The following is a 71,878-nucleotide window of genomic DNA, read 5'->3' as shown; positions in this document are numbered from 1 at the left end:
ATTGCCCACACACTCAGACTCCAATGATGTGGCCCACAAAGAGCAACAAGGTCTGAGAGAGGAGGGGTGGGAGCCCAAGAGATGGACTTAGTTGCTGGCACAGACACAGAAATACAGATGTTTCCTTCCAGCATTATTTTCTAGTGGAAAACTCAAAGTCATAAGCCAACTTGTGAGGGCTATGGGAACCTGACAATCTAGAGTAACAGAGCAGTCAGTAGATCCTTCCTTTAAGTGAAACCAGAATTTTCCTGGGCAGCAAAGATGAATAGAATGGGACCAGGTTTTAGAGCCAGAGTGATCTGGGTGGTACTTCTGCGTGCCTGGGCTGGGGGTGGGGGGGGGATTCATAATCTCTCTGGACCTCATTATGTAAAACTGGAGAGCTGAAAGCACCTCAGCAGGTTAGGATGCTATCCCTCCCCCTACCCCAGAATGCCAGTGAAGCCTCAAGGCTTCCTTCCTGTCCTTTCCAGGTCACAGAGCTAGGACTTGGAGGAATCCCACAGCTAGGGCAGGAAGGCCTTGAGGAAGACCATTCTGGGGAGAGTCTGCTAGACTCTTCCAGGGCTCCTTTGGGGCAAGTGGACACCCTCTCCTCTCCCCAGGGTGCCTCTGGTGGGCACAGATAATCAGTTACCCAGTTAATTCCCCTGGATTGGCACTTGGGCTTTGCAGGGCCTGGGAGTGTTCATTACCTTGAGCCCCTGAGAATGTGAGGAGATTGGAGGAGGGGCTGGGCTGACCAGCTAGGCCTGAGGGAAGATCAACTGGGGACCAGCTAGGGAATGGAATATTGCCACCATACCCCAGGCATCAGGGTGGCCCCTCAAGCCCTGGGGAGCCAGGTGGGTATGCAGTCTGGGGCCCTGTTGTACTGTGTTGCCACACCCAGCCTGGCCTCTCCCATGTTGATAAGTCCCCAGAAGCCTGAATTGTTTGCAGGTTGCAAGGCGTCTACAGCTGCTGCTGTGCTGCCTGGCCCCCGCAGGAAGACACTGCAGAGGGAGGAAGCCCAAGGGCTTTGCCCAGGGTCCCTGGAGCCAGAAGCTCCAGCCTGGTGTCCCAGGAGTCTTCCTGCCTGCTTCAAATCTCTGCTCCCCTTCCCCCCCCTCCCCTGGTCATCAGGTAGGAAAATAAATACAGCTTAGCTAGGGAAATCTGAATGTCATGTCAACACCAAGTTTTAGTATCTGTATGTCTCATGCAATATTGGGGAAATATGTATTCATTTTCTAAAAAAGGATTGTGGCTTATGGTGGGGTGTTTGCCTAGCACACACAAAGCCCCAGGTTCAATTCCTCAGTACCATATAAACAGAAAAAGGCATTAGTGGCACTGTGGCTCAAGTGGTAGAGTGCTAGCCTTGAGCACAGAGAGGCTCAGGGTCAGTGCCCAGGCCCTGAGTTCAAGACCCAGGACTGGCCAAGAAAAAAAAAAAAAGATTGATGTCAAAATGAACTCTAGGAAATGAAAACATTTTTCTTTCTATTTTGTTTTCTTTCCTTTTTGTTCTGTATGTTTGTTTATCTGTCTTTGGAAAGGTAAGGGGAGACATAGAAATGGAGGGATAGTACTGAGATTGAACCCTGGGCCTCATACATGCTACTTGAGCCGTGACCCTAGCTCTTTTTTGGTTCTGTATTTTGCTTTTGAGACAGGGTTTATATTAACTGTGCTCTGGCTGGCCTCAAACTGGAGCTTCTCATGCTTCTGCATCCTGAATAGCTGGGATTACAGATGTGCACCACCGCGCTCGTTTTTGTTTGTTTTTTTAATAGGGACTTGCTATGTGCATACCACCACACCTACTCCTTTTGCACCCAGCAAGAAATGTACTCTTTACCTGATATATGTAACTGCAACCCCTCTGTACATCACTATTATTATAATAATAATAAAAGATTTTTTAAAGGGGTTTATGGCTGGGCACCCATGGCTCATACCTGTAATCCTAGCTATTCAGGAGGCTGATATCTGAGGATCGTGGTTCGAAGCCATCTGGGCCAGAAGAGTGCCCATGAGACTCTTAACTCCAATTAACCCCTCAAGAACTAGAAGTGGCACTGTGGCTCAAGTGGTAGAACACTAGCCTTGAGCACAAAGAGGTTCAGGCACAGTGCCCAGGACTGAGTTCAAGACCCAAAACCAACCAAGAAAGGGAAAAAAAAAAAAGATTTATGCTGGGTGCTAGTGGTTCACCCCTATAATCCTAGCTACTCAGGAGGCTGAGAGCTGAGGATCTCAGTTTGAAGTCCACTGAAGAAGACAAATCCAAGCTCCATTTAAGCATCAAAAAGCCAGAACTGGAGATGTGACTCAAGTGGCACACCAGCTGGGAGGTCCTGAGTTCAAGCCCCAAGATCAGAACACACACACACACACATGCGCACACACACACACATGCACACACACACACACACACACACGGATTCTTTATCTGGATCTCAAAATTAATAGGACAACTGATGATCCTGGCCTCACTTTGTTTTTGTTTTTTTTATTCAAATTTTTATTATCAAACTGATGTACAGAGAGGTTACAGTTTCATACGTTAGGCATTGGATACATTTCTTGTACTGTTTGTTACCTTGTCCCTCATACCTCACTTTGTTTTTAAGATATTATTAGTATCACTCTTCTCTGCTTCTGACCTGTGAGGAGGTGCTTAGAAATATGGGCCCTCACAACACATTAATAATTTACTGTTGTTGCAAAATTAATCTAGTTCAAAAATTCTGGAAAACAAAAGAATTTTGCAAACATTTCTTAAACTACACTCTATTAATTACATATTCCATAGTATCCTATTGTAATGAAAACAGTTAGGGCTACTTTTTCTCCTCTTCTTTTCTTTCTTATTAATATTACCTATATGCATTTTGGAAATATCCTGTTAGTGTAGCGTAAGCCCTTGAGGTCTAACTTAAGTATCAATGCTGGTTGAAGAAAAGTGTTTTGTTGTTGTTGTTGCAATTTTAGGGCTTAAACTCCAGGCCTGGGCACTGTCCCTGAGCATTGGCGCTCAAAGCTGGTGCTGTACTATTTGAGCTCCATTGGGGTATATAATTGGAGATAAAAGTCTCACAAACTTTCTTTCCCAGGCTAGCTTTGAACCTCAATCCCCAAATTTCAGCCTCCTAAATAACTAAGATTATAGGCATGAGCCACCAGTGCCGGGCAAATAACATTATCTTTTTCCCTTTTATATTATATTGTTATTGTTTTTTGTAGTTCTAGGATTGAACCCTGGGCCTCATGCATGCTAGGCACACACTCTGCTACTTACTTGAGCCATGACCCTAGTTCTTTTTTGTTCTATATTTTGCTTTTGAGACAGGGTTTTTATTAACTGTGCTCTGGCTGGCCTCAAACGGGAGCTTCTCATGCTTCTGCACCCTGAGTAGCTGGGATTACAGATGTGCACCACCACACTCGTGTTTGTGAGTGTTTGTTGTTTTATTTCGTTTTTTAATAGGGACTCGCTATGTAGTTGGGGCTAGCCTCGAACTCAAGATCCTCCTACATCTGTGCATACCACCACACCTACTCCTTTTGCTTTTCTTCCCCGATCCTTTTAAGAAGCCAACGGTATAGCTCAGTGTTAGAACACATGTAAGCTTGGAGCCCTGGGTTCCTTCCCAAAACAACAACAAAAAGCCCAGACTCCAACATGCACTGTGCACCCCACTTCCTATGGGAGGGCAAGTACTAGAGTAGGGGTTCCCTGGAATGATGGATACTCCTGTTACTGCAGGCGCAGTCTTGAAAGCTTGCTGCAGAATTTGAATCGTGAGGCTGAAGGCCAGTTCCACAGAGGGCCAGCAGGACTGTGGCAGGCTCTTGAGAATGTCTTGTTTATTTTTGCATCCTTCTGTTCCTTTCCCCATCCTTCCCCCCAAGGACCAGAAGCATCAGGGGTCCAAGTCTGGGATTGCAAGATGGAGCAGGGAGACAGGAACTCCTTCAGGGCAAGCAGAGAGAAATCAGGTCTCTACCTCTGCCCATGTGGTAAGGCCCCTGAGCCATGCTCTGCTGGGAGCGGCTGTCCTGGCAGCCATTGGCTCCCACTAGGCCCCTGGGGAAGAATGCTTGGGAACAGCCTGGCCCTGTGTGCAGCAACGCCCTGGTAGGGCACCAGCATGGGGCCTCACTGCCCTTTCAGGGAACACAAATTCAGAAGCCAGTCTCTGAAGCTGTCCTGCCTCAGCCACCTAGGTAGGCCAACGGTGGGCCTGCAGCTCCTAGGCTGTCTCTCTCCTCTCCACCCTCCTCCTGCCTCCCCTTCTCCCTCCTCCCTCCTCTCCTCACTGCCGCTCTCCCAGGATTCCTGCACTCTGTGGCTAGGCCACTCAGGTGTACCTCTTACCTGCTTTCCCTGAGCACTGGCCGGGGAGGCGCTTCTTCCTTTACCATCATCTTCTTCCAGCCTTTAGGGGGCACAGGTGTGGCAAGACTCCTTGCCTGAGATTGATGGGGGGGAAACTCTCCCCTCCTACTACCCCCAGCTTAAATGACTGTAACTTCTCTGTACCTGTTGCCTCTGGTGTGAGAAGCGGGTAGCGATGATCTTGTCTCATAAGGCTGTCCTGAAGAGTCAACCAACTGGTAGGTGTGAAGAGCTTAGAAAATGGCAGGCCCCTAGGCAGCACGTATTGAATGTGGCATGGTGTCACCTGCGGTCATAAGCATGCGGCCCTTTCAGTGCAGAGCACACAGTCTTAGCCACTAGAGCAGAGGGACAGAAGCTGAAGTTGAAGCTAGGAGCCATGGCTCACATCTATATCCTATCTATTCAGGAGGCTGAGCTGTGAGGATCTAGATTTGAAGTGAGCCAGGAGACTCTTAACCAGCAAAATAGCTGGGAGGGGTGTGTGGCTAGAGTGGTAGACTGTCAGTCATGAGAGAAAGATGAGTGAGAACCAAGGCCCTGAGTGCAAGCCTCAACACTAGCACTAGCACCAGCACACACACACACACTCACACATGCAAGCACACACACACAGAGTCGAAGCTGTAATCCTTATCCCCTGCTCTTGGGTATCCTGAGAGAAAACCTGAAAGTATTTAAATCAAGTTCTGTCATGTTTTGTGGCCACATTCGCACACATACTTTAAATGATCTTCCTGCACCTGGATGAAGTCGTGTTCCATGCACCTGCCTTCCCCAAGATGCAAGTCAGAAACTCAAATTTCCAGCCTCCCTTGTGATGGAACAGACACATGACTAGGTTCCACCAGTCAGAAGTGTTCACAGGAGACCTTGCAAGGAGCAGGAGGCTTTGGGCACCTGAAGGGCAATCACCTCACATTTTCCAACAGAAGATGCTGTAGGGTGAAGTGCCTTTAGCACTTTCCAGTGTCACCTCTTGTGGATGAGAGGTGACAATGATCAAGTTAAGATGAGGTCATTGAGTTGAACCTTGGTCTAGTGACTGCATCCTTGTTAAAAAGAGAGAGAGAGAGAGAGAAATCCAGACACAGACACACAGAGACAGGGAGAGATCAGGGTGACGTATCTACAAGCCAAGGAACACCAGGAGACACACAGAGACAGGGAGAGATCGGGGTGATGTATCTACAAGCCAAGGAACACCAGGACTGTAGCCATCCACCAACAGTTGCAAGAGAAACATGACCCCCACACAGACTTCAGGAGGGGATGGCCTGCAGGCACCTTGATTTTGAACTCGGAGCTCTCAGAACAATAAATTTGTTATTTAAGCCACCCAGATTGTGGTAAATTCATTAGGGATTTACTAGCAAATAGGCACAGAGGGCAAACTCCTATGCATTATATCAAATGGAGTTCTTGAGAGCTTCCATTGTTCCAGAGATGGTGCCAATTCAATGGACAGTTCTTTTAGTTCATACAGCCAGAAGTACAGGAGAGAGAGAGAGGGGGAGAGGAAGAGGAGAGAGAGAGAGAGAGAGAGAGAGAGAGAGAGAGAGAGAGAGAGGGAGGGAGAGGAAGAGGGAGAGGGAGACAGAGAGAAAGGTCAGACACTCAGACTCCCGCACTTTTCCTCCCTTTATCCCCTTATCTCAGCGACAGTGCCTGCCACGCCCCCTGCAGATGTGGCCACGCCCCCTGCAGATGTGGCCACGCCCCCTGCAGATGTGACAGGCTCTGGCACTGCGGTGCCTGCAGGTTCTAGTGGTTGGTTGTCCAGCCTGAGGCTCAGAGGCCCAGATGAGAACTGAAGAGATTTTACAAATTTTACCCCAACTCATCCATGTTAAACATCCCAATGCTCAGAGAGGACATAAAACTCTGACCAGTCAGTCCCCTTCCACCTTAGTAGTACACTCACCCAGATGACGCTCAGGCACGGCTGGTGACACATTAGCTTTAGGCCCTTTTGGTCAGGTTTTGCTTCCCCAAAGGATCTCCCATGCATACCCTACTGCCCTGTTTAGCAAGCTCACACAGAGCAGGTAGCTGGGAGGCAGTCGCACTTCTGAATTCTGGTGGGGAAAAAAATGCACACATACACACACCTGTGGTCGGGATAGTTACTGTTGTTGCAAGGCCCAGTCTGATTTCTTTTCTTTTTTTGGTTCTAATACTGGAGCTTGAACTCAAGGTTGGCAATCTTGTTTTGCTTTTTTTCTCAAGGCTGACACTTTACCACTTCTGGCTGTTTGCTCATGGACTTTTCCTCTTGGGCTGGCTTTGAACCTAAATCCTGAGATCTCAATCTCCTGAGTAGCTAGGATTACAGGTGTGTGCCACCAGGGCCCAGCATCCAATATGATTACTTTTGGCCTAGTCTACTCTACTCTGTGGCACTGGTTTGAGGTGGGGGAAGAAGCGAGCGTCTACACGGCATACCTGATTGGTCTGGGCATAGTTTAGTGAAGATATGGACTCTGTGCAAACGCATACACGTGGGTATGTACATGCGCAGGTGTGTGACAGACCCAAAGGGGTAAGGAGACTAGACTTTTCCAGAGGAAGGCTGCCTGCGCAGGCTCCTCCCACCCGCAGGTGCAAACCAGGCCACAGCAAGGATGGAGGCTGCCCAGCAGGGTCACCGAGAGTCCACCGCCAGCCCACTCGGGTTCAGCTGGCAGACCACACCCAGGCCCGGCTGGGAATGGGTGTCCTTTGTGCGAAGAAACGTGAGCCGCCCAGATTCCACCAGGTCTGGGCGTGGCCTCACAGAGGGCCCTTTGTGCCTGTGAGAGGGTTGGACCTGTTTATCCTGGCAGCAATCCAGGCACGGCCCACCTCCAGCCACCCGGCTCGGGCTCCCCACCTTTCCTGCTGCACCTCCCTTCCTCCCAGCTGGGCACCGGGGGTGGAGGCTGGGCTGCGGGCCGCGTGGGCAGGCTTAGGGCTTAGGGGCTTCTGCTTTGAGCCAGCAAGCTCGGGAACGTCCTTCCTGGAGAGAGGGTGAGATAAAGCATGATCTGTCTGGCTCGTTGCTGGGAGACAGCAGCTGCACGAAGGTCCATGAGTATAATTGCAACTGTTCATGCTTCTTTAAAAAATTAAATTAAAACCCCTCAGGAGAACCTTAGGCTTGTCAGTCTTCCTCCCCTGCTGTGGCTCCCATGAAAACAGGTAGCTTCTGCTGAGAGTTAATTACTTGTTGTGTGAAAGACCCGGGGTTTCCTTTGGCAATGCTTCCTTCTTAGTGGGTTCTAACCCCTAGACTGCCTATCTTGGCTACCAAACCCTGTGTCCCAGAAAGAAGGGCTTGCTGGACCTCAGCTGGAGCCTGGCTCTGGTCCTGACTGTTGGCAGTACCTAGAGCCTCCCTACCAGCCTAGCAGCCCTTCTCAGGACTGGGAGCACCCTGCCAGTCCTGGGTCAGGAAGAATTATAAATGGAAATAGTTGCCTGAGTACCCAGCACTTGGTCCCATTGGAACCCGAAGCTTCCTGCTCTCAAAGGGACAGAGGGTACAGGTGGCTTCCTGAAGGCCAAAATAAAATTGTAGGTCCTTCCAGAAGGTTCCATGCAGAACTTCATCGTTCTTGTTTTCTGATCACTCCCACACATACATAGATATTCATTCTCAGGATGGCTCATCTTTTCTTCCAAAAGGAAGGCTATGAGCAATTTTGGAAGCAACAAGTGTGGACTAATACCTTGAGTGATTGATTCTATGCCTTGTTGAATTTCACCTGCTGGGGAGACTGGCTAATTGCATGTTCTAACTGCCCTGGATCTTGACAAGTCATAGCAGCTCAGAGATAAAAGGGCATCTCACAGTGGAGAATGTTCTGTCCTGGGACATGCTTTCTTTATGCCAGTGGTTAAAGGGAACCTCAAGGCTGGGAGTTAAAAGTAATCATGTCAGCCAGACATCAATGGCTACGCCTGTAATCCTAGTTACTCAGGAGGCTGAGACCTGAAGGATCACTATTTAAAGCTAGACTGTGCAGAAAAATCCAGGAGATTCCATCTCAAGTTAACCCAGCAAAAAGCTGGGCTGGAGGTGTGACTCAAGTGGTAGAGTGCCAGCCATGGGCAATCAATTTGAATGAGTGCTTGATGTACTGAATTCAAGCCCCCAAATTAACAAAAAAGGAAAGAAAGTAGGAGAGAGGAAGAGGGAGAGGGGGAGGGAGAGATGGAGAGATGGAGAGAGGGAGAGAGAGAGAAAAAAAGAGAGAGAGAGAGAGGAAGCACCCTTTATAAAAAAGCATAACTTCTCTATTCATTTGTTTTATTCTTCAAAGTACAGTGTTGGGCACAGAAAGGAATGAAGGGGCATAAACAGCCTATGCTGGATTACTGGTGAGTGGGTCATTCCTAGGCCCCAAGTTGGAGACAGGGGTTCAAAGTCAAATGTGCAGAGCTTGTTGAAATGTCAATTCCTGGGTGCTGTTCAGAGTTTCCAACTTAGCAGGTCTGCGTAGCGGCTGGAATTCTGTGGGTTTTTTTTTTCTTTTGTTTTCACAAGCATCTCTAGCAATCCTGATTTAGGGAGCCACCCAGCTCCATGTGGAGAAACTCCCTAAGATTCTGGCTACAGCTTCTCAGCCACGAATCAGCTGGATCAGCAGCTGCTGCCTTCATCCCAGCCAGAACATTCACGGAATGTATGCTCCAGGAAATTATGTGTGTCTTCTGGGTGGAAGGGAAACAGAGGCACTGGGGTTTGAACTCATTCTCACTAGTCAGTGCTCTACCAGAGCTCTACCAGAGGCCCAAGCTGGCCTCTTATTCTGGTTCCCCCCCACCTCAGCCTCCAGAGTGCTTGGAGTAAAGGCTTGTGTCACCACACATGGCTAGTATCTGTCTTTTCGATAACATTAGTTTCTTTCTCCTTGGTGATAAAGCTAATGCAGAGAACTTATACAATGCAATAATAATAATAATAATAATGATAATAAAAATCACTCATGCCTCTTTATGGGGCAAGGCTGTTAATGTTTTCTTCTTTCATATATTTTTTACAAAACAAAACTGGGGCTGGGAATATGGCCTAGTGGTAAAAGTGCTCGCCTCATATACAAAACAAAACTGACAGCATTCTGAATACATGATTTTATTTCATCTTCTCCCAAGTTATTTCTCTTATTCTTTCTAAAGGCTGCATTATATCTCCATCATGTAGACATGCCTTACTTCATGAATAAACAACACTGAGATGAATATCTGTATGTATAAAGTTTGTGGTACTTTCATTTTCCTCTTTGCAGGATAGAGATTGGAACTCAGGGCCTTATTCTTGCTAGGCAGCAACTCTACCACTTGAGCCACACCTCTAACCCTCTGTACATAAAGGTTTCTCAGCATTTTTAATGCTTAGCTTTATTTATTTTTTCCAGAGCGGAGGACCAAATGCAGGGCCTTGCACTTGCCAGGCAGGTGCTCTTCCACTGAGCTAAATCCCCAGCCCCGTGGTTTGCTTTAGATGGGAGGGGATTAAAAGAAATGATACCCTATTTCACACACACATACACACACACACACACACACACACACACACAGCATATACTAGATGACACTAGTTGGCTTGTGACCTGTTTCAGGTTCAATCAACAATTTTATGTTATAGATTGAATTGTTTCTGCCCCCAAAAAGGTATTAGTGAAGCCCTAAGCCAAAGTGCCTGTGAGTAAATGCTATTTGGAAACAGGATATTTGTGGGTGTAGTCAAGGAGAGGGCTGGGCATGTGGCTCAGTAGTACAGCCTAGCATGCTCAAGGACCTGGGTTCTACTCTTAGCACTACAGAAAAAAAATCATTAACATGAGCATGGCTGATGTCCTTATGGTAGGGAACCCTAAGGAGAACCCTCATCTAACAGGAGTGCTGGGTCTGCCTTTCCTTCTCATATGTGCTCTTTAACCCACTTCCTAATGCAGAGCTCTCTGGCCCAAGCCCAGCCAGAACATCACATGCTAACCAAGAGATGGGATGGGGCTACAAGCCAGGAAAGCCAAGGCGAACCAAGTTGGCAGCCACTGCACTAGAAGCCAGGAAGAGGCAAGGAAGGATTATGCCCATAGTTTCAGCAGGATTGTGGCCTGCTGATACCTATGTTTCACCTCTACTCTCCAGAACTAAAACAATAAGTTTCTGTGGTTTCAAAACATCCATGTTATGGTGTTTTGTTATGAAGTGGATAGACTATACATTCCTTAGCTTGGTGATCACTGAGCCAAAAAGAGCTAAAAACAGAGGGCAGATAGTTTGTCCCTTCCAGAATGTTGTCCAATCCAGCCTGCTAACTTGCCCTTCTGAGGCACGGGACAAGGACCTTGCCGGGTGGTGAGGCCCAACATGGGGCTTGGGAGCCCACTGTCCAATATGCATGGTCTGGTGTCTTCCTCAGGTTTGCATCTCACAAAGCAAAACAGCACACAGAACATAAATGCAGGCTGAGCACAGTGGTACATTGTTGTAATCCCGGCCACACAGGAAGCACAGGAGGAAGATTGCCCATCCATGGCCAGCTGGAGCAAAAGCCCAAGACCTTACCTGAAAAAAGACTAAAGCCAAAGGGGCTGGAGGTGTGGTTCAAGCAGTAGACCAGCTGCCTAGGAAGAACAATCCTTTCTAGACACACACACACACACACATACACACACCCTATAAATACAGCATTTTTCTTCAAACTCTTGGATTTGACACAATAGAATAAGGGTTTATTAGCTTCTTTCAACACCTTCTAGAGCACAGCTTATTTAGTGGCTCCCACATGTCTAGTGTAAAGGTGAGTCACCTTTGTCACTAAATGAGTCCATACTCTTTCTATTGACTGTCTCAGCCTCTGAGTCTCTGCTGGTTGACAGGTTGTACACTCAAAACTGCCTTACTTCTTCCAAAATGGTGATCTTTAGAAAAAGATTTCAGATGAGTGGTTCAGAAAGATTGAAGGTGGGCTGGGGATATGGCCTAGTGGCAAGAGTGCCTGCCTCATATACATGAGGCCCTGGGTTCGATTCCCCAGCACCACATATACAGAAAATGGCCAGAAGTGGCGCTGTGGCTCAAGTGGCAGAGTGCTAGCCTTGAGCAAAAAGAAGCCAGGGACAGTGCTCAGGCCCTGAGTCCAAGCCCCAGGACTGGCAAAAAAAAAAAAGAAAAGAAAAAAGAAAGATTGAACGTGAGACATTCTGATTTCTGAGCAGATTCTGGGTCTAAAGAATGCACATGAGGGGCTGGGAATATGGCCTAGTGGCAAGAGTGCTTGTCTCGTATACATGAAGCCCTAGGTTTGATTCCTCAGCACCACATATACAGAAAATGGCCAGAAGTGGCGCTGTGGCTCAAGTGGCAGAGTGCTAGCCTTGAGCAAAAGGAAGCCAGGGACAGTGCTCAGGCCCTGAGTTCAAGGCCCAGGACTGGCCAAACAAACAAACAAACAAAAAGAATGTACATGAGGTCAGACACTGGTAACACATCCCTGTAATCCTAGCTACTCAAGAGGCTGAGATCTGAGGATTGCAGTTTGAAGCCATCCCGGGCAGAAAAGAAGCCTGTGAGACTCGACCTCCAACTAACCTGTGAAAAGCTAAGCTTAGACGCATAGCTCAAGTGATAGAATGCCAGCCATGAGCAAGAAAACTGAGTGAGAGCCCTGGTATTGGTGCTGCATGTTCCTTAACTATACACTTAAGGTAGTTGTTAACCCCAACATTTACCAAGTCTAAAGCACTCTAATGTGGCTAGGTACAGTAATACATGTCTATAATCCCAACTAAGCAGAAGGTGTAAGGAGGAGGATGGACATCTAAGGCCAGTCCATACAAAAACCAGAAGCCCTATCTGAAAAATAATGAAAGCATGAAAGGGCTGTGCTTGTGGCTCAGGCCGTACATAGCCCATCTGCTTAGCAAGCACAAAGCTCTGAGTTTCAAACCCCCAAAACGTCAAAAAACAAACACGGGAAGCTGTTCTTCACTGAAGTCTATCAGGTATCACTTTCTTCCTCTGGTCCTCACAAGAGTGTGGCTTAGTGGTAGAGTGGTGGCCTAGCAAGCATGAAGCCCTGGGTTCAATTCCTCAGTATACACAGAAAAAGCCGGAAGGCACTGTGGCTCAAGTCATAGAGTTCAAGCCCCAGGACTGGCAAAAAATAAAAGTTAAAATAAAAAAAATAAGGAAAAGGAGTTCTTACAAGGTAGACTGTGCCATCACAAGATAATGCAGTAAGAGATACAGACTGGGGGCCAGGCAACAGGGGCTCACACCTTTGATCTTAAATACCCAGGAGGCTGAGATCTGAGCATCCTGTTTGGAAGCCAGCAGACTGGAAAGTCTGTGAAACATTCATCTCCCATTAACCAGCAAAAAGCCAGAAGCAGAGCTGTCACCCAAGTGGTAGAGTGCTGTCCTTGAGCAAAAAAGCATAGGGACAGCACCCAGGCCCTGAGTTCAAGCTCCCCCTTCCCCAAAGAAATACAGATCTGTCTGTTGGCCCATGTCCCTGCTTGCTGGTACAGAGCTCCTGAAAACTCTTACCATTTCCTGAATGGCAGGGGGTTGCCAGCTACATTTTTCTTTTCCTATTTGGTCTTTGGCCCCAGTTCCCGACATAGAACTCCTAATCTTTGAGAATTTCCTGGGTGATAAGTGTCCTTTGTTCTAAGGAGACACTCTTTTATGCTCTTAGATGGGGTGGATGCCAGAAAGATTGAGCCTCAAGTAGGGAAAGGGACAGGAAGTGGAGGTAATGATAGATAGAGTTCCTGTTTGACACAGCCTCCATAAAAAACCCCATGCATGGAGGGTTGTGGATGTTACAGCTCCCAGCTTGCTGAAGACCTGTAGTGTCACATAGAGACACGGAAGCTTTGCCATCCTCTACTGTGCTCAGGACAAAGACTTGAGTCTCTTAATTAAAAATAAAGCAAACTGGGCACCAGTGGCTCATGCCTATAATCCTAGCTACTCAGGAGGCTGAGATCTAAGGATAGCAGTTTGAAGCCAGCTGGCGCAAGAAAGTCTGGGAGACTCATCTCCAGCAAGCTACTCAGAAAGAGCCAAAGTGGTCCTGTGGCTCAAGTGGTAGAGTGCTAGCTAGCCTTGAGCCAAAGAAGCTCAGGGGCAGTGCCCAGGCCAAGAGTTCAAGCCCCAGGACTGGCAAAAACAAACAAACAAATAAAATAAAAAATAAAGCAAGAAAAGACTGGGAGTGTGGTTTCATTGGCAGAGCACCTACCTAGCAAACAGAAGGTCCTGAGTTCCCTAGTAGTGCCAACACACACACACACACTCCTTGCTAATTTCTGCTAATCTCACTTGTGATGGAAAGCAGAGTCTGGGTTTTTCCCCCACCTCCCATAAATGTAGAGGTTAAAGAAGTCACCTGAGTTCCTGTGTGCTGGTTTATGTTGTTGTTTTTTTTGTTTATGTGGTATGGAGGAATCAAAACCAGAGACTCATGCATGTTAGGCAAGCACTTTACCACCAAGCCACATTCCCAGCCTGGTGGCTTAACTTTAATGGGGTTCGCTTACATCTCATTGGACCCTTGCCCTGGTTCATAGGCCTGGGGAAAGGCAGTGGGGCTCTTCAGCTGATTGGTTGCTAGGTTGGATCAGGACTTGAACCAGAATGCTGGGCTGAAGCTCAGGCAGGAGCTGCTGGCAAGGTCAAAACTCAGATAAGCCTGTCTAGTAAGCAGCCCTAGCAAACAGGAAACTGACAGACACAGAGGAGCCACAGGTCAAGGAGCAAGGCTGACAGCGAACACTTCCCCTTGGTTCCAGCAAGAGGGAGTGGCAGAGATGAAGTTTGTGCCTCCCAGAGGGCTTTCTGAGTATGCAGGAATGCTAAATAGGAAAAGCAAAGCATCTCAGGGCAAGCTGGGCACAGTAAAGGTCATGGTGGAGATGCCAAGGGCCGAGGGCACTCAGGGGAGAATAGGAGAAAGCAGATTTGGCAGAGGTAGTGGCGGATGGGCGGGCCTTTGGAAGCAAGAGAAATCAGAACTGAAAAGAGGCAATCCCAAACAAGACAGGGAGTTCTCAGCCTGAAGGTGGACTACAATGGAGGTGGTGGCATTTGTGGCATAAGTACCAGGCGTGGCCTGGTACTAGCATCAGCCCTTAGTTCCCAGGATAACCCCCTCTTGTCCAGCCCATGGACTTCCTAAGCAGTAACCACACAGGGCCCCAGGCTTCTACCCTAACTCACGATGTCACAGAATGTCTGCCTCTTGTCCCAACTCAGCAAGTCAGACCCTTAGTTTTCCAAGAACTGTCATTTTTAACTCCTTTCTTTAGAAAAGAGTGCCAAGTTTCCTAGAAGTCTTGTTCAATGCTATTTCAAGATCCACTGGTTGGCAAAATGAGCTACCCACCCTAGGAAAAGGCATACTTGGGAAAAGGCTGCCCCACAAGAGGGAGACTGGGGGTTCTATTCTGCAAAAGTCTGGATGAAGGTCACACAGGGCAACTCAAAGCTCACATAGTTCCAGCCAAGGCTGTCCTGGCAGACTAGACAGATCCAGATGGGATTGGTAAACCCAGTTGTTCCTTTTGTCTGTAAGATGAGACAGACAACTCTCTTTCCATCCCTTTCTTTCCCTTCCCTCCCCCTCCCCATCTCTCTGTTCTTCAAACTGGCATCATTTGTTGAGCAGTGGCTTTGGAAAGAACAAGAAGTCAAATCCCAGAAAGAGGCCCAGAATGAAATTCAGCTGGAGTGCCCACCAAGAAGAGTTGTGTCTTGCTCATCCTGAGGGTCATGGATGGGGCAGGAAACACAAGCACCCCAACTCCTCCTTACCATTCCTCTTTGTCTGATCTGGTCAGGGACACCTGAGGGAGGAAGGGGTTGTTTAAAGAAGCTTCTAGAAGTCACTTAGTTCAATAGAAGTAGATAGTGTCTTGACTGATTTTTGTGGCACTGGGGAACAAACCTTGGACTTTAGCCATACTAGGCCTAGCAGCAGATCACTTTTCGATTGCATGTATTTTTTGCAGTTTCAATACTGGACCAGGGGAGGGGCTTTTGTGCGTGCTAAGAAAGGGCTCTACTCTGAGCAGCACAGCCCCCACCCCACCCCTGGAAAGTTGGTTTCCAAGGTGAGTCATATCCTCCCATTAGTTATACATGGCCTTTGCATGGTCTCAATGTCTTTTTTTATCAGCCAGGCAATGGGGTGGGGGTGGGGGGTCATGCCTGTAATCCTAGCCACTCAGGAGGCTGAGATCTGAAGATCATGGTTCAAAGCCGGCATGGGCAGGAAATTAACCCATATAAAGCCGGAAGTGGAGCTGTGGCCATTCTTGTTCAAGCTCCACAACCCACACTCAAAAAAAAAAAAATCTTCCTTTTTTTTTCTTTTTGCCTTCTTTCTTCGCCCACTTTCCTGGCTCCACGGGAAGGTCAGCCACCCGCAGTTTACAGAATCTGAACTGCTTTATTCTTAGACATGCATCCTCTCTAGCCCGGCCCCCATCTCCATCCCACCAAGGGGTGACCGCATGACCTGAGAGCGCTAGGGGAGTTGGGGAATGGGGATCTCAGGTTCAGCCACTAAGGGGGGCGTAGCCACCCCCAAGAGTGGGCCTGGGCCACGGTGCTGCACGGAGGGGCGGAGGATCTGGGCGTTGGACACACGTCCCCGGTATCCAGCAAGCCCAGGGCTGCCCAGGGGCTTCGTTTCCTCCCACAGCCTTCCGGCCCGGGGCCTCCCAGCAGCCCGGGCCTCGCCCTTCCTCCCCTCCGGGCCCGGCTGGGGAAGGGGGCGGGAGCCGCCTACTCCGGCCGACTCCGCACGTGGCGCGCGGGTTTCCCGGGACCCGCGGCTCTGCGGGGCGGCGCCTCCCCACCCCCGCCCTTTCCCGTCCCCCGTGACTTCTGGTAAAGACACCGCCCCCTCCGCGTGGCGCGCACCGCCCCCGGCCCCACCCCGCCCACCCCGGAGGCGGCTGCGGGCTGCGCTGCCTGCTCAGGCGGCTGGCTCCGAGGGTGGCCGGGCGGCGCGGGTCTGATGTCAGTCTGGAGCCGAGCCCGGGCCGGGGGCGCGCGGGGCGCTGCGGGCGCCGGGCCGGGCTGCCGGGTGGGCGCCGCGGTGTCCGTGGGGGCGGCGCTGCGCGCTCGGCGGCCGCCCGTGACTCACGGTGCGTCACGGAGCCGCTGCCCGCGGCGGCCCGGGGCTCGGGGCTGCTGCTGACGCATCCGGGAGCCGTGCGCGGCCTGGGGGCGGCGCGCGGGGCCGGAAAAGCCCAGGAAGCCGGCCGGGGCACGCGGGGAAGGGGTGGGGGGCTGCCAGTTCCCCGGTGGCCCGCGGCGTGGGCGCCCGGAACCCCCCCCCTTGCCCACCTCCCTGTGCCAGGCGCAGGGGACCCTCCCCTTCCCTCCCGGGGCAGCAGCATCGGCCGTGGTGGCAGCTGACGGCCTCCCCGGCTTCCTGGACGAGCCCCGGGTCTGGGTGCTTTCCTTCCTGCCCGGCCCACTCCACCCTGCTCCTCTCTGGGGAAGCGGGGCGCTACACCCGGGGACACCACGTGCTGGGCTCCAGATCTTTTGTCGCTGATGGCTAAGGGGTCACCAGGCCCAGCCGCCCTCAGGAAATAGGCTAGAAGAGCCAGAGAATTCTCAGGAAGGGGTGTGGGCCCGGAGTTGTTCTCTGTGCCATACCCAGTTCTGCCACAGGGACAAAACCCAAGAGATTGGGGGAGGCTCATCGGTGCAAGGCCTCACCCTGCCCCCACCCGTGGGGAACTGGTAGAATCTCTGGGGCCTGCACTTACCGTCTGGCCTGGCCGGTGATCATCCTGGCACACTTGGAATGGGAAGTGGGGTAGGGGTGGGGGAGCTGTCACAGAAGCCCTGGTGAGAGTGGCATGAGGACAGGCACCTAAAGAGGAAAGCTGTGAGCAGATGGGGAAAGGGCACTACACACCCCCCCCCCTCTGCCTCCAAAGAGAGTCAACAGGAAAAAGCACAGAAAATTCTGGGAATGGCAGGCCCCTTTGACTGGAAGAACGGAGGTTGCCTGGCTCTGCGGAACAGATGTGACTCTAAACAGGCACAAAGACCCAGAGGGACCTGGAGTCACGAGTCTCCCTCCCTCCCTACTGCCCTGGGCACAGAGTCATGCCAGCTCCCAGACAGATTCCTTCCAAGGATCCCACAATCCTGCTCCGTCACAGCTGCCTGAGACTCAGCCTTGGATGACATTTGATTACTTGATGCCAAGATGCAGCTCCTTTTCCCATCCAGATCTCAAAAACACCTTTCCAACTCTGTCCTTTTGTCACTATATTGCTGTATAGCAAGGTTTCTCAACCGGACAGCACTTGAGAATTAGGGAGGGGTTCTTTAGAGAACAAACATTGATGTATGGGCTTCTTCCCAGAGATGTGATTTCACAGGTCTGGGGCTGGAGACCGCAGATGTAAAGGGCTACCATCAAAACCATCGTGGGCAGACCCTCACTGGAAGGTTGGAGGAGGCCTTCAGATTCTTCATCCCCAACACCCTGCCACACACCTGGGAAGGCCTCAAAGGCAACTGGACTCCCCTAAGGTTAGGAGTTGTCATGTTTTCCCCAGGCATCCACACTGCAGGGCCAAAGGTTCTGGTCCGAAGGGAGGGTGAGGTCTCTGCTCCCTAGAGCTAAATGACCTTTCCTGCTAGTGATAGCCATTGGGACTTCCCGGCAGGGAGAACTAGGGGACTGCCGGCTTTTCCCACCTACTCTACAGGGTGCCTAAGGTGGATAAGGACCCAGCTAAGGCCAGAGAACCGTCCTCCACCCAGGTTCTAGGTTTTAAGATGTAATCTAGTTTAGGGATAACTTTCAGTAACTGCGCCCTCCATTCGGCTGTGCTGGTAATTCTTCACACATTTCAGGAGATTCTCCCAGGTCTGGACCTCAGCAGTCCCCCCTCCCCCCACCCAGAGGGCTTGTGAAGGACCCTGAAGCCACATCTGGGGCCCTGTGTAAAGAACTTGGCAGTGGCCTCAATGCCAAGTGCCGCAGGGGAAATGACAATGCTTACCAAGTGGGTGACCAGCTGTCCTCTCCCAGGACTGCAAAACAGAAATCTGGCCTTGAGCCTAGGAAGGATCTAGAGAACTACAGGAATCATTTCTTGACCTATGACACTATCAAAAGGACTCTTGAAGGTCTGCAAAAGTAGGAGTCTCCTACAGAGGCCTAGTCCCATGTGGTCACCAACAATGTTGTTTCTACTTGACAGCTGAGAGTCATTCATTAACATCTATCTGGGTGACAACAGCTTGCACATGCCAGGCAGAAACACCAACAGCTAAAGGGAAGGGAGGGGGCAGGGAGAATACTGGGGCTAATCCTCTCTGTCCTTTTGTCTCTAAGGTGCTGGGAATTTGTTTTTCTGTTCAAGCCCGGCTCTCAGGGGCCCGAATTCTAGTTTGGGCATTAGGCAAGAGGGTACACTTTTAATAGTTCTCATGGAAAGAAAACTACTTAGGGCAACCAGCCTGTCTTTTATGGGTTTTGTTATTTAAAGGCAAGTTACTGGGCATCTGTGGTTCATGCCTGTAATCCTAGCTACTCAGGAGGCTGAGATCTGAGGATCACAGTTCAAAGCCAGCCCAGTCAGAAAAGTCCACAGCCTCTTAACCTTCAACTGACCACCCAAAAGCCAGAACTGCAGCTCAAGTGGTAGAGAGCCAGCCTTGAGTGGAAGAAAGTCATGAGCAAGTTCTAGTCTCAATGCCAGCACACACAGGTCTGGGGAATGGGGGGTGGGGAAGGACAGCACCAAATGCCCTGGCCCGAGTTAGGGATGGCTCTCCCTTAGAAACCCGCAGCACAGTCAAGTCCTAGTCATTTTGCTCTTGACTTTGCCCCTGGCCCCTTTCCTGGCGAGCATCCCCAGCGTCCGTCCCCAGGCAGGGGACCCTTTGAGAGGCGGCTAGTGCATTTTTCCATTTCACAGATCAAGAAACTTGGGTCCGGAGACTCTGCTGAAATTGAAGGCTGAGCAGATCTGTTCCAACAAATAGTTTTCCCCTGGTCTTGGAGCCCCCAGGACTTGGCCTCCGCCTGCACGTGGCCAGGCCGGGTCCCCAGGTCCCTGGTTCCCTTCCCCCTCTCCCTGGAGCTCGGCCCGGCCTCCCCCTCCCACCCCCGCGCCAGTTCCCGGCTCAGCGGGGAGGCTCGGCGGTCACGTCTCCCCAGCGGGCTCCTACGCCCGGAAAGGCGGGGCGGGGGGCGGCGGCGCCGGAGGCGGGGCGGGGGCGTGGAGCCCGGGGCCCGCCCGGGGCGGCCAGGCGCAGCGCGGGCGGGGACTCCGCTTTGCAGCCACCGCCCTAGCGGGGCGCTACCTCAGCGGGACGGGGAGGGGCGCGGCGGGGAAAGCCGCCAGGCCACGCCCCTGACACGCCGCGCTCGGGAACCCTGCGCGAGCCCCTGTTGCTGGGGGAGAAAAACAGCGCCCGGGCCCCGCCCTGAGCCCACCCTGCGCGCAGCGCCCTCTGCCGAGGCGACCTTGGAGCTGCACGCGTCCCCCCTGAGCCCCACCAGCGAGGACGCACCGGGGAGGGCTAGGCAGAAGTGACCGGTTAATCAAATAGCACCATTCCCTTAGAAAAAGGAAACTTGTGGGTTGGAGGCGTGGCTCAGTAGATAGAGCGCTAGCCAGTGAGTTCCCTCCTCTAACCTTAAAGGAGAACCGGGAAGGCCTGGCTCCCCATGGCTCACACCTGTAAAACTAGCTACCAGAGTAGCTAGTAGCTAGTAGCTAGTAGGCAGAGATCAGAGGATTGCGGTTCGAAGCCAGTTAGGGCAGCAAAGTCCATGAGACTCTACTAATTAACCGCCAGAAAGCCAGAGTGGTTCGGTGCCTCAAAATGGCACAGCACTGGCTTTGAGCCAAGAAGCCCAGGGCTTGCTGGTTAGTTCCTTTATGTCCACACAGGCTTCAAACAATGATCCTCTAAGTCTCAGGCTCCTAAGTAGCTAGGATTACAAGTATGAGGCCCCAGTGCCTGGGCCTTCATTCCCTTCCTCCCTCCATCTGACCCAGTGCAAGAGCCTGACTCCAGCCACCTCCACAACGAAGCCGGTGAGTCCTTTTGAAACCCACACTTGCTTATTATCTCATGTCGTCACCAGGGCCACCTTGAACAGCTGCCCAGGCTTGCAGACTGGCAGCCCCCAAACACACCCCACCTCAGCCATTAAGGCAGTAGGGCTGCCCCTATTTCTCTTGGGAATGGAAGTCTATTAAAAAAATTTTTTTAAAGGCTTTCTGGGATGGGCCTGGCATGGCCCTTGTCCTCACACACATCTCAAGCTCTTCATTTGCCATCCTATGGCCTTTGCACATGCTGTACTTTTTGCACCAAGCATTCTCCATCCTCATCTTCATCTAGTTAATTACCTCCTGCTTTTCATTCATAATCAGTGCAGTTGGCATTTCTCCAGGGAATCTTTGGCCAGGTCAAAGGCCCCATCCTATGCTTGTCAGCACAAGTTCACTCTGTCACATACTCTTACATGTGTATGTTCCATCCACACCTGCCTCCTTTGAGAAACTGCCACGTCTGGCTTGCATGCCATGGTGGCCTATCATGGTATTTCAAACATCTGAATGAATTAGGAGTCCCATAAAGAAGTACTCAGTAAACGTATGAAAGAAAAATATGGAGGGAAGGAAGGAGAGATATTTTGTTTGTTGCTATAGTAAAATGTGTAGTTCTGGTCACCTCATCTCAGGACAAGGCTAGGAGAAGCAGAACCATAGAAATGAGGGTTGTTCCATGAGTTAGTCCAAAATCTGTGTGCGCCCAGCTCTGTGCTAGAACCTGGAGATATGAAAGATGGTCAGGCAGGGGCAACAAAGCAGGAACAGTGACTATCTACCATCCTCTTTCTCTCCTGATTCCCTTCTACCCTTTGCTTGATAATGAAGCCCAGGGACAGCACCCTGCAGGATAGGTCAGAGAAAATTTCACATGAGAAATGGCAGTCAGGAATTAAAAGACAACCACTGTACTTGATTAAAAGCATAAAGCTGGGTGTCTGCAATTGTAGCTAGTCAGGAGGCTGAGATCTGAGGATCCTGCTTGGAAGCCAACTGAGGCAGAAAAATCTGAAACTCTAATTTACCAGGAAAAAGCTGGAAGTGGAGTTGTGGCTTAAAGGGTAAGAGTGCCAGCCTTGGGTGAAAAAGCTAAGCAAGGGCATGAGGCCCTGAGTTCAAGCCCCAGTGCCAGCACACACCACACAAAAAAAGCACATAAACCCTATTTTCTTTAAGCCTGAATAATAAGTGAGCTCTGGGAACTGAGCAAGGGTGTCTTAAGCTCTTCCTGGGGTGGTGGAAGGTTGGAAAACCCTGGGGAAAATGCCTTCTCTCTGGGCATACAAAGTGTGCAAATTAGGAAAATTCTGCAAGGATGGACATTCATCTTGAAGGGAGCATCTGGCAAAACCCATCCTTGTTCGGAGAGATATTCAGACATCTATGTCACAATGACCCAAATGTAATGAATGGACCAACCTTAACATCTCTGGCCTCAGCAGAACAGTATAACAGCAAAAATGTTTAAATATATGAGGTGTGATTACAGGGAGCACTTATCCTAAGGCAAATTTGAACCAAACCCAAATCTACTTTTTCACCATAAATACCCAAGATGTTAGAGCACTCATACCTGTTATCACACGTGCCTGTACCATGTCTGGGTCATGTACTAGCTACCTTTGCTTTGCTTTATTAATAACTTTCTTGGTATCTAATGGGTCCTAAAGTTGTTTTCTGTGATATGATGAACTTGACACCCTACAACCAAGCAAATGACCTCCTCTCTTTAGAACCTCAATGGTTCCAGTAAGTTTAAATCAGAGAATAGGAAGGACTGCCTCACCCAGATTCTCAAAATGAAGAACCAGGGGGCTAAGGGTGTAGCTCAGTGGTAGAATACTTGACTAGCATGATCCTGGCACCATGAAACAAAAATCATAAAGCAGAGCTTGGTGGTGCAAGCTATTCACTAAGGCAAGATGATTGGAGGGCAGCCTGGGCACTGTACAACCCTCATCTCAAAACAAAATCAATCAATGGAGGACAACAAAGAAACCTAATGTGGAGGGGTGAGAGGGAGAGGAAGGAAGAGGGAGAGGGAGGGAGAGGGAGAGAGAGGGAGAGGGAGAGAGAGGGAGAGAGGGAGGGAGAGGGAGAGAGGTGTCACTGCTGGAAACTAGTACTTTGGATTTCAATAGCATGAACAGGAATCTGGGAGGGGAGAAAGTGAGGCAGGAATCCTGGCTCCTTCCTATCTCAAAATGCACTGTAGTGATGCAAGGCCTGGGAGACAAGGACAACTGGTTAAGTTCAGAGGTGAAATCAATTCTGCATACCAAGAAACAACTCCATCATTCCAGTTACAAGCAAAAATGATCCGTGGGCGCCATCTAGTGGCACCACCTGCTACAGAGGCGCAAACCAAGAGCTCATTTTGAAGTGGGCCCCAGGAGTGAGACTTTTGCACTCTTTATTAAGGTGGCCAGCTGGCAGATAGCAGTTGGAACTCAACTGCTGTGAGGAACTCTGCTTGTCACCATTGAAACGAAAAGAAGCCTCAACTTGGGTCTTATGGATTCTGAGCTTTGGTACAATTTTTGAAATTTGAATTTTTTTTTTTTAATTTGAATTCTTAGAACCTGTCCCTAGGAACTTCAAGCCAAAAGTGGTCACCCTTAGGACTTAGCACTTGTTCAACTTGTACCTGTTTTGTATCCAATTTATAGAGCTGCCCCCACCCCCACCGCTTGCTTTATCTAGTTTCTATCTTGTAAAAGAACACTTCAAATATCTGCCGGCGACACCTCAGTTCACATTTGTCACTAGCCAAATCCATCCACACTTGGCATTCCTGTATCCTGTTTGTTGCTACTTTGACAGTAACTAAAAACAAACAAAAACTGTAACCTTTCCCCTTTCTTTTTCGATGTAAGATGCTGTGCACTATAATCTTTTTTTTTTTTTTTGGCCAGTCCTGGGCCTTGGACTCAGGGCCTGAGCACTGTCCCTGGCTTCCTTTTGCTCAAGGCTAGCACTCTGCCACTTGAGCCACAGCGCCGCTTCTGGCCATTTTCTGTATATGTGGTGCTGGGGAATCGAACACAGGGCCTCATGTATACGAGGCAAGCTCTCTTGCCACTAGGCCATATCCCCAGCCCTATAATCTATTTTTATCTTCTATTAGTTTCCTGATCTTATATTGACAGACTCCGAGTACCGTGTCTCCAATTCCTTTCCATTGTGAAATTTGCATCTTTTTAGGAAATCATGTCAAGTTAGAGCAGTATACAAGAGCACTTTTGCTTGGCTTATGTGCTCAAGTATACTTACCACTTGAGTCATATCTCCAGTTCAGCTATTTGCTGGTTATTTTGGATATAGTTTCAAGACTTGGATAGAATACCTTTAAATCTACGTACTTTATTTCCAATCCACCCATTATGGCTTTCTTTCTTTAAATGGGTTACATGTATATAATGAAACACTTCGATCACAATGCCCCTCCCCTCTTTTCCTACCTTCTCTATGGCTGAATAACCATTTATAGGGCCCCTATGTTGTTTCCAGCCTTTCATTGGAGTCACAGTGAGCATTCTGAACATGTGTAAAATTTATCCAGGGTAATGGCTTTTCCTTAACAGATCACCACCCAACTAGTACCACCTATTTGTGAGAAAGCTGCCACCTGTAGTCCAGCACTGGAGAGGCTGCGGCCAGAGGCTGGCCCCTGTAAGGCTAGTCTAGCCTCTGAGCAAGACTATGTCTCAAAAACATAAGGTCAGGAGTAACATAGCTATGTGCATGTTTTAACCCTCCATGGTGTGTATATATGTAATACGTACACACATATACACACATTACCTGCTTTCAGGTGACAGACACTGTGTTGATTCCATAGTTTGGCTCTTTGAATAGGACCATTATACAAATGTCCTTGTTGGGGACTTACATTTTCCTTTGGGTACATTCCTAGGAGAGGCAGAGAACGTTGAGCAGATGAACTCCCATCTAAAGAAAACTAAGTGTGAACAGTTCTGGTTTCCAAGAGACAGAACAAATTCCTCAGCTGTTAACACTAAATGCTGGCTGCTTTTTGAGCCTCAGTGGTTTCAAAGTTCCTGAATTTATAGTTATTTAGGCAAAGACACTATTATTTACAAAGTATTTAGCACCCATCACATATTAAAATCAAAGGAACAATTCCTCTGCATGTTAACAGAAGCACAACTGAAAGTGTAACCTGTATTTTTTCAGGTTAGCTTCTTTTTTAACTGAACTTTTTTGCAGCACTGGGGTTTGAACTCAGAGCTATGCACTTTAGGCAGGGCTTCTACTTTGAACCTTGCCTCCAGATGTAGCTATAATGCACATAGCATTTTACAACTCAGCCATACCATGCATGGGTATTACTGCCATATAAAGAGCAGTAATTGGGGCTGGGAATATGGCCTAGTGGCAAGAGTGCTTGCCTCGTATATATAAAGCCCTGAGTTAAGATTCCCCAGCACCACATATATAGAAAATGGCTAGAAGTGGTGCTGTGGCTCAAGTGGTAGAGTGCCAGCCTTGAGCAAAAAGAAGCTAGAAACAGTGCTCAGGCCGAGTCCAAGGTCCAGGACTGAGAAAAAAAAAAAGCAGTAATTTAAAAAATTAATTTCTTCAGCAAACACTCCCCCACCTCCCAATCAATCCTTAAAGCTAGCTAGTTCACACTTGAAGTACATGAAGTTATCAGCCACCAGCAAATGCTAGTCAAGACCGAAAGTTTTTGCTTCATATTCCTGGCCAGGTTTATATTATGAAAATCTGCATCTGAAAACACTTGCAAAATGTTTTGTGTACCTTGAGGATGGATGCGAAAATGGAGTTTTCTAAAACTTGCATGTGGAAAACAAAACCTGCCAGGAACTGGTGGCTCATGCCTATAAATCCTAGCTACTTGGGAGGCTGAGATCTGAGGATATGGTTAGAAATCAGTCTGGGCAGTTAAGTCCATGAGACTTTTATCTCCAGTTAACCACCAGAAAACCAGAAGTGGAGCTGTGGCTCAAAGTGGTAGAGTACTTGAAAAAAAGAGCTCAGAGATAGCACCTAAGTTCAAGCCCCATGACAGACCCAAATAAATAAGTCATTAACTTATTTGACAGGCAGCAGTGCTGGCACTGCTAGCCCTTCCCTAACATCCACTCACTTCAAACTCAAGCAGAAGTCCAATGTAGAATGAGTATCTGCTAGAAAGATCTTAAAAGCAAGGATCAACAATAGTTGCACCTTAGAACCAAGAAAAGTTTAGTAAGAAATTAGGGCTTTCCTCCTAACCTAGATATGTACTGGATGGTGTAATTGTCATGTAGAAATCTGTAATTCCTGCTTAATTTATACATATATACTGTCTTCATCCATAATATCACAGTTCTACTTATAACTCCCAGCAGGTATCACCTTACTAGATTTCCTTTAGAACAAAAATTCTGAAAGAATGTTCCTAATATACACAACTGTAAGTAAAACTTCATCTCTATTTCACGATAGAAGCCAAAGTAAAACATGAGGAATAAAAACGTTTTATCTGTGTATTCAGAATCACACACAAGTTGCCTTTACAGTTCAATTTACTATATATAGAAATCATTTGGGTTTTGTCAGTTAAATTTTGAATCGAGATTACAATATTATATAAAAAGATTTTACATTAATTCAGTATTTTTTTAGCATACCAAATTGAAATACATAGGTTCAAACTTCAGATTATGGCAGTCTCCAAATACAACAGACATTTCTTAGTTACCATATCATTCCCATGTAATCTCTGCAACACTGAGCTGTTTCACATAAAACAGCTCTCCTAAGAAAATGGCAAAATTGATAATGCCATGAAACTCAAGCCTGTATCATCAAGCCAAGGGCTCAAAGTTGTACCATCTTTGAAAAGGTTTGGCATTTATGGACCACAACAATGCACAATATATAAAGAAGGTAGGGAACATTTCCTCCTCCTTGTTAAGGTTAAAAAAAAAAGTTAATGATAGCTTGGAATTTTGCATAAAACCTCATACTATTCCTTGGGAAAGTCCAAGGACAATTAGATGGCAATGGATTAGGGTCCTGAATTATTTTTCAATTAAAAGAACCCATGGTATTCAAATGGGCTTTAATCAAATCAAAAATATTAAGCACCTACTGGTTTGAGATTTAAATTAGAGATTCATGATCAATTTCTCTCCACCTTGAAATCAAGGTGTAAAAACCAGATATTTAAGTGCATTCCAAACTTCTATGTAGCACAGGTAGAATTTTCTGTCCATTGGCACCAAAGTGAAGTCACATTTCCTCTTGGAAGACAGAAATTCCACATGTGAACACAGAGTAAATTAGGAAACAATGACCCCTGGAGTTTATTATTATTACTATTGTGATTGAGATCTAGGATTACTAATATACTAGCAGTGAACAAAGCAAATTCCTGACAAAACTGTCAGGTTAGTTATGCTAACTACCTTCCCCCCAACCACCACTAAAATCTAGTATGAAAAGAAAAGTAATTGCTAAGCTGAACAAATAGGTAATAACAAGAAACTAATGGGATAGTTCAAACCAACAAAGAAAATCCTAACCTTGAAATCACTGCAACTGAGAAACTGAATAAAGTGTGCTTCAACCCACCCCACCACATTCTGAATTTAAATATTCTGTGCAAAAGAGCATCAGATTTCAGAATATAGATGTAGCCCTTCTTTAAGTTTTAGTGCTCTGCAGTTTTCTGCAATTTTATTTCCCTCCCCCACCAAGTTAAGTATTTAATAGAGTCTTCCATGTCAGCCAAAGACTTGTGATTTAAAGATTTACTAAGGTAAGTACTCTATGCATTCTATCTATACAGAAACACCTATTATTACAATTGGCTTATGCAGGATTAACTTTTTTTGGTGTTAAATTGTTAAAACATCATGCTTACTGCACATCAACTCTCCATAATAAATCTGAACTTCACAATGATTTACCACTTTAAATTACTCATTAAATAACTGAAAAATATACCGAGCAAAACTAAACTTAAGTGGACTATAAGGAAAAATAACCCTCAAAACAGACCATATACACATCTACTTCAAAACTATCTTGCTAGCTAGCCCCTTTCCCATGTTTTTAGCCTGAAAAAACAGTAAAACCTACACAAAAATTTATTGCAATCATACAAGGGTTACATCAGGTCAAATACAACAAATACTATGATGCAATTTTACATTTATTAAACTACAGTTCAAAGCACAAATTTACACATTCTAAATACACTAAACGTATCTAATGAAGTCACACTGGTCTTCCACTGACATTTGATATATCTGGGTGAAAGACATTAACTTTACAAGACTTTTTAACACGAATCCTTAGTATAAAAACTGTGTACTTGTATGTAAACGGTTTAATGGGGAACCCAATTAGTGGGCTTCCATCTCCACTAAGTCATCCATTTTGTTGCATATTTTATTTTAAATGCTTAAGGGGTAGGACAAACTGGTAAGTTTAAAATTTGGATACATTATCTAATCCCCCATTTGCCCCCAATGAATTATAGATGAAGCTGATTTCGTCTGGTCCCAAATAGCAATTACTATTAAATTTTGTTTTCAAGAGCACAGAATAGATTGATTTTTTTTTTCTCAAACTGGAATGTAGACCAGACAAGCTTAACCTGAAATTTCAGATCTAAAGAAGCATTAGTGCCTGTTTAAGCTTCAGTGGAAAAGCTGTCTTCTTGGCTTAGCTGAATGCAAGATGGTGCAAAGAAGAAGTTCTTCATCATCGTGTCTGAAGTAATTCCAGCATCTTGCATCTCATACCTACATGTAAGGAAGAAATATGCCAGTTTGAATTTGAGCCTTTGCAAAGATCATACAATCACATATGACAATGAAATAGAGCAATAATCAGCTTTGCAATAACCCTTAAAATTATTTTTACCACCTTAAATTACATATACTAATGAAGAATGAATATGACAGAAGTGCTTACTTGCATATATGAAAATGGAACAATGAAAAAGTTTTAACAAGGGGTAGTGGGGATAAGTGAAAACTGCTGGAGGAGGTGAGACTGACTGAGATACATTGTACACATGTGTGGAGATGCCACTGTGAACGAAGTCCTTCTCATGCAACTTAATATATGCTAATTTTCAAGCATCTATCTTCTTTAAAATAAAACCACCTTACCAATCACTGAATGACATCATGTAATAAATAGCTGGCCTCGGAAAATCATTAAAAGCAGATGGTTCGTGGAAGGAATCTGCTCCCATGTTATCAAAGATAAGCCAATCTCCCACATTCAGCTCAGGAAGAAGACAGCTTTCCACAATTTGATCAAGCTCATCACAGGATGGACCCCAAAGGCTGCTTATAAACAGAGGCTCATCTTGCTTGTACTTCTGTAAGAAAAGTCATCATTGTTTTTTTTTTCACTCAGTTGTAGGCACTGAATTTGTGGGTGTATAAGAAGCAATTTTTGGTATATCAGCTCTCATGTGTTCATGAGCATGAGGAAAACAGTACTATTAAGCATCAATGGTACCATTAACTCTATATGAAGGCAACAAACTGAGGGGACACAGGCAGAAAAGCATATAAATTTAAAGGGATCTTCCCACCCTAAAGTATTCCTCAAATGAGTGGGTGCTGGTAGGGTTGTGTCATTTATTTATTGGTCCTGGGGCTTGACCTCAGAGCCTAGGTGCCCTCCCTGAGCCTCTTTGTGCTCCAGGTTAGCACTCTACCACTTGAGCCAACTTCCAGGTTTGTTTTTTTGTTTTTGTTTTTTGCCAGTCCTGGGCCTTCGACTCAGGGCCTGAACACAGTCCCTAGTCCCTGGCTTCTTTTGGCTCAAGGCTAGCACTCTGCCATTTGAGCCACAGCGCCACCTCTGGCCATCTTCTATATATGTGGTGCTGGGGAATTGAGCCCAGGGCTTCATGTATTCCAGGCAAAAACACTCTTGCCACTAGGCCATACTCCCAGCCCACTTCCAGCTTTTTCTGAGTAGTTTATTGGAGATAAGATTCTCTCAGGACTTTTCTTAAGCCCAGGCTGGCTTCAAACCCTGATCCTCAGATCTCAGCCTCCTGAGTAGCTGGGATTACAGGTGTGAGCCACCAGCATCTGTCTTGATTTATTTTTGAGTTGGGGGGGGGGCTGCTTGAGATTGAATTCAGTCTTATATAGTTAAGCAACAGGCTCTCCCATTGAACTATATCCCTAAATTCTTACAAACTGTCAAGTAAATTTGGTATTATTTCTTGTTAAAACTTGCCTTGTGAACCTCTGGGATGGTATTTAAGTCCTCAGACAGTTTACTTGCAAAGGAACCATACACACCATCATTCATATAATACATGAAGGCTGGTTCATCACTCCTGGTTTCTTCTACTGAAAACAGGAAAGAAGATGAATTTGCAGTAAAATGTCTAATACATGGTTCGCTTTTAAAGGTACTATCAGACTAAGAATCTGTAAAACCAATTAGCATAATTTTCACATTTCTCAAAACATTTAAAGAATGTACATACCTTTAAAAAAACTAAAATGTTATCACCAACAGTTCAGTAAATATTTTAAAACCACAATGTGATGTACTACATCAAAACAAAACAGACACTAATAATACAAAATTGATTATCTAAAATCAGTGAATAGGGGGGAGACACGAAAGAACTCATATGTACACACTGCCAGTGGAAGTGAAATGCCTGCTGTATGACAGTTAATCTATGCTCAGCATTAACAGATAGGCATTTCTCTCCCTCTACCCACTTTCTTTTCTTTCCACTAAGGTTCTAGTGCTTGCTAGGTTCTCTACCACTCCAGCCAGGCACTCAACCCTTAGAATGGAGTTTCCATGTGCATTTATGTATATACATGTATATGTACCTATGAGAGAAAAAGGATGAGAGGGTAAATTGAAATCTACTGTCTATGTATTAAGATGTCATAGACATTTCACTGAAAGCTGTTAAATAATAAGAGTTGAGAGGATTGGATTTTAATTCAGGAAAAAGATGAGTAGGAAATAATTTTCCTATGCACTGGGATTAGTCCACAGACCTACAGTGGTGCTGGCCAATGAAAAACGTTTTCTTGTTGGAGGACAGACTCTCCAAACATCAGTACCAGATGGATTCATGAAGTCTTATGGAATGATACCTTGATTATGGGCCTTTTGAAAAGCTACCCTGTCCCCTAGAGCTAGCTGGCTGAAAATGACTACTAACTTTATGTCCACCTATTCATTTTTTGACTAAATGCAATTATCTACTAACAAAAAAAAAAAAATTGTAACCTACCTCCAGAGGAAAATTTATCATTTTCAACAACTTTCTTAGCAATGATATTAACTGCAAGTGTAAATGCAGATGACACATAGTAGCTCCCAGGTTCTGATATTATCTTAATGCCAGAGCTTTCAGGAAAGTAGATATCCAACAGAGGGCTGATAACATGATTAACCTATGGTTTAAAATTTCAGATTATGGTTTCAATATGGGATTACAGAACTCTCAGCGTTAAGAGATAGCTATTAATGAAATTTCTCATGAAAACACACTCTCTAACACTGTTCCTGATTGATTAGCAATGGAGGAACAAAATTTTGGTCTTGGGGCTTGAAAACTTAGGGACTAGGGTGCAGTCCCTGAGCTTTTTTGCTCAAGGATACCTCTCTACCTTTGGGAGCCACAGCTCCACTTCCATCTCACAGACTTTTCTGTCCAGGCTAGCTACAAAATGTGATACTCATATCTCAGCTTCCAGAGTAGCTAGAATTACAGGTATGAGCTACCAGTACCTGGCTCCATTTCTTTTTTCTTCCCAGCTTATGCTGGGTGGGGCTTGAACTCAGGGCTTCACCATCTTGCTTAGCTTTTCTGCTCAAGGCTGGTGCTTTAACCACTTCTAGCTTTTTGGTGGTTAACTGGAGATAAGAGTCTCTAGGACTTGTCTGCCTGGGCTGGCTCAAACCTCAGATCTTAAGCCTAAGTAACCAGTATTATAGGCATGGGCCACTGGTGCCTGGCCAAGTTTCTAAATATTAAAGAATGTATACAAATATAATTGAAACAGAACTTTTTCCTGTGGATCTAGGAATTATATCTCAGTGATAGAACACTTGGTTGGTAAAGTGCAAAGTTCTAAGCTTTATGTTCAGCACCACACAAACAACAAAAAGTCTTGTGATAATCTGACAGTTCAAAGAATTTCAAGCTTGTCAGTTATTAGGTCTTAATTTCTTGCTCATTTTCTTAAAAAAGGTCTTAATTTCTTGCTCATTTTCTTAAAAAATTTTAGATGCTATCTATAGTCTAGATGTTACAGGCTTTTATTTTCTGCTGTTGTAAAAGTTCTAATCTAAATCCCCATCAACTAAGTAGCAAAGAAAGCACAGTCCAGTGAAAAAGAGTCTTACCTCTTCTAACTGAAATTCAGTTCCTGTGAAGCCTCCACCAATGTCTAACATGTTCATGGTAAAGCCAAGTTCTCCCTAGAAGTGAAAAACACACTGAAGTCTTTCCAGACCATACTGGATATGAGATTATTAAAACAATCCTTTTTGACCTTTCCTACATCAGACATTTTGATTTTATTTTTACTTTTTTGGGGGAGGGGAGGGTCAGTTGTGGGGCTTGAATTCAGGGGCTGGGTATTGTTCCTGAGCTTTTGTGCTCAAGGCTAGAGCTCTACCACTTTAAGCAACAGCTTGTTTCCAGTTTTCTGGTGATTGACTGGAGGTAAGAGTCTCACAGACTTTTCCTGCCCAGGCTGGCTTACAACTCTGATCTTCAAATCTCATCCTCCTGAGTAGCTAGGATTATGAGCCACTGACATCTGGCTTTTACTTTGTTTTTTTGAGAGGGTCTCCACCATGTAGTCCAGGCTGGCCTCAAACTCATGACCGCCCCCCCTCCTGCTGGGATTTTGTGTGCCACCCTACCAACTTAAAAAAAAATAATAGTACATGACTATTTTGTATATTGTCTCCCTCACTTTTTCGGGCTCTCTTACATATACATAACTACTATTTCATTCCTTTATCTATACCTAAAATAAGGTATACAAAATTATGAAAGTATGAGCTCTGCAGATTAAATTACTAAAAATGAGCTATGTGTCATATTAAGTATGTTAAAGAGTATTTCACACTGGTAGAATACTAGTCATGGTCTTAAAACAGCATTCTGGCTTAAAACATCAAAATGATTTAAGGAAAGTACTTACAGCCATATCAAACACACATCGAGCATCAGACAGAGCATGTACATATACTTGAGATTCCTTGCACGCACTTGAAACATGAAATCTGAAATAGAATAAATAGCATACAAGGTACTTCCTGTAATTCTTTTTATTTGCCATGCTGATATAATTAATTATACATGCTAATATCACCAGATATTTAATGGAACAGTAGCACTTAACAAGTTACAATACCAGCTTTATTCCAAATGCCAATATTTAATACTACAATGTTGTAAACAAAATGTCTATCAGTTATACTTCATGGCTGTAAAATACAATACTGAATTCTATCTGACCAAATACAAAAGTGTGTCTATTGAACAAATAAACATTAACTCAATTGAGTAATATCCATTAATATTTTTGTTGTTGTTGTTTCTAGACCAGGATTCAAAATTTATACCTGATGTTTTCTTGCTCACTGGTTAGCACGCCACTAACTGGGCCATGTCTCCAAGTGCGCCATAATTTTTTTTAGTGATGTGACCTGGATGATCTGAGGTGTGGTACTGTGCCTTACATTAAGTTGATCAAATCATCAAACCACTTTTGATACTGGTTTCCTCACATTAAAAAAATGGGGGGGGGGGGGAGGCAGGAGTTTGGCCTAGTGGTAGATTGCTTGCCTAGCACGCATGAAACCCTGGGTTTGATTCCTCAGTACCACATACACAGAAAAAGCCAGAAGTGGCGCTGTGGTTCAAGTGGTAGATTGCTAGCCTTAGCAAAAAGAAGCTCAGGGACAGGGCGCCCAGGTCCTGAATCCAAGTCCTGGGACTGGCAAAAAAGAAAAAGAAAAAAGTAAAACAAAGTCTGATCTATTGAAAATTCAGGGATTAAGAGAATGAAAAACAAAAAAAATGATGCCAAGGGTCTGGGAATGTGGCTTAGCCTAGAATAAGTGCTTGCCTAGCATGCACATAGTCCTGGGTTTGATTCCTCGGGTACTACATAAACAGAAAAAGCCAGAAATGGCACTGTGGCTCAAGTGGTAGTGTGCTAGTTTTGAGCAAAAGGAAGCCAGGGGCAGTGCTCAAGCCCTGAGTTCAAGCCCCAGGACTGGCAATAAATAAATAATAAATAAATAAATGATGCCTATAACCTACATCTTGAATGCCATTTTAATTAGAATTCTAGCAAATCATCCCTGTTCAAATTAAAGGTTTGATTAAGCCTTAGGTGTGGTGTTTTGTATGCATTACATACATACTTTTCTATGTACACAGTTAGGTATGTATACTACCATACGGTGGTGTAATCTTAGCACTTAGGAGGTAGAGGCACAAGAATCAAGAATTTGTGGTCAGCCTGGACTATAAAATGAGTTTGAGCCCTGTGATTACACAGGGCTATCCTGCCTCAAAAACTACAATAGAGAAAATAAAAAGAGGATTTTAGGAATGGCTCTGTGGTAGGAAGCTTGCCTAATATATGGGTGAAATTCCATTGACTCCCTGTTCCCCTTGCCAAAAGGAATGTTAAATTACTCTGCATTTAGTATTTTGTCTATTAGGAGGGAATACAGAATTTACAAATTGGTATGAAAAAGGAGAAAGTATAATTTATCTTTTCTAAACAAACATGTATGTTTCTAAAAAAAAAAAAAAAAAAAGAGCACTAATGGCTTATCTCTGTAATTCTAGCTACTCAGGAAGCTGTTATCTCAAGATCAAGCCATGGCAGGAAAGCCCCTGAGACTCTTTTATCTCCAAGGAAACACCAAAAAAGCCAGAAATGGAGCTGTGGCTCAAGTGATAGAGCACTAGCCTTGAGCACAAAAAAGCTCAGCACCCAGGCCCTGAGTTCATGCCAGATGACTGGCAACAATGACAACAAAAAGTTACCTTTTATGTTTCATGCAAATCAATTATTAGATAGGCCATTTGTCATTGTAAAATTTAAAAAATAAAAATACTCACTTAACTCCAATTATTTGGACAGCAAGTTCTTTTGCACATTCCAAAAGATGCCTACAGTTCTTCAATGTAGTGCCAAACTTCATGTTACCCTCTTCACCTCCAATATTTTCTTCTGTTGCAATATGTAGTAAGACCCTAAGAGAAGGGGAAGATGATTGGGGCAGAGTTGGTTTACATCATCATCAGCACATGTGAAGCCTGAAGATTGTAGAAGTATGTTGATTATGTTGCCAGTGCTCCAAATCCAGCGATGGATGAATCAAGTGAACCTAATGAAAAACAATCCTGTATAGAGAAAAAACTAGCAATTAGGGCCTAAGGCATGAAGCTTACAAGGATGGGATTTTGGAAAATGCAGCAAGTTAAGACTGTTGTAGCTGGAAGAGTCAGTTGGGCTCTGTAATGAAAGACGACATTACTTTCAAATGAAGTCCATCAGTCCATAAATCCACCTAGAAAGACTAAATTGAATAGCAATGTCATTGATGTCTTTCAATAAAAAAATACCAGGGCTTTTTTTCTAGATAGCTAACCTTTAATCACATACTCCGAACTTTTTTTTATTTTTTTGCCAGTCCTGGGGCGTGGCTTCAGGGCTTGAGCACTGTCCCTGGCTTCTTTTTGCTCAAGGATAGCACTCTACCTCTTAAGCCACAGTGCGACTTCTGGCTTTTTCTATATATGTGGTGCTGGGGAATCGAACCCAGGGCTTCATGTATACAAGACAAGCACTGTAACCACTAGGCCATATTCCCAGCCCTGAACATTCTTTTACTAACTGCTTATACCTTATATCATCATTCTTTTTCAGGTGTGTATGTGGCAGTTCTGGGGCTTGAACTAGCTTTACCTAAGTTTTCAGTAATCCATGCTGAAAGGGCAACTTAACAGCACCATTAAAGTTAGTAAGAAATGATAGGTATACAAAGAAATTTAGGGGAATAAATACATATATTTGTAAGAACATGTAACTCACAATATAGCTATGTCCTTAATTTGGTGATCACACCAAATTCCTTCAAGTTAGATTACAGGTAATAAACTGCCCTTATTTTACCTTATTTCCAAATAAAGGATCAAAGTAGGCAATCAATAAAATAGTTATCTATAGAGTTCCTATATGAAAAACGCTAAGATTAAGTTATAATTACAATATATACATACTACTGCTATTCCCTAAGCCTACATTCATTCATTCATTTATATTTTCTCCGTCCTGGGGCTTGAACTCTGGGCCTGGGCGCTATCCCTGAGCTTCTTTTGCCAAAGGTGAGGTGCCCTACCACTTAAGCCACAGTGCCACTTCTGGCTTTTGCAGAGTAGTTTATTGGAAATAAAAGAGTCCTATGGATTTTTTCTGCCTGGGCTGGCTTCGAACAGCAATCCTCAGATCTCGGCCTCCTGAGTATTTTGGATTACAGGTGTGAGCCACCAGCACCTGGCTTATAAACCCACTTTTTTAGGATAAAGATAAACTGAACCCCTAAGTAAGAATGGTAATATTCTGAAGTACTTAAACTTACTTGGCATTTGGGTGATTACGTGCAATTTTCTTCAATTCAATTTCATTGTCACATGTCATGATATTTACTCCAACTTTTGCTGCATACTTTATCTGAGAGATTTGCTTGCAAGGACTTATGTAAATGATGTTTTCCGGAGATACACCCAATTCTTGTACTAAAGCCATTTCATTCTGTTAAAAAGATTTTGAATACTGTGATATAAAAGGCAAAATTTCATTACTACCTCCCATCCCTTAGTGCTGGGGCCTGAAGACAAGGGCTCTTCCACTGAGTTACCTTGAGCCCTGCAAGTCATCTTTGATTAGACTAAAATTATACTACTTGATTAAGTTCATAATCTGGTAATGCTTCCCCTTTGCTTACAAATATGTTATAGCCAGAGGAGCTTACTCTATAGCTAGCTCAAGCCTAAGAAAAGTAATTTAAGTTTTCAATTAGTAGAGAGAAAGGAAGCTTTTCAAGTTGTTGTCTTGTAGTTGTTTTAGGGTGGTACTTGGGTTTGAACTCGGGCTCTGTGCTTGCTAGGCAGGTGGTGCTCTACCACTTGTGCAGTATTTCTTTTTTCTTTTATTGTTTGAATAGCCTTTTGTGTTTATTACTGAGAGGGCCTAGAGACCGATCCTTCTACTTTGGTTTCTGGTACAGTTAGAGTACCAAGTATGAACTACATATCTGGCATTTTAATTTGTTGAGATGGGTGTCTCCTAATCATTTGGCAAGTACTAGCCCCAAACTGATCTACCCTATCTCTAGGAGTTTGAGTTTAGGTATAAGCCACTGTGCATGGCTTCAAGTTTTTGTTTAGTAAATAGAAAGCTTCTCAAAGACTGGTCACAAGCTTTCAAGCGTTTTTTAAAAAATGAGCTTTCATTAAATAATACTAGACTACATTTAACTTTTAAAAAGCAAAAACATCAAGCTTCTTGTACTTATTCTACTGGTGGGAGTAGCTAGAAGAGTGAATTCTAAAATGTTGCCACTGTAGAAAAAATAAGAAGTACTTACTTTGCTAGAACAAGCAAATCCAGTTCCAAGAGCTGCCAAAATCTCAAGTACAGCTGGAGTAGAGTTGCACTTCACTGTGTAAAATGGCTTTATCTGAGCCACTACATTCTGCCACTGACTGTGTTTCTTCACAATCTTTCCAAGATCCCCCACAAAAAATGCATTTTTCCCTGTCTGTCATGGGGGAAACCCAAAGAAACATTGAAAATAGATTACCATAAGTAGGAAACGCCAATCCCTTCCTATTTACACTAACTTTTAAAGCTTAAAAGCAACTAAAGTGATTGCAACCAAAGGCATGACTCAGTTGGCAGCTCACTAGCCAATTTGAGAAACAATCAGGTATTGAGTTTGAGTCCAGGACTCACATCCCTTGCCGCCCCCCCTCCCGCCAAAAAAAAGAGAAATAAAAGATCTAGTAAAGAAAAATAGATGTGTATGTGCACGCGCGTGCACACACACACCAGTATTGGGGCTTGAACTCAGAGCGTGGACACTGTCCCTTAACTTTTTCACAGCCACAGCTGTGAGCCACAGCTTCACTTTCAGGTTTTTTGGCAGTTAATTGTGGAGTCTTCTGGACTTTTCTACCTGGGCTATCTTTGGAGATCCTTAGCTCTTATGCCTCCTTAGTGGCAAGGACTATGGGTATAAGCCACCGGCACCTGGCTACGTCTAAGGTTTTATCTGACAGGAAGGGTTAAAGAGAAAAATGATTAAGAGAAAAGCTACCAACCAGGAGCTTCCTAACAATATGAAGGAATCAACTGCAGAATGGCTTTCCAGGTAGTACTTAATACAGTATTATAAGTGGGACTATTTTTTTCTTCCAGTTTGATGACAAATTAAATATTTTGAGTACTTTATTACTAAAGACAGGAGCAACATGAAAGCAACTCCTGAATAAAGTTAGGAGAAATTTGTTTCCATAAAGAAACAAACTCTGCTATGTTGAAAATGAACTTGTGGTTCAACTTGTGGTTGAGATGGGAAAAACTGGGAGTGAAAGAGGGGTGACACTGTCCAAAAAGAAATGTACTTTTTTTTTTTTCTTCCTAGTCCTGGGGCTTGAACTCAGAGCCTGGGCATTGTCCCTGAGCTACTTTTGTTCAAGGCTATCACTCTACTACTTGAGCCATAGTTATTTTTGGCTTTTCCTGTTTATTGTGGTACTGAGGAATCAAACCCAGGATTTCATGCATGCTAGGCAAGCACTCTACACTAAGCCACATTCCCAGCCCCAAGAAATGTACTCTTTACTTGACATATGTAACTGTAACTCCTCTGTATATCACCTTTATAGTAACAATTAAAGAAAATAAATAATGTGCTACTACATAAAGACGTTAACAGGGATTGGGGCTTTGGCGTTAAGACAACCTGAAAGGTTAACTGAAGGAAGCACTTTCATCAGATTAACATCTCAGAATTTAACACACTGATGTTTTCAATTTGTAATGTATGAGGTGGCACTTACCAGGGTATGTTCATAAACATAGTTATCAATAACATTTCCAAGGTTTGTTCCTTCATCCAACAGGCCAACGGAGTAGTTTGCATCGTCAATAAATCCTTTCATCTCAGCCGTATTCCACAAAGCCGAAAGTCATAAACCAGGAAAAACAAGAGACGGGCCACCAAGCCTATGTCTGGGTCCTTAGAATATGCAACAAACTGTCAAAATATAAGTGACATCCAAGTCTGTATTATTTCAACTGTTACAATTCAGGACTTTGAACTTGCTTAGTTTGTGTTTTGTACAACTTGAGCCGTGCCTCCAGCTTTGCTTTTACGGATTCAACTGATGGATCCCCCTCCTCCTGCCATGGGCTGGCCTCAAACTTCAATCTTCTGGATCTCAGCTTTCTGGGTAGCTAGGCTTACATGTATGAGCCACTCACGTACATCAAAAGTACATTTTTAAATATATATATTTTTAAAGTTCAGGGCTGGAAATTAGGCTTAGTGGTAGAGTGCTTGCCTAGCATGCATGAAGCCCTGGGTTCGATTCCTCAGTACTACATAAGCAGAAAAAGGCTTGAGCAAAAGCAGCTCAGGGAAAGTGCCAAGGCCCTGAATTCAAGCCCTCAGACTGGGGTAAAAAGAAGCTCAATATAATTCATTGAAAAGGTAATTCACATTTGTGCCATGTGACACAGCACTGCCAGGTAACTGCAGACAAATGTGTTATAAGTTTCTAAGTCAAAGTAACAGGATAGGTGGGGATGAAGAGTGACTTTAAGGGACAATCTGTAACTTTAATATTACTGGAACAGGGGCTGGGGATATAGCCTAGTGGCAAAAGTGCCTGCCTCGGATACACGAGGCCCTAGGTTCGATTCCCCAGCACCACATATACAGAAAACGGCCAGAAGCGGCGCTGTGGCTCAAGTGGCAGAGTGCTAGCCTTGAGCGGGAAGAAGCCAGGGACAGTGCTCAGGCCCTGAGTCCAAGGCCCAGGACTGGCCAAAAAAAAAAAAAAAAAAAAAAAAAAAATATTACTGGAACAGAAATCATGAGATTTGAATAAGGGCTATTCCCTCTAGTAAAGTGCCAATGTTTCATCTCTAAACTCCCCTTAAATCCTCAAACTGTTATTGGCTTAATGCTGTAGTGTTTACCTGCAGTCCCAGGAGTCAGGAAGATGAGATAGGAGATCTCTTCAACCCAGGATTTGAGTTCAGCCTGGGCAACATGGTAAAACCCATCTCCAACAATAAGTTGTTTATATTGGTTATTCAAAGGAGAAATTTCATTGTAACATTTCCATAATGCATATAATGTATCCCAATCAAACTTACTTCTTGCCCTTCTTATTTCCTCTCTTCTTAGAAGTGGGGAATTCATTGTGATTTACTCTCCCTTTGCTACCTCCTTCCACTAATGCCCTCCCCCAGGTTCTCCAAACAGAGCCCATTTTTGCTTTCTTGTCTTTTCTTTAATGTGTACTAAATGCACCAAGGGATTTCACTATGGTTTTCAGACTTGCATATATTTTAAGAATAATTTCTATTGCTTTCTCTTTCTCTACTCATCCAGCTTCCTACTGATCAACAGTTGAGATTCCTTATGCCATCTTCATATGTATATATATTTCCAATGTATTTCAAAATTATTCTGCATCTTTCTCCCTTCCCCACCCCGAATAGTTCCATAGTTAGAATCATGTTCTGTGTTTATACATGTGTGTTTTGTATGTATATGTACATGTCTCTGACTATATCCTTAAGATCTTTTACAAATGAGAACATGGTATGTTTGGCTTTTTGATATTGGTTTATCTAAGCTTAACATGATAAGGTCTAATCCCATCCACATTCTGGCAAACAAGGTGATTTTATTTTTCTCTATGGCCACACAATATTCATACGTGTATATATATATATAAATATAAAATGTTGCTTTTTAATTCATTCAATCAGATGTTAGGCATGTTGGCTGATTCCATAGTTTGGATACTGTGAACAGTACTGCAATAAACGTATGTATGAAGTATCTTTGGTATCTTCCTTCAGATATATGCATAATAGTGATATGGTAGGGTAGTAAGAGGGGTCTATTTTAGTGAGATGATATATATAGCGTTTTGTTGTGGTTTTTTTTTTTTTTTTTTGCTGGTCCTGGGGCTCGAACTCCCGGCCTGGGAAGCTCCCTGAGCTTCTTTTGCTCAAGGCAAGTGCTCTACCAGTTGAGCCACAGAGCCATTTCTGCCATTTTCTGAGTAGTTTATTGGAGATAAGAGTCTCATGTGTTTCCTGCTTGGGCTGGCTTCAAACCATGACCCTCAGATCTTAGCCTCCAGAATAGCTAGAATTACAGGCATGAGCCATTGGCGTCTAGGCCTGTGCCCAGCTTCTTGAACTCTTGACTCTCCATGCTTTGGCCTCGTTACAGGCAATAAAGTACTCTTAAGTAGTAGGACCTATTTTTTTTTTTTTGGTTGTTTTTTAAAGCTTCAGGTTAATTCCTGCCAATCAATCAACCAAACAAATCTTCCCCTCCTTCAGAATACCAATTCTACTTCAGGGCAGCAAATCCTGCTATAATAGGTTTATCTTCTTTGCTGAATGCTGCTGCTCTTTATGTTACCTTAGGAAATGATTGACATCAAGAAAAACAAACCTTCCAAATAGGATACTATTTACTGATGGTACTGATTTCTGGTTGTACATTAATAATGAGCACAGACCAGCTGTCTTGGCAATCTATTTTAAAATCTGCATAGCCTTTATGTCCTTGATTCCTCCTATCACTTCTTCAGCTCTCAACTGCTCCAAGCTAGAATTCACCTTGGGTGATGGCCCACGTCTTATACGCATTCTCCATCAGATGCCCACCGAAATGTTAGCTTTGTTGTTGCATCAAAATGAATTGCTTAATAAGCTATAGTATTGAGTCAAATTTCACAAAAACATACTAGTGATTTAAAGTTAGTATAAAGTTAAATGTTTTAAAGTTAAACTTAATGAGTTTAATTCCCATGAAACCAAAACATATTCAGTTCAGTTCATCAAATCTATTTCATGCTAAAATGTTGACGATATTGATTTTACTGGGTGGGTAATTTAGGTATATCTGCATGAGCCCTAAAACACAGTGAGGTCAAATCACTGCCTAAATATTCTTGAGTGCAATATCCAGACTGTTAATCTGGACTTAGGGTAAGGAAACAGATTTATTTCAAGCAATGTAGCCATCGTTTTTATGATACTGTACAGGCACTTAGAGTAATAAAAAGAAAATCATTTGAAAAGATAAATATGCCTTGGTAAAGATTAATAAGGAGTAAGGTAGGAACCTCCTGTTAAGTTTAGCACCACTAATTGTTTGAACAGTACCAGTTTTCATTTATTCTATCAACTAGATGAAACAAATTTAATCAAAATCTTTGGCCAAGACAGATATGGTGGCCTACATGTGCAATTCCAGCACTCTAGGAGGCTGAGGAAGGAGGATTATGAGTTTGGGGCCAGCCCAGGCTACAAACTAGACTGTCTCAAAACCGTATCTTTACTTTAATGAAATGCACTTTGAAATGCAAGTAAGTTTTTAAAATCCTAGTATCAGTTCATAAGTCTTTTATATTCTTTTTTTTTTTTTTTTTTTTTTTTTTTTGGCCAGTCCTGGGCCTTGGACTCAGGGCCTGAGCACTGTCCCTGGCTTCTTCCTGCTCAAGGCTAGCACTCTGCCACTTGAGCCACAGCGCCGCTTCTGGCCGTTTTCTGTATATGTGGTGCTGGGGAATCGAACCTAGGGCCTCGTGTATCCGAGGCAGGCACTCTTGCCACTAGGCTATATCCCCAGCCCTTTTATATTCTATTATATATGTAGCACTTACTCTTAAGAACCTTGGGTACTGATTATGGACCACCACCACAGTCAACTGCTGATAAATGCAATAGGTCTGCTTTTTAAGTCAGAACAAAGTAACTTCAATATCTTGTAGTTCAGGAAGGATAGTTTCTTTGTAAGAGTCAGTACTCACAAGAACATTAGGACCATTGGATAAGTCTTACCTGAATGAATGAATGAATGCCTATACATTTTTACTTTTTTGTGTGCCGGTACTGGGGCTTGAACTCAGTCAGGGACTCATGCTCCTGCTTGGTTTTTTCACTCAAGGCTGGTACTCTACCACATGAACCACGCTTCCACTACTGGCTTTTTGCTGGTTAATTGGAGATAAGAATTTCACAGACTTTCTTTTGGAGGGTAGTTTAGATCTCAGCCTCCTGAGTAGCTAGAATTACAAGTGTGATCCACCAGTGAATGCCCAAACTTTTCAGATTTTTCTACAATAATATCATAGGGGAAGATATATTCTTTCCAAGTATTTTCAGACTATTCAATCTGGTAGGTTCAATTCTCATTGACTGCTTAAACTAGCTTAAGTCTTTATAGAAGTAAGTAAGTAATATGCCAGGAACTGCTTAAGAAACCCTTGCAATCAAACTAAGTTCAAAACAAACAAAGCCTACCTCTCCTGTACTTCATCCCTAAAAAACATAGTTTTCTCTTTGTGGAAATCCAATGTGGATCTCTTTAACAGGACTTATTTCATCTCCACAATCAAATAACAATTCTCAGACATAAACTCTATGGTTATTAACAAGTTCATTCTCATAGACCCCAACTTCCTATTTTTTCATTTTCTATTTATCTAAACAGCTTACATGCTCCTTTACTAATAAATATCCCACACCACCCTCAGGAAATCACCAGTTCCTTAGATCTCAGCCTCCTGAGCAGCAAGAACAACAGGCCCCAGCCACGAGAACCCAACTAAATAACATATTCTTAAAAGCAGCTCAAAGAAGCCAGGTGTCAGTGACACAGCTGTAATCCTAGCTACTTAGGAAGCTGAGATCAGAAGACTGCGGTTTGAAGCCAACATGGCCAGGAAAAGTCTGTGAAAACTCTTTACTACATTACCAAAAAAGCCAGAAGTGGAGCTGTGGCTTAAGTGGTAGAGCACTAGCCTTGAGTACAAAGCTCAAGGAGAGTGCCCAAGCCCTGAGTTCAAGGCCCAGTACTAACAATAACACATACAAAGTAGTTCCAAAGGAACTTTCTACTCATCATCTGACTTACGGAATTCAAACTTCTTTGTACTACTTCATTTAAAAAAAAAATAGCTAAAAACCTTCATATTCAAATAGTAAAACTCAACTACTAGTTGATTTAAGAGTTAAAGCTAGGTCCAGAAAAGTTCTCTGAAACAAATAGCTTCAAAAGAAGTTAGATCTAAGACATTTTGAGCCAGCAAAATGAAATGCCATGTGGAAGCCCAGTATTTCCAATAATCAGAGACAAGTAAAAGCAAAGGTAGGCTTACCTAGAATCTTTCCCACTCTTCAATATTACATGTCCATCTCACTGAAGTAATGCTAAAGGGAGTTTAAAAACTCAGAAATCTTTGCTTATTTTCTTAATTTTAACAAAAATACACTATAGCTGTCATGAAAGACATAATACATATTTGCCTTAAAGCAAAGGAAGAAGTATTAAAGGAACAAGTATTAAGATATTAGGGGCTGGGAATACAGCCTAGTGGTAAAGTGCTTGCCTTGTATACATGAAGCCCTGGGTTCGATTCTTCAGCACCACGTATATAGAAAAAGCCAGAAGTGGTGCTGTGGCTCAAGTGGCAAAGTGCTAGCCTTGAGCAAAAGAAACCAGGAACAGTGCTCAAGCCCTGAGTTCAAGCCCCAGGACTGGCAAAAAACCAAAACAAAACAAAAAGATATGTATTATTTAACAATATTAAATGAAAAGTCACAGCATGTTCTAGGGAGCCAGAATGAAAATAATCACAGAAGTTTGGGATGAGCACTTTACACAGTTCCCCAAATTCAACAAATTAGCCCACTTAATTTTTAACATCAGGTTACTCCAAAACCTTTCCATCTTTACCACTAAGAATGAGGTCTCAAACCAAAGTATTACATGGGTTTCTAGAAATGTTCAGTGGCTACAAATTGCCATCATTTTTTCTGGTTTACATATATAAATCAGAAATAGGCCTGATTTACTAGCTGTAACATATATATGATGGACCACTGTTAGACCTTGACTACATTAAGTTTTGACTACATTATGTAAATCTTAAGACTAACAAAATGCTTTCATTTAACAGCAAATTTATTTTTAATAAAAGTCCTGTTTATTGTTATCAATAATTACTAAGCTGTGTCTACTCACAAGCACTTTCACGGCTAGTTGACCAACCAAATACCTTTTGATATGTAGCTGAGAGAAAACATGGGTTTATTTAACACTAGTAAGAGTTTCTGTGACCACAATACTACTTTTGTCAATAATTTCTTCTTGGACTCATAGGTGTTAAAAAAAATGAGTAGCATTTCTCATTTACACCTTTATATTGGTGTTTCTGATAATACATTTCCCATGAAGAGCTGCCAAAAGAAACGAACGTTCCCAAGAACCACAATGCTCCCTGGAGCCTTTCATGAGGCAGTGGAGTCCTCATGTTCACTGGGAAGGTAGCTCCAAGAGTAGTGGCTGGGCACTTGCCTTGTTACACACCTGCTACAAAGGCTTCTACAGTTGACTGTACTTCAGAAGAAACTGACACATCTCTCAAATAATCACAAGATAATTCTGGCAGCAACAGCCCACTTGACACCAAGCTGGATGAATATGAGTCTTGGGTTTCTGAAGTGAAGACCTCCCTGGAAGTAGAACAGGGAGAGCTGAAAGGTTGAGAGTATTGTTTCAGAAACACCTAAGCAGGAAATGCAACCTCAATAAATTAACCTTGTTTCTAGCAGGACTTTTGCTCACTAGAAATGAAAAATAGTTTGAAAATGTACACTGTTATTCTGAAGATGCATTTCTACCTTTACTTTTGATTAAGCACAAGATGACTCAGCACTTAACTCACAACTTGAAAAAAAAAGAGAATGATTTCTAAGCCCACCTTACATTCTACCTTCAACAACAAAAAGTTACTTACCACACAGAGTAACTTTAGGAGTAATTAGCTAGAAGCCTCTACAAGAGGCTTCCAAAGGATGATCGCTGGCACTACAGGTGAAGCTTAAAGGTGTTTTAAACTACTTAAAAAAAAAAAAAAAAGCACCAGGAAGCTAAACACCGAAACTGGCATGTTAGTAGGAGTTGTAATAAACTTCTGGCTTTTTTGGGCTTATTGGAGATAAAAGTCTCCTTTCTGTCCTACCTAGTTTTGAATGGAGACACTTAGCTCTCAGCCTTCTGAGTAGCTAGGATGATATCTATGTGCCATGGGCACCTAGCAAGGAATTGACTTTTTAAAAGTAATAAATTTTATCCAGGTAATGTTTGTAATCCCAGCTACTCAGAAGGTTGAAATTGGGAGAATCTCCACAAGGCTGGCCCAAATAAGACCCTATCTCAAAAATACTGAGAGCAAAAAGGGTAGAAAAGCATGGCTTTAAACAGAAAGGCAACTGCTTAGCAAGTGTGAAGCACTGAGTTCAAATCCCAGTATGACTAATACTTTCCCCCCCAGAGCTAGGGAGTCTAACTCAGGGTGGCTTTCCCTAGGCAGGGGAGGCACTCTTACAACTACAACCCCAGCCCCTAATTTTAATTAGTTCTAAGTTATTAAATAGCCACCTATCAAATGGCTACTATTCTGAACAGAGCAGTTCTAGAGGATAGTTTCCACACACCTAACAGATTAAAACGTAATAAAACATCCCCCAAATGTCTGCTCATCATAAGCTGACAAAGCTAGGCAGTGAAAGTAACAAAATTCCACAGCAAATAAAATCCAGAATAAAGATTCAAAGTATGGGATTCTATATATAAGGCAAAAAAAAAAAAATTAGGTAACAAGTCACTGGAGTTTGTTCTGACTCCTGCTGTAAATAATTTATTACAGGTATTTTTAAACCTCATAAAAGCTGGTAGATCTTGGGCATCTTTAACCTAAACAGTCAATTCTCGTAACAATATACTGGATACAAATATTTTCTATTCATGCCATGAAGACAACAATGGATCAGAGAAAAACATGATTATTAAATGTCTGCTTCTGTTTGCAGACATTTCCTTTAAAAAGTTCCAAGATGACCCTGGAATGAAGCAGGACAAAATAACTGTGTTTCCTGGGCCTTATCTGTGAATACTTTACCAGAAGAGCCTCCTTAGACTTATCTGAATAGTGGCCAACCTAGAATAGCAACCAAATATACCTTTTTACAAACCTTTCTTATGCAATAAATGATTTGCTCTAATAGGAGTTAAGTGTTCTACAATGTTATTTTTTTCTTAAGGGAGGAGTGGAAACTTCAAATTAAAAACCCTGAACAAGACCAAACTGGGTGATGAAAAGCGTGATTAAACTAAACAAATTGGTAGTCATCGTAAGTTTTCTCAGCCCAACTCTCCTCTGTAATAAATCCAAGAACCACCCTAAAAATTGATCTTCACTACTTTTTGTAACTTTTCTGGCCCTCCTAAAGGGGGAAAAACTTGCTCAAAGAAAAATTATGCTGCCCTTTTGGTTCTCTGAGCATCACCATGGGATTGGCAAGAACAAGTGCCTTACAAAAGGCAGGAGCCAAGAAGAAAGTGGTTGATCCATTTCCTAAGAAAGACTGTGTATGATGTGAAAGGACTGTCCATGTTCAACATAAGAAATGTTGGGAAAACACTAGTCATGAGGACGGAACCAAAATCATATCTGATGGCCTCAAGGGTTGGATGTTTGAAGCGAGCCTTGCTGATCTGCACAATTATGAAGTTGCATTTAGAAAATTTAAGCCAAATACTGAGAATGTTCAGGGCAAGAACTGCCTGACTTCTATGGCATGGATCTCACATAAGACAAAATGTGCACATGGTCAAAAAATTGCCGACCATGATTGAAGCTCATCTTGTCTGTTGTGTTGGTTTTACTAAAAAAAAAAAAAAAACCACAACTATCTGATATATGCAAGATGTCCTATGCTCAGCATCAACAGGTCTAGCAAATCCAGAAGATGATGGAAATCATGACTAGAAAAATACAGACAAATGATTCAGAGAAGTAGTTGAGTAAACTGATGTCTTTATTATGAAAGTAAAATAGTTGGAGAAGCCCAAATTTGAACTGGAAAAACTCATAGCGCTTCATGGTGAAGGTGGTAGCTCTGGAAAAGCTATTGGGGACAAGAGCAGTACTAAAGTCAAGGTTATTAATAGTGGTTCCTAAAGATAGGAACCACCAGTCCAAGAATTCATTTAAAATTAAAATATCGACAAATAAAAGACCTTTTTTTTTTTTTAGCCAGTCCTAGAGCTTGGACTCAAGGCCCGAGCACTGTCCCTGGCTTCTTTTTGCTCAAGGCTAGCACTCTGCCACTTGAGCCACTGCGCCACTTCTGGCCGTTTTCTATTTATGTGGTACTGGGGAATTGAACCCAGGGCTTCATGTATATGAAGGCAAGCACTCTAGCCACTAGGCCACATTCCCAGCAAAAGGCCTATTTTTTGGGGGGGGGTGGGGGTGGGGGGAATATTCTGTCTTAAAAACTTCGTTATATTACATCAGTACATTATTAATTCACTTTATGCTTGTACAAAGTAGTTTTCCATATAGTTTATATAAGCAGAAAGGTACCATTCAATTGTTGTATGCATATCAAGACGATAAACCTACTTAAAATATACCTGCTATTTACTTTTTGTTGTTGTTGTTGTTGTTAAGAGGAATAGGGAGGGGAGCCTGAATACTTTTTCATGCATGGCAGGCGCTCTTGCCACTTGATCCATGTCTCTATTTCTTCTGGCTTCTTACTGATTAACTATTTCAAGGCTGGAGCTCTACCACTTGAGCCACAGCTCCACTTCCAGCTTTTTGGTGGATAATTGGAGATAAGAGCCCCAAAGACTTTTCTGTCTGGGCTGACTTCAAACCTTAGATCTCAAGCCTCCTGAGTAGCTAGAATTCCAGGTGTGAGCCACCAGTGCTTGACTCGTAGTTTTAATCGAAAACCAACCACCATTAATGAATATTCTGTTTACCTTGCTTGTATCACAGTACTTTAAATTACCAAATCAAATTTCCCTTTGTCCATTATCCATCACCACTCCCCTTTTCTGACAACATGTAAGGAAATCACATTAGCAAATTCATAAAGAACATTTTCCTAGTTAAAATAATTAGGTAGGGGGCTGGGGATATAGCCTAGTGGCAAGAGTGCCTGCCTCGGATACACGAGGCCCTAGGTTCGATTCCCCAGCACCACATATACAGAAAACGGCCAGAAGCGGCGCTGTGGCTCAAGTGGCAGAGTGCTAGCCTTGAGCGGGAAGAAGCCAGGGACAGTGCTCAGGCCCTGAGTCCAAGGCCCAGGACTGGCCAAAAAATAATAATAATAATAAATAAAATTAAAAAAATAATAATTAGGTAGGGGCTGGGAATATGGCCTAGTGGCAAGAGTGCTTGCCTTGTGTACATGAGGCCCTGGGTTCAATTCCCCAGCACCACATATACAGAAAACGGCCAGAAGTGGCGCTGTGGCTCAAGTGGCAGAGTGCTAGCCTTGAGCAAAAAAGAAGCCAGGGACAGTGCTCAGGCCCTGAGTCCAAGCCCCAGGACTGGCAAAAAAAATAATAATAATAATAATTAGGTAGGGTAGGTATTATTAAAATCATGTCTAAGCTGTGACACAAATATTTAAAATGCTTTATGTCCCCACATGAACATTAAAGTCAGTTAATGACAACGAGGTGTTGTTTGTTCAATCCACCTGCAAAGAAATTCTACTGGAGTACTCCCTAGTTCAAACAGAGCCCCTTATGGCTACATGCTTTGTTACTATTTGGATTGGTCAATTTTTAAAGCAATACACACACACACACACACACTGTGCATACATATTATTTAACTTCTCCAAGAGAATGTGAGTTAGCTCTCTAGAATCACAGTATTTTGTAGAAAAATGTAGGAACATTAACACTAAGTGGAATAGGACAAAAATAGCCTAAAGGAGCTCAGATTCAGGTCAAGTTTTTCTCCTAATTAGTTTAGGTCATTAATAAGGAAGTGATAAAATATTTTTTAGAGCTTTTTGGATTTCAGACTTATATGAATAAGGGATTGTAGAACTGTAGCTTTACAGCAAAGCATCAAGTTCTTTTAAACATATTATAAATTGTACCTGGACATAATCTTATAAAAGCTAGTCAATCTGGCTGTCAGAATAAGAATAGATGTCTTTTGCATGTCATCTGTTCCCATTCTCTCCCCTCACACCCTAAAGAGGAGACACATGGATTTTTCTGAGTTCTGTGTGTGTGTGTGCTGGTCCTGGGGCTTGAATCCAGGCCAGCCGCTGTCCTTAAGCTTCTTTTGATCAAGGGTAGCCCTCTACCATTTGAACCACATAACGACTTCCAGCTATTTCTGAGTAGTTTGTTGGAAATGAGTGTCTCACAAGCTGGGCACTGGTGGCTCACACCTGTAATCAGGTACTCAGGAAGCTGAGATATGAGGATCATGGTTCAAAACCAGCCCTGTCAGGAAAGTCCGTGAGACTCTTATTTCCAATTAACCACAAGAAAAACCAGAAGTGGCACTACGGCTCAAAGTGGTAGAGCACTAGCCTTGAGCTGAAGAGCTCAGGGACAGTGCTTAGGCCTAGAGTTCAAGCTCCATGACTGACTTAAAAAAAAAAACCACAAAACAAAACCAAAAAAGCATCTCACAGCTGGGTACCTGTGGCTTAAGCCTGTAATCCTAGCTACTCAGGAGGCTGAGATCTGACAATGGCGGTTCAAAGCAAGTCAGCCAGAGTAGGAGTCTGTGAGACTATTATCTCCAATAAACTACCAAAAAAAGCCTGAAGTGGTACTGAGGCTGAAGTGGTAGAACACTGGTCTTGAGCCAAAGAAGCTCAAGGACAGTGCCCAGGCCTAGAGTTCAAGCCCCAGAATTGGGGAGGGAGGGAGAGAGGGAGGGGAGGAGGTCAGTCTGTCAGTCTCATAGTCTTTTCTGCTTCAGCTAGCTTCAAACCACTATGTCAGAGCTTAGCTTCCTGAGTAGCTAGGATTATAGGCATGAGCCACCAGCGCCCAACACAGTATTATTATGAAGACACTTTTTCCAAATTTGGTTGAAATCATCCATAAACATACCACCTTACTGGTATCAATTTGAAATGTCTAAGAGAAAAACCACTAGAAATATTAAAATAAAATACAAAATACTTGAAATAAAAAGCTTATTCTTTACTGTGGCATGTCTGCCTAAAAGATCAAACTTATTCTTATTTCTACCTTAGACTCTAGTAATGACTATGTCAACCAAACTCCACCTCAAAATAATCCTCAAGCCAAACTGGAAGAAAACACTGGACATGTTAAAAGTACAAGAGATAATGGAAAGAGAATGGAGTTAATCTGACTAAATTATAACGTGTACAAACTGTGTGAATTACAATGGTGGAATCCTTTGTAATGTTAATATGTAAAATAAATAAATAACAAAAAGTAAAGTAAAACAAGCAAGTGCTAAAGGAAGCAGGGAGGGTGGCCAACAGAAGGTGAATACTTTATAATGCATATATGAAGGGATGAGGGGAGATGAGGGAGAGAGATAAAAGAGGTGACTTTGAATGGGGTATGGAAATGTCACAATGAAAACTCCCTTGCAAAACTAATAAATGCTACGTAATAAAAAAAAAACAACAAAATAACTGTCAGTGTTCTACTTTAATATCCATACAAACCAGCTGGTTAAATAATGCAGATTCTGATTCAGGTTGATGGGTGGGATTTGCATTCCTCATCCAAGACTATAATGCATGCCAAGCAAAAGTACACCCACAAAAGAAAAATCACTGTTCAGGACTAAAAGAATTGATGTAGTACAGTTTTATGCTGTAGTTGTGATTCAAAAAATGCCACTTGCTCAAATATACACAGGTAAGAGGATAGCATAGGGCATAATATGAAAGCCTCCCCTCAGGGTTTCTAGGTCATAGAACTTTCAAGAAATTCTGTTTAAATTGTTTTTTTTTTCTTCTTTTTACACTTTATAAATGTGAGTTTAAACTTTGAGTTAAGCATCAAATGCATTTTAAAGATTTGTTCTGACCTAACACTAAGGAAATACTCAATTGATACTCTCAATTTTCCTGAAAATCTCTAATGCTATTCCCTCAACCCACAAAGTCTCTAGCCAACTGAAAAACAACTAAGTTTCAACACAATAAAACAAATTATAAGTTTCTATGCAATGCATTAAAAAAAAAAATCAGTAAACCAGGGCTGGGAATATATCAGCCTAGTGTAAAAGTGCTCGCCTCCTATACATGAAGCCCTGGGTTCGATTCTTCAGCACCACATATATAGAAAAAACCAGAAGTGGTGCTGTGGTTCAAGTGGTTGAGTGCTATCTTTAGCAAAAAGCCAGGAACAGTGCTCAGGCCCAGAGTTCAAGCCCCAGGACTGGCAAAAAACAAAACAAAACAAAAATCAGTAAACCACAAAACCTCGCAACACAAAGTAGCTTATTGATGAATTACATTTTACACAATTCTGAAGTCAATCCATCAAGTACTAAAAAACTGTCCTTGAAAATCCTGTTTGGACATGGCTTATTGGGAGGCACAGAAAGGATTTTTCAGCATGTTGTCTAAAAACAACCAGGACTTTCTTTCCACCAGTATCATTTTATGAAAAGAAATATAAACTCCTAAAAATCACATTTAGGCTGGGGCAAGATGTTCATAACTAGGGAAAAAAAAACTACGACTTATCTTTCTTATCTCATTCCTATGTACAGCTTCACTGAGTGAAATGACAGCAGATTTTTTTGCACTATTAAGATTGTCTTTGTGGCTGAGTGATGTAGTTGCAGTAGTGGAGCAATCTCTAGAAGCAATCACGTTGTTTACTTTTTTCCAGATCGAGTCCCAATACTTGTAACAACTATATTACATCTTAAATAAAAGACACTCTCCGACTATTGAAACCAATACCAGTACAATTTCCTAAAATTTATACTGTAAAGTGCACTAAAATATTGGCATTTATTAGGTATTTAAGATATGGTAAATTACAAATGACCTATCCAATAGTAACCAATGCACAAAACAGTCAAGTCTAAAGCTTGTAACAAACAAGATTCTATCTTAAAATGTTTTTTATTTTTTGCAGTCCTTAGGTCTAAATTCAGGGCCTTGTATTTGTCAGGCAGGTACTCTACCATTTAAACCACATCTTCAGGCTGAAGACTATTTCAGAGGTGTAAAGACATAAGTATACAATTTCAAGTTTTGAAAAGCACTATCAACAACACTGAATTTTGTTCTTTCAATTTTATTAAGATCATGTCAAATGTGAAGATACTTACATGGACAAGTTAGGAGATGGAACCCCCCTATCATCAGCTAGGTTCCCAAGGTGGCTCAGCGTTGAAGTCGAACTGCTCTCTATACAGCACTTCTCCTAGGCCCTCTGGGTAGTTGTATACTTGGTCAGAAAGTTCGCCCTAAAAGGAAATCAAAGTAGACAATTCTATGCTTAAAAAATTAGGCTGTGATTTACTTAGGTTGACATAAAGATGAACTTAAAACAAGTTTTAGTAGAAATAGTATTTTCTTTTGTCCATCTTGAAATGTTGGGGGAGGAGGGGAAGCTGACTCCATCTTGATTATTAGGTCAGCCTGACCCCAAAATTCTGCTTCTGTAAATGGCTTGCTCAACTTGTTTATTTGCTCTATCCCCTATGTCAACCTCCTACATCTGTGCCATGCTTACTTAACTTGTTTGTTGCTTGCTCTACCCCCTGCGTTAACTCCCTACATCTGTGCCATGCTTTTACCTTTATAAACCCCAATTTGAGGACTGCACGGGGATACAATGTCAGCGCCTAAGTCGGCACTGTGTCCCTGGCCGGTCTGTCTGCTTTTCACAGTCACTGTGCTAGCTCGAGTCTGCACTGTGTCCCTGGCCTGTGGGCTGGCTTTTCACTGTAGCAGTTTCAGCTCCTGAGTCTGTGCTACATCCCTGGCTAGTAAGTTCGCTTTTTGCTTCCCCAATAAACCCATCTTTTTGCTTGAGACTGTCTTGAGTGGTGGACTCTTGGAGGGACGGGGAATCCCCTCCCACCAACCCTGTAACACAAGAGTTTACTACTACTAAAGTACCAATTACCCCCTACCTCCCATTTCCTTTTTAATGTAGGTAACATTTCTAATTGTTATGCTGATCTGTCATCTTATCAAGTTGCTTTATCTATATACAATTATGGGTTTCCAGCTTTCACCTAACTCTATTTTGCCATCTAAAACTAAAATTTAACTGACTAAAATTTGAAACTTTCTAGGTAACCTCACCAACTTAGTATACATACAAAATATTTTTAGTGGAAGATTAAAATGCTTAGTGTACTAAGTAAAAGCAAATAAATACTTAATAACCCAGCATTATCTTGGAGTATGAACTACCCAGAATATCCCTTTTACTCAAGTCCTAATTCTGCCTTGCTTAAAACACAAATTCCTACTATAACACTAAAAAAAAGTTCTAGGATTTAGCTATACCTACATACATTTCTGTTTTTAATTAAATGATTTGCTGTTTTTTTTTGCCAGTCCTTGGCTTTCAACTCAGGGCCTGAGCACTATCCCTGGCTTCCTTTTGCTAAAGGCTAGCTAGCACTCTACCACATGAGCCACAGTGCCACTTCTAGCCATCTTCTATATATGTGGGAATCGAACTTAGGGCTTCATGTATACGAGGCAAGCACTCTTGCCACTAGGCCATATTCCCAGCCCCAAATGATTTGCTTTCCAGTACTATAACCAGAGAGTATTTGCTAAAATTATGAGTGGTGAGAAAGATAAAACTAGAAATAATAAGGGAAAGAGTAGGATTCAAAAGCACTCTTAGACCTGTATCCTGTATTACCTCAACCAGAACCAATGGCACCACCCTTGAGGTTAAGGGAAGTAAAATGTTTATCTAGGAGGAGAAACAGACCACACCTAAAGAAGCTCAAGAATAATGAAAAGAAACTTTTAACAATCCAGGTGTTTGTGGCTCACACATAAGATCCTACTCAGGAGGCTGAGAGCTGAGAATCCAGATTTCAAAACCAATCTGGCGGGCTGGGGATATGGCCTAGTGGCAAGAGAGCTTGCCTCCCATACATGAAGCCCTAGGTTCGATTCCCCAGCACCACATATACAGAAAACGGCCAGAAGGGGCACTGTGGCTCAAGTGGCAGATTGCTAGCCTTGAGCAAAAAGAAAGCCAGGGACAGTGATCAGGCCCTGAGTCCAAGGCCCAGGACTGGCCAAAAAAAGAAACCAATCTGGCCAGACAAATCCCAAATCCATAAGATTCTTTTCTCCAGTTAATCAGCAAAAGGCTCGAAGTAGGTTCAAAGTAGAGCACCAGGCATGAATGAATATAAATATATTCACATTCCCACACAAGGCTACTTGTGTGCTGTGTGCACTCACACAAAGAGTAACAATGTTCAATAACTACTATGATCCTAAGCTTCCAAATAATGTACTACTCTATAAACACTAATACTTCCCATACCTAGCTCATTTAAGAAACAAACAAAAGACTACTTGTACTGGGGACAATTCATTCTCAATTATCCTAAGTAGGATAATTATCCTGCTCTAAAGTTTTGCTGCTTTAAATAACCCAAGATCTGGTGTTGTTAAACATTAAGGGAGTTAAACTTTAGACATTCAAGAATATTTTAAAGTGAAGATATTCATTCTTAAAAGTATTAAGGTTCGCCCCAAATGAATGTCATAGCGATACTAACAGGAGTAGAGTGAGACAGCCACTTACATAAAGGATAGATGGAAGGTTTACCTTTTTTTCTGGTCCAGGGATTTGAACCCTGGTCCTGGGTGCTGTCTTCAGGCTCCTTTTGCTCAAAGCTAGCACTCTAGCACTTAAGCCACTTTAGGCTTGTTCTGTGATTAATTACTGGGAGAAAAGAGTTTCTCAAAGACTTTCCAGCCTTGGCTGGCTGACTTTGAACCAGGATCCTCAGATGAGCAGCTGGGATTACAGACATGAGCCTCGGGCACCTAGGGATGTTTATCTTTAAATAAAAACATGAAGGCTGGCACCAGTGGCTCACATATGTGATCCTATCTACTCAGGAAGCTGAGTTCTAAGGATGGGTGTTCAAAGCCAGCCAGACAAGAAAAATCCATGAGACTCTTATCTCTGTGGCTCAAGTAGTAGAGCACACTGGCCTTGAGCAAAAAGGCTGAGACAGCTCCCACACCAGACCCAGAGTTCAAGCCCAGGACAATCAAAAAAAGAGGGGGAGAGACAAGTATGAAGATGAAATTGAAAAGTGGATTAGATAAATTACTCTCATTTAGAATGGTTTGGGTAAATCACCTGGATTAGCTACAATAGTACAACAAAGTTCCTTCATATAATCACTTCAAGAGAATAAATGAGAGAACTGGACTGAAAGTGTTGATTACTAGTCATACACAAGAAACTTAGTCACGCTTGACAGTAACTAAAATTTATCTTTTGTTTTAACACACAGTCTTTACCAATTATTCTAATGTTGTTCCATGATATTCTTTCTAAAAATTTAAAACTTCAATCTAGTAATTAGAACTCAATTGAAGGGTATTCTACTAGATACCCAGGCAATTACTTCTAAGACTGTGAAGGTCATGCAAAGCAAGGAAAGACTGGGAAATTGACACAAGCCAGAGAAGGCTGTGGGAGACTTTACTACTAAGTACAATGTGAGCACCATGGATCAAATTCTGGAATAATAAAAGGATAATAAAGAGAAATTGGTAAAATTCAAAATATTAGTGAGATGCCAGTAATATCATCCAGGTTAAATATGCTTTCACAGAATCACAATATTCTAAACTAAAGTTCATTTAAAAAAATTCATACAGTGGACTACTAATTCAGCACTAATCCTATTGATAAATGCAGTATTATAAAGATCTATTCTGGGGCTGGGGATATGGCCTAGTGGCAAGAGAGCTTGCCTCGTATACATGAGGCCCTGGGTTCGATTCCCCAGCACCACATATACAGAAAACAGCCAGAAGTGGCGCTGTGGCTCAAGTGGTAGAGTGCTAGCCTTGAGCAAAAAGAAGCCAGGGACAGTGCTCAGGCCCTGAGTCCAAGCCCCAGGACCGGCCAAAAAAAAAAAAAAAAAAAAGATCTATTCCATTTATAAGGAAATTGTAAAATAATTGTTTACAAAACAATCAGAAAAGTAGTCTGTGGAACTAGGAGATAGTAATGACCATGAGAGAGTTATCTGGGGTGCTAGTAATAATATCTTTTTTTTTTGCCAGTCCTGGGGCTTGAACTCAGGGCCTGTTTTTTTTTTTTTTTTGCTAAGGCTAGCACTCTACCACTTGAGTCACAGTGCCACTTCTGGCCTTTTCTATATAAGTGGTGCTAATGAATCGAACCTAGGGCTTCATGTATACAAGGCAAGCACTCTACCAATAGACCATATTCCCAGCCTCAATGATCAATATCTTGATAGAGGTTTAGGTTACACAGCTGTTGGTTTTGTTTTGTCTGTTCTACCTTTTTGGACAGGGTCTTGCTATACTATACTAGCCCAGCCTGGCTTCCAACTCTCTCCTGCCTCACCTTCTCAGTGCAAGGATTGGACAACAGAAAGTTTGTATTTTTGTCAAGACCCATTCAAAGTGGTATACTTAAGATTTGTAATATAAATTTGATTTCTAATTTAAAAAATTGTAAACAGAGAATTTTAATGATGCATACAAAAGTGAAGCACTGAGATACCTCAAATTTACACATGAAACAGTAAGATGATACATAAGGAAAATGCAGACAAGCCGTGTATTTGATTTCTTACATAGTAAAAGCTCTGGGGAGACTGACACTGATTTCACTTATTTTAGCACCTATGATCATAATTTAAGCAGTTAATCTTTCCTACTCTCGCCTTGGGCTTGTTTTCATATTAGCATCTTCATATTATCGTATGTATAAAAATTAAGACACCATGAAAGAGTGATTATAATCAAAGTACATTATATGCATGTATGAAAATATCCCCTACAATGTACAATTGTGTGTGTGTGTGAAAGAGACAGAAGACAAATAAGAGATAGACAACCTTTCCTTTATCACACTGAGGGAAGGAGCTCCCTTCAGTGCCCTAAGATTCTCAGCCTAGCTGGGATTCAATGGTGAATCTCGAGCAGGACGCAGAGCTACACGTATCCACCGAGAGAAGCTACCACAAAATCCAGTTAAATCTGCTGAAACATCATGGGGTTGGGAACTGGGTCTCCTCGACTGTTTCCTAAGCCAGTAGTTTATTTAGTCTAAGAACACCCGTCCAGGATAAACACACGGCTTCAGGATTAAAAGTGGTCACCCCCATTAACTGTTGACAACCAAGGCAGTACTTGATAAGTAAGCCACTCTGGCCCACCCTGCTCCCTCTTTAGGCCCAAGAATCTCGGTACGGACCAGAAAACGAAGCCGTGGTGACTAATCCTCAGACTTCAAGAGGTGACTGAGGTGAGTGAAGGCGACTAGGCCCAATCAGGAGCGCCTCAGGGGCGGAGCACCAGCCCCGAGGCTTCCAGAAGGGGCCAAAGGCCTCCGACTCGCTACTTGACACAGGGGCTTCCCCCGCCGCCTGGCCCCTAGTGAGGTCAACTTTCCTCCGCCAGAGGGGGACCGCGCTCCCCGCTGCCCCAAGAATCCGGCTTCCTCCCAGCTGTCACCCGAGGCCGGCGCGAGGTCCGCCCCGCTCCATTCATACCAAGCGCACCCACAGCTGCAGCCCGTCTCGCAGCGTGCCCGCCCGCCCGTTCCCGTGCCCGAAGCGGCAGCGCCGCGCGTGCCGGCGCTGCGAGACCCCTAGCCCTTCGGGGCTTACGGCCGGGCCCCTACCCTAGAAACAGCAATGCACCACGGGAGAGGGGTGGGGGCCGCACGCCGCCAGGCGAGGCGAAGACCCCTCCCCGCCCTCGGCGACCAGACCCCGGCGCGCGCCCCAGCCGCTGGGCCGACACCACGGCGGCTCGGGCTCCGCTGAGCCCACGCCTGGAGGCCCCGAGGTGCTGCCCGCCTCCCCAGCCCCATCGCCCGAGGCACCGACAGGCGCCACACACGCCGCCGGCCGCCATGTTCGAGGCGGCCGGCCGCGGCGGGGAGCTCCGAGGACGGCGCGGCCCAGCGGAGGCTCCCGGCCGTCCCAGACCAGCCCCTCCCGCGCCCCTCAGCCGGGTACTCACGTGAGATAACGGCCCAAAGAGTCGGGTAAAGCGTCTTCTCTTTTTCGGCGGAATTTTTAAAGAGGGATGTGGTTACCTTGAGCAGAAATACCCAAGGCGGCCTGGGCCATAGGCTGCGGGGACGACGTGGGAGGAAAAGCGCGGCACCGACACCAGCTGAGCAACAGTGGCGGCGGCGGCCGAAGAGAAATGGAGCTACGTGAAGGGGAGAAAGGCGCGGGCTGGGCGGGAAGAGGATTCGGCCTCGTAACACCGCAGAGCAGCAGAGCGAGAAGGGATGAGAAGAGGCAGAGAAACCGAAAAGGGCGGAAGGAAAAAGGGAAACGTTAGAACCGAGAGACGAGCCAGAGAGTGTGGGAAGGCGGCGCCTGAGATGCCAGTATTTATAGTAAGGGGGCGTGTCCTGGTGACGTCACAGCCGGCCCGGCCGCCGCGCGAGCGGGGCGGGGCCCGCGGCCGCTCCGGGAGATGGGAGGGGCGGAAGAGGAAGGAGCATTGCGCGGCGGGCTGGGTGGGGAGGTGAGTGGGGAGGTGAGGGGGGAGGGTTGGGGCCGGCCCAGCCCAGCCTCGCAGGTGCGGGCCAGCGGCTGGCTCCGCTCCCCAGTAATCCTCAGTCGGACGGAGGGCAAACGGTCCATGGCGCGGACCTGGGCGAGGGGGAGGGATGGCTTCTGCGCTGCGGCGCGGCTCGCGCCCGCGCCCCCGAAGCACCAGCGCTGCACGCCTACGGCGGACCAAGCTTTCTGTGAGCTGGGCACCGCTCGATCCGCTGCCGTCGCCGCGCTGATGACGGCCGCGGGCCCGGGGACACCTGTTCGGCAGGGGAGGGCCGTGGCGTCTCCGCCGGATTTTCTCCTGGAGCTCCCTCGGCTTTGGGAGGACCGGGTGGACTGTGCCTGGGAACTGCTGTTCCCGGGCGAGGTACAACCCCAGAGAGGTTGCAGCGCTCCTTTATGCGTAAAGTGAACTCCTAGTGGCCTGGAAGGACCGATCCGGTGTTCATCTGGCTACAGAGGCTGGTACCGCCTTAGAAGGCCCTCAGGATTCCTATATGGTAAAACAGGATTTTTTTTTTTTAAGGAATGGCGATTTTATATCTTTTTAAAAAGCGCTGCTGTCATCTGACCCATTCCTGTTGGTGCAGGACCAGTATTCACCATGTGTCACTTTCCTAGTCATTTTAGTTTTTCTACTCCATAGCAAACTTACACCAGCTTGTCCAAGGTGGTGACCTGGGAGTGTTTATTTTCATCATATATAATACACATCTTATATACCCAAGATACACAGTATATAATGTATACGTTATAAACATAGATATATATGATATGTAGTATATATATCTTAAATAAGCAATCAGAGATCCATTCCTCTTTGACTAATGCTTTGCAACTCAGATTAAGCAGCACAAGTGGAATTACTATTATGATTATTACTATTATTATTATTAATCTTGACACAGGGCTTCAGTCCAAGTTGACTGGAACTCCATATCTGAGCCAGGCTGGCCTGGAGCTTTGCCATCCTCCTGCCTGGCAGCCTCCCTAGGGCTGAGATTACAGGAATGTAACACAGACCTAGCTAAAGGTAGGTGTTTTTTTTGGTTTGTTTGTTTTTTATTGTTTTTTTTAAGATTACTCTTTCATCAGTGGATGGGATTGAAAGAAAGTAGATGGCTTGGTAGAAACAGTGAGGCAGAGTCTTAGAGCAATTTAAAAAGTGCAAGGTTTTCAGAAAGCATAGTGGGGGGAAAAGCATAGAAAGACCAATTACTGTTGACTATTCAAGGGAGATGAGACAGTGCCAAGTGATTTGGGGCTGTTAAGCTTACCAAGGAAGAATTCTGGAACCATGAACAGAAGTAGAAATGTCCAGTTGGGAGCTTCTTCATCTGAGCAATTGATGAAACCCAGGTACACTCCCCATCCCCCTCCCAGGAGATGGGAGATGTAGGCCTTTGTGTGAGTTTGGGAGCCTTTCTGGCAGACATGATAGTTAAGGAATGGTTGAACTGTATAGGGGGAAAAAAAAAGAATGTAAGCACAGTACCTAGAGAAATGAGAGGGTAAGAGGCGGCAGAGAAGACCAAGAGGACTGACAAATGTAGTAAAGAAGTCAAATAATGCAAATAGTTCAAAGAATCAGCAAACAAGATTGTCATATCCTTCACACAAGATGAAAAGGGGGTTTTGATTTTAACAAATGATAAATGTCATGGGTAAACTCCAATCCTAGGTAATTTTGGGGCTTTTAAGCTGAGGTTATTAGGAAAAGTGATGGCATGATTTTCATGTTAGAAAAAGGGGAGAATATGGAGTTGGAAAGAGAAAAGAGTCTAAGTTTTGGTAAATACATTTGAGAAGCAATTGTGGTCATTCAGGGAGAATGATAAAGGCCAGAAAAGAAGTTGTCTGTGGCCACTAAGCAATTTCAGTGGAGTAGAAGGAATGAGGTGGTAGAGGTCAAGAGAGGAGCAGAGAAATGAAGTCAGGAATGTTGATCTCCCTTCAAGTGGAGGGCACTGGACTGGGGCCTAAATCTAACATCCTTTACACCATGAAGCAGTTTAGCAACTTAATGAGTATTATTTTCGTGTATTCAAAAGGAAAGAATAATGCTAGCTTTTAATGAATACAATAGAACCTTGAAGCCTGTACTACACTGAAATAGACAACATAGTAATAACTTTAAGAGAGTGATAGCTACCTAATGAGAACAGCATATTTAATTATGTTTGAGGTTTGGGGTTTTGGTTATTTTGCCAAGTCAGGTTACTCATACACAAATACATAGCTACTGCCAGCAAAAATATTATCATTAAAATAGAGCCCAAAGATTAAATGATATAATAGCACTCACCTTTAGCTCATCCTTGTTCATTCTGAACTATTTGCTTTTATGCCAATAGATATAAAAGACTAAATTAATTAAATTATTGATAAAGTAAGTCATTCAGAAATAACAGATAAACTTGAAATCAACATCCTCTAATAGAAATTATATATAGTCATGCATATAAATGTGGCAAATGAACTGATAGTATAGAAATCATTTTAATGGTAGATGCGTTTTCAGTGTTTCTGCTAAAAAGCTTTTCCAACACAGTGCAACAGTGTTAGGTGGTGAGGCCTAGCGGGAGGTCATTAGGTCATGAGGGCAGAGTGTATGGATGAATGCCATTGTGGCGGGAGGGAGTTCCTTACAAAAAGGCAAGTTTAGTCTGCACCTCTGACCCTCTTGTTCTCTTGGCCTCTCTTTGCCCTTCCATCATGAGATGACAGGGCAAGAATGTCCTTATCAGATCATAACCCCTCCGTGTTGGTCTTCCAGACTCCAGAACCGTGAGCTAATACATTTCTTTTTCTCTATGTGTGTGCACATGCATGTGCATGCTGGTACTGGGGCGTGAACTCAGAGCTTTCATGCTGCTTAGCTTAACTCAAAGATGCTGTTCTACCACTTGAACCCTATCTTTACTTCCAACTTTTTGCTGCTTAATCAGAGATAAGAGTCTCAAGGAGTTTTCTATCTTGGCAGTCTTCAGACTGCTGATCCTTGGATCTCTGCCTATGAGTACAATAAACTCCTGTTTATTATAAATTATACAACCTGTGTTACTCTGTTGTAACACAAAACAGATGGACTTAAACAATTGAATTTTTTTATTTTTGGCGCTGGTATTGGGGCATAACTTCAGGACCTGGCTCTCTTGCTTTGCTTTTTCTTTGTTCAGGGCTGGCACTCTTATCATTTAAGCCACATCACCCCTTCCAGCTTTTTGCTGGTTAATTGAAGATAAGGGTCTCACAGACTTTCCTGCCCAGGCTGGCTTTGAACTACCATCTTCAGATCTCAGCTTCCTGAGTAGCTAGGATTACAAGCCTGAGCCACTGGCACCTGGGAAACAATGGAAATGCTTAAAGAGGGCTTAGTGTGAATTTTTATTGCTAAAATAATCTCCTAGAGTACTAATGTAGAAAACTAAAATATTTGTTTTAAATAGTTTGTATTTTGAAACATGATGAGGGCTTGGGGTATAACTCAGTGTTAGTATGCTTGCCTAGCCATGTGACAAACCCTGGGTCTGATTGCCATTAGCACCCCCCCAAACAAAACAAAACAGCAAACAAAAACTATGACATTTATTGTTATCACATTTGGTGGTATGTGGTAATGTCTCAAAAAGAAACCTAACTCAATTGTCAATAGGTTGGTGCTATAGTATTAAACAGACCTAGTAAAAACAGGCCAAATATAGAGTTCCTATTACATACTATAGTCTCTGAACTGAATAGGTATAAGGAATGTAACAGAAACTCCTTTATTAGCTGTATATGTTTTATAAGCACAATTCTTTTACCTGGGATTTTTTAACTTCACTAAAAATAGCATTATGTTTAATTTTTTTCACAAATTGTCAAGCCAAAACAATAGGATTATATGGCATTCTAGTCTAGAAGTGTACTGTATTCTAGCATGGGCCCACACCTATGACCCAAATCTTTTTTTTTTTTTTCATTTTGTTTTGTGCTGATCCTCGGGCTTAAAGTTAGGGTCTGTCCTTGAGCTTTTTTGCTCTACCACTCTACCACTGGAGCCATAGCTCCACTTCTGGCTGTTTTTGGTGGTTCATTGGAGATAAGAGTCTCACAACCTTTCCTGCTAGCTCAAGCTGACTTCTGACCATGATCTTCAGATCTCAGTCTTCTGAATAGCTGGATTATAGATGTGAACCACCAGCACTCTGCCAAATCTTTGTCCATAGGTTAATTTAACCTATAGAATGTGATATAAGCCCAGATTCAAGTTCAAGTGTAAGGGGGAAAAGCACTGCGTATGTTAGCATTTTAACTGTTCTGTGTGACCCTGCACAGGTTCTGTGATAAACCATAAGCAACACACTGACGTCTTTTGTTGCTTCAAGAAACAACAAATTACTCACTGTGCATTTAAAAGGACTGATTTAGAAACCTACGTAAGAGGCCAAAGCAGCAATCTGGTTTTACAAATTAACTGGAACTTACATGGCTAGAATCATCAATGACTTGACCTATAAGTTTGCTCTCTATGTCTTAGGTCTCTTACGTATTCCTTGGAAGTCAGGACATCTTAGAAATTTAATTTCATTTGTACTTTGCTACTAGACATTGTCTGATAAGTATATTGTTTATTGGACAGTACAATATATACCCTGATAGGTTTATAACACTCTTATCTCAAAACAGCTACTTGGAAGATAGCCAAAAATTTTTGGCTGAGTGTTTAGAAAACAGGATCTCTGAAGTCATCTGCTTGAATTGTGGTTCTATATTGTTTAATAAATAAGCTAGCATGCATGGGTCACATGAGCTAATTCTGCCTCCTAAATGATTATTAATAACAGTAACTGCAGGCTGACAGTTTATTTAGTTAGACCTAAAAATTTCTTTATCATTTAATTTGAAGTTTAGCAAGTTCTCGTATAAACATATCAATCTGGAGTTAGGGGCATGGCTTAAGCAGTGGAGTGTCTGTGTAGCAAGTTCAACCTTTATTTCAACCCTAGTACCACAAAAAAAACCCCACCAAGATAACCACATTTATATTAGTCAAAATTTGCTTTTAGGGGCTGGGAATATGGCCTAGTGGCAAGAGTGCTTGCCTTGTATACATGAAGCCCTGGGTTCGATTCCTCAGCACCACGTATATAGAAAATGGCCAGAAGTGGTACTGTGGCTCAAGTGGCAGAGTGCTAGCCTTGAGCAAAAAGAAGCCAGGGACAGTGCTCAGGCCCTGAGTCCAAGGCCCGGAACTGGCCACACACATACACACACACACACACACACACACACACACACACACATTGCTTTTATTTGATTTTAAATAGAGGGAGAAAAAAATGCAATGAAAGTGATAAATCCTTGGTTCTTGGAATCAAGCATGATGATATACACTGGGAATTCTAGCACGAGGAAGGCTGAAGAATAAAAGTTATAGATTCAAGGCCAAACTGGACTATACAATTAAATAAAATCTTAAGATTAAGAACATAATTAATATAGTTAAATATAATGTTCATAGCATCAATTAAGAACATAACAATTAATTAACACAAATAAATTGTCCTTTATCAAAATAGAGGAGCCAGAAACTGTGGCTCATGTCTGTAACCTTAGCTACTGATGAAGCTGAGATCTGAGGATGGAGGTTTGAAGCCAGTCCAGGCAGGAAAGTCCACGAAACCTTTATCTCCAATTAACTACCAAAATAAGCTGGAAGTGGAGTTGTGGCTTGTGGTAAGGAACTAGCATTGAGTGAAAGAGCCCAGGAACTGAGTTCAAGCCCAAATAGGCCAAATATAGAGTTCCTATTACATACTATAGTCTCTGAAATGAATAGGTATAAGTTCAAGATCAGCCTGGACAAAGTGACACCCTATCTCAAAAACAAACGGGCTGGAGGCCTGGATCAAGTGGTTGAGATTTGCCTAGCAAACTGGAAGTTCTGGATTTAATCTCTAGTATCATAGAACAAAATATCTATTGGGACATGGTGGCACACACTTGTAACCTATAATTCTAGTGCTTGAGTGGCTGAGTCCGGAACATTAAGAGAACTGGGCTATAAGTATAGTGAGATATTATTTTACAACAAAAAATCAAGCAAAATAAACCACCCCAAAACAAAGAAAAATCTACTCAAAGTCCTAAGCTTTGATCCTCTCAGCTGTATGGATTATTTGGATAGCTTTCATTCATAGACTATCTGTAAGCTTTGGCAAATAGATGAGAGAAATTACAGTGTCAGATATAGGCAGGACACAGGTGGGCTCCCTCAGTCAGGCAGGTGATCTGATCCCAGGTTTTTACCAGGTTTGGTTTATGCCTTTCTGTGGCCCATTTAGTTCTAAAAAGTTTTGTCTAAACTTTGCAAACAAGATATTAGACTCTTTAAACAAGGACTTCAGTTCCTTTTTAAAAAAATAATTTAATCACACCTCTACTGACTTCTTTTTTTTTTTTTTTTTTTTGGCCAGTCCTGGGCCTTGGACTCAGGGCCTGAGCACTGTCCCTGGCTTCCTTTTGCTCAAGGCTAGCACTCTGCCACTTGAGCCACAGCGCCACTTCTGGCCGTTTTCTGTATATGTATGTGGTGCTGGGGAATCGAACCCAGGGCCTCATGTATACGAGGCAAGCTCTCTTGCCACTAGGCCATATCCCCAGCCCTCTACTGACTTCTTAACAGTGGAGTTACTGGCAATGATACGGGATGTCTCATGCAACAGAAGGTATCTTGTCACTGGATTAGTCCAGAGAAGTGAGAACATTTGTAATGAAAGCATGATGGACCAGAGGGTCCCTTAGATACTTTTCTCCCTTGATGGTGATATATTCGTTATACAGACACACATACGTGTGTGTGTGTGTGTGTGTGTGTGTGTGTGTGTGTGTGTGTACTGGTACTGGGACTTGAACTTAGGGCCTGAGCACTATCCTTTAGCTTTTTCTCTCAAGGGCTAGTGCTCTACCATTTCACCCTGATTGATATAGGAGTCTCAGACTTTTCTGCCCAGGATAGCTTCTAACCAGGATCCTCAGATCTCAGCCTCCTGAGTAGCTAAGATTCCAGGTATGAGCCACTGGCACCCGGCTCATTATATATTTTTTAAAAATAATTTACACATTATTTTAACTTTAAATATGACTTGATACTAACATACCAACAAGTTGTATTATTTAAATAATTCTTTACTTACCCATTCATTTTAAAATTAGGATGCTCTTAACCTGTGATTGACCATTTGACTGATTCCTACTCCTTTCTGGATAAACCAACTGCTTATACTAGGAAAAAAATACCTGGGTCTAATTTGCGAAGAATGAATAGAATAACCTTTAATAAGTTTTAAATTTTAATCATGCAATGAGAATGAACTATCAAGATATGGGGTGTTTCATGGTGTGGCTTGGTGGTAGAACAGGTGCTCAGAATATACAGGGCCCTGAACTTGATCTCCAGGACCAAAAGCAAACAATAACAACAGCAGAAAATCCACTGGGTGTTTGATGTTTATTTTTGTTCCTAATTACTAAGAAAAGAGTGTTTGCTATTCAAAGAAAATGAATGAATAGAAAATGAGGGACACTATAATAGTATAACATCAAGAATGCTTAAGGATAAAAACAGTCTTTGTTATTGTTCTCTGTACACAAAAACAATGGAGCTTAACAGTACATTAGTTCCTAAATGAAATTTTCAGCTGCTAGCTGACACCCTGGAGTGAGTGCTGATTTAACTCAGGAGGGTCTGTGTTGAAGCAAGCCTTCTGCTTTGTGGGTACTGTAACACACTGGCAGCAGAGTTACAGGACTATTTGAGCACTAAGATCCAATATAAAATAACAAACGACACCTTTTAATTGTTAGAGAACAGTGATCAGAAAAGCAAAGCCAGTATTCTTCCAAACACTATAAGCTGGCTTTACTTAGTGTCTCTTCCTGGTCCTTGGTCCTGCTTTCTGGTTGCTTAGGTCTTGGGGAGCCCAGTTCAGTTAGGTCAAAGCTTGGACAATCTGACGGTTTCAGAGAGAGAGACAGATATGCAGTGAAGGTTATGGGACGATTATATTCTACAGTGATGGGGGAGAGCGGCCCTTAGAAAATCTACAGATTTCTGTCTTCATTGTCACTTTGGGAAACTGCCAACATGTTTACTGGAAGTTCATTAATATTCTTTACCCTAAGCATCCCAATTACCAAATGTGTAGGTGAAGAAAGAAGAAAGGCTCTAGAGTGAGAGGAAACCCCACAGAATTAGTCAATGAATAAAAATAGGACTAAGCAGGGCATTGGTGGCACACACCCATATAATCCCAGCACTTGGAGGCATTGGCAGGAGGATCCCAAATTTGAGGCCAGTCTGGGCTACTTAGTGAGTTCTGGGCCAGTCTGAGATATGCAGTAAAATACTGTCTCAAACAATTTTTTAATCACATTTAAAATAGATTATCAGTTTTTCAAATTATGAAAAAATTCCAAGCCTGTCATATTTTCTCTTAGCCTTAACATCAGTACAAACTTAGAATTACAATCATTGGATAAACTTTAAATGTCCATATTTTATCTCTGGATAGATTCCTGTTTATCCTTAAGAATTAGTGCAAGCATAATTTTCTTTTGGAAATTTCCATGAATTTTTCTTGTAGGTAAAATTATTCTTTGGCCTTTGGTCTAGCTTAATGAACTCAATATATATTGAATTACTCAATGTAGGTAAGTTAGTTGCAGAGTTAAATGGCTGGCTAGCAATATAACTGTCAGATATTGTGTGAACATAGCTTTAAAATTTTTATGAAGTGATTCTGCCATTTGGCATTTACACCCCTGTGCAGTCACTTCCCCTTAATTGTGGATTGGACTTACTGACTTGTTTCTAATTAATAACATTTGGTAAAGCTGTTGGGATGACACCTTCAGAGATTATGCTATAGAAACACTAGGACTTTTGGGGCTGGGAATATGGCCTAGTGGCAAGAGTGCTTGCCTCGTATACACGAGGCCCTGGGTTCGATTCCTCAGCACCACATATACAGAAAATGGCCAGAAGTGGCACTGTGGCTCAAGTGGCAGAGTGCTAGCCTTGAGCAAAAAAGAAACCAGAGACTGTGCTCAGGCCCTGAGTTCACAGCCTGGGACTGGCCAAAAACAAAACAAAAAAAAAAAAACACTAGGACTTTTATCATGAGCACCTTCTCCACTCTGTTCTCCCACTCTGAGGGTAGCTGGCAGCCATATTGTGAGTGTCCTCTGTAGGGGTTTCCATAACAAGGAACCAAAATCTCCAGGTTGCACCTGCCTGGATAAAAGGCCATGAGAATAAGCTTAGGAGCAGATCCGTCCTCAGTCAAGCCTTAATATGATTGCAACCTAAAGCCTAGAGGTCAGTTCATTGTCTAGTTCATATAGCCGGCAAACAACAGAGCCTAAATCCTTGTGTATCTTCTGCCTTGTTATCTGTAACAATCTAAGTGATTAGGTTCGAAGTGTACTCCACACCCGTCCATTGCCTCCCCTGAGTGTTCTCCCATGCTCTCTACCTTCATTCTGGTTTTTCCACTTTACTTTGAAACAGGATCTCACTAGGTAGCCCAGGCTTAAAGTTTGGGACCTCCTGCCGTAGTCTCCCAAGTGTTGGTATTCACCAAAACCATGCCCAAGGTCCTGCCCATGTGCTTGATATATCGCTCTCTAATCAACCAATATCACAACCTGAAAAATGTTAACACCCTCTTTTCTTCCCCTCTCCCATATATAAAGCAAGTTCTGTTTGTTTTTATTTTGAAATTACCTTTCTCTTCATCATCATCCAAATCTGAACCATATCATGTTGGGATAGCTGCAAAATCTGAAGAAGGCCTGGTTTTTCCTACCTCAATCCAATTTTCATGGCTATTTCTCACATTAATCTTCCTTAAATACTATTTTCACCTGTCCTTCCACTAGTAAGAAACCATAATGAGCCATGTCTCAACTCCTCTGCTGGCATTGAAGATTCCCCAAGCCTCAGTCCCACCCTCTGGAGCCAGCTTTCCTAATCCCAATGCAAGCCCACTTCATCCTATCCAGTTTGTTTATGGGACCATGAGTTATTCATACTAATGTCTGCCTATGGGACTTTGTATTGTCTACCCCCATCCAGCCCAAATCCGACATTCTGCACAGACCCCAGGAGGCCTATTTCTCTGTAATGTAGGCTACCTCTCATGGCCTATAAGGGACATCTCCCTTACATCTGCTCTTCTCCCCTAACTCCTCTACTCAAGTCATGGGGATTGAACCTAGGGCCTTATTTATGCCAAGCAAGGGCTCTACCACTTGAGCCTCATTCCTAGCTTTTTTGTATTTTTTGTTAGTTTTTTCTTTTAATTTTTTTCTTTTTGATTTTTTTTCTCAGACAAGATCTCTAACTTTCCTCAAATATAGCACTTACTATCTTCCTACCTCTGTTTCCTGAGTAATTGGGATTACAGACATGTACCACCAAACTTGACTCCCATTCTTCATAAGCACCTAAAATCTAAGTGCTTCCACTTACCTATCTTACCCTATCCATGGGTTTCTGACCTCTGTGCTTTCTTACACTCATTCCCTCCTGCTTCCCTTCTTGTCACATCCATCTGTGATCTTCCACTCACTCATTCAGTTAGCAAACCTGCTTAATCCCTAGCCCATCTTGGACTCCTTCCCTTATCTAAAGCATAGCTAAAAAGCATGCCTGAGCTCCTTCCCATAGCTACTGCCAATGATTGCTTTAAAAATTAATAAATAGGCCAGGTGCTGGTGGCTCATACTGATAATCCTAGCTACCCAGGAGGCTGAGAAGCTAGCCTGGGCAGAAAAGTCCATAAGACTTATATCCATTTAACTACCAAAAAGTCAGAAGTGAAGCTGTGGCTCAAGTGATAAAGTGTAAGCCTTGAGCAAAAAAACTCAGAGGCAGTACCCATGCCCTGAGTTCAAGCCCCAGAACCAGCACACAAACAAAAAAAGAAAAGAAAATGAAGAAAAGAGAGAGAGAAAGGGAAGGAAGGAAGGAAAGAAGGAAGGACCTGCCAGCTGGCAGGTATGGCTGTGTACTCTGGTACATCAGTGCCCATGTCAACCAACCCAATACCTTCATGCCATTCTCATGAGTATTATAAACACCTGGCTTATAATCTTTCTCTCCCAGATTACAGAGTTAAAACAAATTTTATTATCCTTTCTCCTTTAAAAGGAGCTATAATAAAGTCCCTCTGTAAGCCTACATAGCTATCCCCACCTATTCCAGTGATGTCACCATTCACAGTTCAGGGTGTGTTCTTCCTGAACTGCAGTCTTGAGTCTTCTGTGAAATCAGTGTGTTTGTGGGTCACCTGGAAAGCACCTACCCTTCTTCTTGCTTTTATATGCTCAACTGCAGGGACCTCTGCTTCCCTCCACTATTCTGGATAAGAGGACCAACACCCCACATCACTCCCTCTGACTACAGCCTCCTATAGCATCCGTTAGAGTGGTTTGTCTTGTTTTTAGAAATAGGAAAACCTTCTTCGAATTCATTTACAATATCAAGGAACCCTGAGTAGCCAAAACAACCTTGAAAAAGGACAGAGTTGGAGTGCTTAAACAATTTCTGATTCAAATTATAGGGTGGTTTTTGTTGTTGTTGTTGTTTGTTTTTGCCAGTTCTGGGCCTTGAACTCAGGGCCTGAGTACTGTCCCCGGCTAGCACTCTGCCACTGGAGTCACAGTGCCACTTCTGGCCGTTTTCTATATATGTGGTGCTGGGGAATCGAACCCAGGGCTTCATATATACGAGACAAGCTCTCTTGCCACTAAGCCATATTCCTAGCCCTCAAATTATAGTTGTTTTTTTGTTTGTTTGTTTTTTTGCCAGTCCTGGGCCTTGGACTCAGGGCCTGAGCACTGTCCCTGGCTTCTTTTTGCTCAAGGCTAGCACTCTGCCACTTGAGCCACTGCGCCACTTCTGGCCATTTTCTACATATGTGGTGCTTGGGAATTGAACCCAGGGCTTCATGTATACGAGGCAAGCACTCTTGCCACTAGGCCATACTCCCAGCCCCTCAAATTATAGTTTTTTAAGAGGTAAATACTAAGGTTTGAACTCAGCAAGTTGTGCTTATAGGCAGACTCTACTGCTTGAGCCATGCCTTCAGCCTTTTTTTTTCTTCTTTGTTATTGGTGGTTATTTGTCTTGGTCAAGTTTTTGTCCTGGTGCTTATTTGTCTTGGTCAAGTTTTTGTCCTGGTGCCACCACCTCAAGACAAGAGCCTCCTAACTATGGCCTCCAATAGTAGCTGAGATCACATCATATATGTTCTGACACCATGTTATTGATTGAGATGGTGGGAGTTGCATTAACTTTTTGCTGAGATTGGCCTTGGACTGTGTTCCTCCTGATCTCTACTC

At 43.4% G+C, this 71,878-nt stretch overlaps 1 protein-coding gene across 4 annotated transcripts; it reads right to left on the bottom strand.

The window, feature by feature from the left end:
- Nucleotides 1-25,990: 25,990 nt before the first annotated feature.
- Azin1 (antizyme inhibitor 1) lies at nucleotides 25,991-59,286 on the bottom strand. Of its 4 annotated transcripts, none has more exons than XM_048358498.1 (13): nucleotides 58,932-59,275; nucleotides 53,027-53,164; nucleotides 45,211-45,368; nucleotides 38,654-38,850; nucleotides 37,177-37,350; nucleotides 36,169-36,341; nucleotides 34,646-34,780; nucleotides 32,706-32,787; nucleotides 31,897-31,971; nucleotides 30,779-30,941; nucleotides 29,749-29,864; nucleotides 28,656-28,870; nucleotides 25,991-28,283 (listed from the first exon to the last, which is right to left on the bottom strand). In XM_048358498.1, the coding sequence occupies exons 4-13, from the start codon at nucleotides 38,753-38,755 to the stop codon at nucleotides 28,172-28,174; spliced, it is 1,347 nt and encodes a 448-aa protein (XP_048214455.1). In that variant the 5' UTR covers nucleotides 38,756-38,850; nucleotides 45,211-45,368; nucleotides 53,027-53,164; nucleotides 58,932-59,275; the 3' UTR covers nucleotides 25,991-28,171. The 4 variants fall into 4 exon arrangements, with proteins under 4 accessions (XP_048214455.1, XP_048214454.1, XP_048214453.1 ...); XM_048358497.1 differs by having other exon boundaries at nucleotides 45,223-45,368; XM_048358496.1 differs by lacking the exon at nucleotides 45,211-45,368 and having other exon boundaries at nucleotides 58,932-59,286.
- Between the last annotated feature and the right edge of the window lie 12,592 nt (nucleotides 59,287-71,878).

Source organism: Perognathus longimembris, chromosome 12 (assembly GCF_023159225.1).
Source record: "Perognathus longimembris pacificus isolate PPM17 chromosome 12, ASM2315922v1, whole genome shotgun sequence".
Taxonomy (NCBI): Eukaryota; Metazoa; Chordata; class Mammalia; order Rodentia; family Heteromyidae; genus Perognathus; species Perognathus longimembris.
Note: the sequence above shows the minus strand (reverse complement) of the source record. Positions and strands in the feature narration are given on the sequence as shown.

What these genes read in the sequence shown, in the direction of transcription:
- Azin1 (XM_048358496.1), bottom strand. Translation starts at nt 38,755, where the DNA reads ATGAAAGGATTTATTGACGATGCAAACTACTCCGTTGGCCTGTTGGAT. An exon ending in GATGTGTGTTTGATATGGCT is followed by an intron (nt 31,972 to 32,705) that starts GTAAGTACTTTC and finishes TTTCACTTCTAG; the next exon opens with GGAGAACTTGGCTTTACCAT. An exon ending in CTGAATTTCAGTTAGAAGAG is followed by an intron (nt 30,942 to 31,896) that starts GTAAGACTCTTT and finishes TTTAAACCATAG; the next exon opens with GTTAATCATGTTATCAGCCC.